At 34.6% G+C, this 72,089-nt stretch overlaps 4 protein-coding genes and 1 long non-coding RNA gene across 5 annotated transcripts; 1 reads left to right on the top strand and 4 right to left on the bottom strand.

Moving 5' to 3' along the window:
* Nucleotides 1-20,026: 20,026 nt before the first annotated feature.
* Nucleotides 20,027-21,292, bottom strand: LOC128172657 (uncharacterized). Its single transcript, XM_052838432.1, has one exon. The coding sequence runs from the start codon at nucleotides 21,290-21,292 to the stop codon at nucleotides 20,027-20,029; it is 1,266 nt and encodes a 421-aa protein (XP_052694392.1).
* A 4,831-nt stretch (nucleotides 21,293-26,123) lies between these two features.
* LOC128172855 (uncharacterized) lies at nucleotides 26,124-27,386 on the bottom strand. Its single transcript, XR_008242367.1, has 3 exons — nucleotides 27,251-27,386; nucleotides 26,548-26,737; nucleotides 26,124-26,433 (listed from the first exon to the last, which is right to left on the bottom strand). It is a non-coding gene; the product is annotated as an uncharacterized LOC128172855 (long non-coding RNA).
* A 5,765-nt stretch (nucleotides 27,387-33,151) lies between these two features.
* Nucleotides 33,152-34,842, top strand: LOC128174757 (tigger transposable element-derived protein 4-like). The gene is made up of 3 exons (XM_052840223.1): nucleotides 33,152-33,257; nucleotides 33,676-33,813; nucleotides 33,934-34,842. Exons 1-3 carry the CDS (start codon nucleotides 33,152-33,154, stop codon nucleotides 34,830-34,832), a joined length of 1,143 nt encoding a protein of 380 aa, XP_052696183.1. The 3' UTR covers nucleotides 34,833-34,842.
* An 18,650-nt stretch (nucleotides 34,843-53,492) lies between these two features.
* On the bottom strand, nucleotides 53,493-55,271 carry LOC128172766 (uncharacterized). Its single transcript, XM_052838517.1, has 3 exons — nucleotides 54,781-55,271; nucleotides 54,061-54,173; nucleotides 53,493-53,816 (listed from the first exon to the last, which is right to left on the bottom strand). Exons 1-3 carry the CDS (start codon nucleotides 54,907-54,909, stop codon nucleotides 53,618-53,620), a joined length of 441 nt encoding a protein of 146 aa, XP_052694477.1. The 5' UTR covers nucleotides 54,910-55,271; the 3' UTR covers nucleotides 53,493-53,617.
* Nucleotides 55,272-60,037: 4,766 nt separating this feature from the next.
* On the bottom strand, nucleotides 60,038-61,412 carry LOC128174755 (uncharacterized). The gene is made up of 2 exons (XM_052840222.1): nucleotides 60,482-61,412; nucleotides 60,038-60,354 (listed from the first exon to the last, which is right to left on the bottom strand). Exons 1-2 carry the CDS (start codon nucleotides 61,410-61,412, stop codon nucleotides 60,038-60,040), a joined length of 1,248 nt encoding a protein of 415 aa, XP_052696182.1.
* Between the last annotated feature and the right edge of the window lie 10,677 nt (nucleotides 61,413-72,089).

Genomic DNA, 72,089 nt, shown 5'->3' with positions numbered 1-72,089 from the left:
TCTTGATCTATTTGTTGTTGATCATGGATGTTGGTCATCTGGGGAAAGTCTCAGTTAGAGGAATTGGTTTGGATTAAGGTTTATGTATATGTTTGTAAATAGTGATTATTTGTTCTGATGATGGGTTTTATATATCAAGCTGGTGGTTATCTTGAGTGAAGTTCCCTGATATTTAGTGTTTGTGCTATGGTGGTTATGATTGCTTGGTGATCAATAGAATTTTATTAATAAATAAATTGTTTATTTCAGACCATGTCAGGAGCCATTTAAACAAAAGGGGGGAATATGTAACCCGTGTAAGTAATTAATATATAATGTTTGTCTATTTGTAAACGTAATTGTTTCTGTGTGCATGTGTGTGTGTTTTATTTACATCTCCAGGTGAGATTGTCCACGTGTAATTGTTTATTTTTATTTGACCATTCGACTACCCGTTTGACCTGTCTGACAACATTCTAAATTTAACTTCTACTAACCAATATTCCCGCCTAACTAACCAGGCCCGCGCACACTTTGTCTTGCCTTGAGAGGGGACAGACCTGCATGAAGATTAAGCGCAAGCTTTGTCTGCGATTAGCTGCCGGTGTCTGGTAATTCTTGTGTAATTTATTACTTATAAATATATTCTATGTTTATAATTTAACAATTCCATGCTATATATTAAATAATCTTTATCCAAGTTATTGTACCGTATTCTGAGATAATTGTCAAATGAGTCAATGTTGTATGTTTCAGGTTTTTCGTATATATTGAATAAATACATTGTATGACCCTCACTGGTGTTCTGTCTACTGCCTGGGTTACAGTATTAATTAATTTACAACCATTTTAGATGCATCTCTATTTTTGCACCTATGGTGCTTTGTGATTTTGGGCTCTTGCAAATTATTGTTTTTTTCTTTTATTTGTTTTTACACCTGAGCTGAAAGATCAAGTGAGCGAGCTTTTCTGATCACATTTTGTCCATCTTCCGTTTGTCTGTCTGTGAAATTTCACATTTCCCCCCAAGCCCCAACATTGTTAACCAAATATATGTTGGTTCATTTGGCAGATAAAGGAAAAAATATATATTAATTTTACTGGACTTGATTATTTCAAGATTTTGGGTCAGAGTAGTAGGCCATTGTTGCTCAACTGACCGATATGGCCCCTGGGTCTCTTGTTTCTACTGCTGGATGCATTCTTAACCATTGATTTATTTTCAAGGAAAATTCTATAAATAACAATTACATAGAATCCAAGAAAGTCAAGATGAACTTTTTTAGTTATTTAAAGATGTATATGATACAAGGTTTTACAATATTGGAGAATTTGGTGTTTTTTAAATTGATGATTCTAAAAATTCTTATACAAAAAACCTGAAAAGGAGACATGCAACCTTAAAGGCCTTCTTGGCATAGAGTGGACATTAGAGACCATAGGGGAAAGGAATTTTTTAAACTTTGTTGCATCAAACTCGAGGATGAACAGGATAATTAATAATCTTCATATCATTTGAAAACATTTTCCCAGCCATGCTTGTCTATCAAAATATTGGTTTTTATATTCTTTGAAATATTGTTTTGTGGTATAATTGGAACCATTTTGTCTGTCCACCTTGCTCTTTGTCAGTCTTTCTGAGTAGTCATTATTTTTGTGGGGCATATTTTTTCAAGTGATAAAAACAGCTTTTTATATGATATTTGATGAAGTTGTATGCCTGCCATTTTTTGAATTTTTTAAAGGTTTGGTCACATGGTAAAATTTTTCATCCGACTGTCAATCAACTTGCTCAGGTAAGTCGAATGGAGTTGATTGGTAGAGTGGTCACATGATCAGATTTAACAATTGATTTATGATGTAATTGAGCAAGTGCTTGGACTCTGGTTGCAGGAAAAGTATTTGTGATGTCATGATTTTCACCACAAAATGGATTGAAAATAGGACGCTTTAAGATTTTCAATTGACTTTCGGATTTTGTTTTCATCTTGGATGGTCACATGGTGCGATTTTAGTTGAAAGCAAATTGATTGAGAAAAACGGATGGAAAATTGGACAGTGTTACATCACGTTAAGAGTTTTTTTGGCAAAGCCATGAACGTTTTGATCATGCTAATTAAAATATATGTATTTTGAGCCTACTGACTTCCTCAAAGTTAATGTTAAAAAGAAATAAGGAGTCATTCTTGAGTTGTATGAGGTGATCAAATATGGTCAGGGTGATCAAATCCAATAAAGCCCAATAAGCTTTATAGTAGATCTAATCAAGCCCAACAATAGAAATTAACTTTAATAGAATTGTTGTGCCTTAACTTTAAACTTAGTAATTTTGATTTTATTCAGAGGCCCAGAGATTGCCTAGAAGTTTCTTCGGAACAGACACCCAGAGACTGCCAAGAAAGTTCTTCAGAACAGACACCCAGAGACTGCCTTCTTTTAACTTACACTGAAAAGACATTTTGTCTTAGAATTAAAATACTTTTGCAATTTTGAGAAAATGCATGCCACATATTGCAAATTCTATTGAGGTTTATGAAAAATATGGTCATCAAAGTGAAACCATCATTTTCACTTAACTCTGTTTGACACAGATTGAAAGGTTTTCCTTCAGTTAAACATATTAACTAAATATTTTAGCGGTCAATCGTTGATTAATAAGAAACCTTATTCGATACTACATGCATCTACATAACTCAGTATATTTCCTGTAAGATACGAAGTGATGCATTAATAATACAATAATCCATCATGGTAACAAAAATCAAAGAAATTTCAAGTTATTTTCTTTCTGCTTTATACAGTCTTTAGGCAATTTTCACAGGTTCATAATTTGAAAATGAAGATACAGCACATTTACAGTGTGTCCCTTATTATAATAATAAAACATAATTTTATCAAATCCAATTCCCTTTGAACAAGATTATCTATGGTGTTTTTGTTTACATACAAATCCACACCACGTGCTATCGATAATGATCGACCTAACCAGCTGCATATTTATGTTTTCTTATTGAAATAAAATCACTACATACACAGGGCGAAAAACAATCTTTAAGCAAGTCCTTAAAGGTGGCTTAAAGGATTTACAATCTTTAAGCCACCTTTAAGCTGAGCTTATATGCCCTTAATGTCCAAACTTCTTTAAGTCACCGTTAAGCCATCTTTAAGCCACCTTTAAGCATCTTTAAGTGGCATTTACGCTCCCTTTAAGTTGTCTTTAAACCCTCTTAAGTTTCCTTTAAGTCAAGTTTGATCAAGCTGAACAATTAAATGCAAAAGCTCTTTTATAGGGATGGGAGGGGGTGATCTGAGTGATAATATAATTTCCATGGAAGAGGGGGGGGTGTTCCAGGCGGTTTTAATTGTCGCTCCATTAAACACAGATCGCTATCATCAACACCGCTCTGATGGACACAGATTGCCGTTATAAAATTATTTATCTTTTTTTGTTGTTTCAAAATTATTGTAGGGGTGAGCACAGTCTCTGTATCTTAATCTGTGCATGAAACTAAATAAAGTATGTTTGTTTCCTATTATAAATTAATTGGTGAACTCTCTCTCTCTCTCTCTCTCTCTCTCTCTCTCTCTTAGTTCATCCGGTTATTAAACAAAATGAAAATAATGAATCCAAAATGCTTGATTTGATTTAATAATCGGTTTACGGCTTGTATTTTTTTTAAATTTTAATTATTTCTAGGTCTAATTCTAGATCTGCTAGGTACATGTTAAAGATGAAAAGACTCTCAACTGCCTTTGTTATACCGGGCATGATATTACTGCTTTGTTGTCCCCCGCCGCTACGCGGAGCGGGGACATAGAAATGCCGGGCGTCCAAGTGTCCGTCCGTCACACTTTTTTGTAAGCGCTCTTATGCCTACAAATTTTCACGGATTTTCATTAAATTTATACCAAATGTTTACACCACTATTACCTTGGTCAAGTTTGAAAATCAGCATTGGTCGATACTTTTTGTTGGAGTTCTGGGACTTTGACCACAATAATGACTGTTTTATCCAAAAATTGACCTTGTAAGCGCTCTCATGCCTACAAATTTTGACGGATTTTCATTAAATTTATACCAAATGTTTATATCACTAATACTTCGGTCAAGTTCCTAAATCAGCCTTGGTCGATAGACTCGATACTAGTATACTGCTTGACCAGCAGGGTATAATTTGGTATAAATTTAATGAAAATCCGTCAAAATTTGTAGGCATGAGAGCGCTTACAAAAAAGTGTGACGGACGGACGCACGGACCCACAGACACATGGACCCACGGACGGACGGACGCCCGGCATTTCTATGTCCCCGCACCGCGTTGCGGCGGAGGACAAAAATAGAATAAAATCCTTCAGAAGCGCGAAAAAAAATGGAAACGACTCAGAAATGGTTAATTTTAGAATTATACCTCAAAAGAAATGTGGAAATGTTTCGGTAAACAACGGGAAAAATACATACAAATATTAAAACTCACACGTGGTCGACCAGGACTTATAAGACAAGAAAATCAGACTTCAAATTAAAACTTTGAAGTATGGAGATTGAAATTTAAATGTTGCACTCATGTAAGTATTTAAGCCTTTAATAAAGGTGATGTTTTTTTTTTAAATACGACTAATTACGATGTATACAAGGTTTTTAGAAGTGCCGACTGGGCGAGTCATCGCGTGATCAAAAGAACGGTGTAATGACTAAAAACGGGATAAGAAAACCTCACAGTAATAGTTTTTTTTCAAACCCTAGCACATAAATCATCTTTAATAATAGTGAAATCATGGAAAAAACATTAATATATTCACTTTATTGACTTCTTCATCCGAAACAGAATTGACCAACTTTGACAGCAAATACAATTTGATTTGCCCAACGAACGTATATTTTTGCTAGATACATTCTGTTGAAACATGTCTTATAAAGCATTTAAACGTATTTTCAGACCTGCATATGAATAATCCGCTTTGCACGATCAATTTTCCAGAGTGCCCTGTTTCACGTAAAAATGTGATATTTTGATTAACTGCGCATGCGTTAAACTCCTTTTTTTGGAGTATTTTTACTTTTGAGAAATCACTTCCGTTTACTCCGTTTTCGGAGTCCGCCCAGACTGGAAACGGTGCCGTGATCATGAAAACCGGGAAATTGCTTAGAACTAATACCCTAATAGTTGCATTTAATAAAAGAAATGATTTCATTTTCTCTCTTGCATTTTTATAGCTATGATTTAGATGGCCGTCTATCTACTCGGTTTAAATTCATTAAGAAGGCCTGCTAGTGAGCCTAACGGTTTCCTTTGAGATATAAATATATTGTTTTCACTGAAGACCAAGTTCCGTATTTCAATCTAAATACATGCAATTTACAATGTAATTTATAAATTAGATATAATTGATTGTTACAAACTGAATGGTTTGTCAAAATGTCAGAATACTCAACAGAGGAATAGACCATATTGGAGGTAAGCGTACAAAGTATCAGCACAGCAAAATAGAAATATAATGTATGGATACAATGTGGATTTTCTAGTTTTGCAGTAATGGTCTATCATTTTGACAAAATCATTGAATCTATAGCGTACATATGTAAAGGTTGTCATTTAGTTTCTTGTTTTCTTTGCAGGAATTTTATTACTTATCAAGTTTAATGTGTTTCAAACGTGTTCGTTGTAAAGTCATTTATATTCTAATATAACATGCATAAGAGTAATATAATGAGAAAATAAATTATTAAAATTTGAAAAATGCATTTCTTGAAATGTTTTTCTGTTATTTATTTTTATAATGTTTTTTCACTATTCTAGATTTGTCAAACCGGCTAAGAGGTGTCACCGTCACTGTAGGGCTGACTGAATCAGACGTCAACACTCCCTGTGGTTTCTTTCCTGGCCCCGGTACTGCGTCACAGCTGGTCGTCATCGACTGTCCGACGTCACCACAGGGGAGATTCGTAAAGATCTCCAAGATGTTCGGCGTATCCGTATAACTATCATAATTATGTTTCAAGGTACACAACTGTAATTGTTTTCACTATATACATGTAACACTATAGAGGCACTTTCTCAAAATATCTGACTAAAAACCTCAAAACGAAGTCTTTTTCGTGTGTGTGTGTGTGTGTGTGTGTGTGTGTGTGTGTGTGTGTGTGTAAACAGACGTCACACTCCCAATCAAGCTGTTTTCCTGCGTTAAAAGAAGCATTCCCTATGGAAATGATAATTTAACAAAATACAAAAACATCCTTTTCAGAGGTACGACAAGGTTACTGGGTTGATCAATGTCATAGATGGCGAGGCAAAGCCGAGCCGTCTATTAGATTTATCAACCCAATATATTTCCGAAGTGAGTCAGTAACTACAGTGCTGCTATCCTGAAAGTTGACAAGGATAGGATAGGATAGGATGCAGGATGCACGATACATGATAGAAATATAAAAGTTTAGTTCTATCCTATCCTATCCTATCCTATCCTGCATCCTGTAGCCAATCAGATTCGGGTATAAATTTCAGAGTTATGTTGCGAAACGAAAATTGGCTTAACAATGTATTTTCAATGTCAATTTAATACATTTTACAAGTTAAACCATTTAAGAATGATTATTATATCAAGAACGCGGTGCATAATATTGATGTGCGCTAAAATGTCAGCGCTACATCTTTGTCAATTCGTACGCAAGTACGGAGCTACTGCGAAAATTCGATGCAACATTTGACAACGTCAGAAATAGATTTCTGTATTTACTTCATTTAAAGTCTGCAAAGTAATAAAAGCTTGAATTTATAAACGATCAACTCTGCATTTTAAAAGATAAACATGTATACAAGAAATAGACATTGCTTCCCGTTCCATATCATTTCTTCGATGCCCAATAACAGGGACGCATATTTCTGTCCGATATTAACCTGAACCAATTTATAAATGGTAGCTAGCTATAAATGTTTAAGAATTTATACTTTAAAAATAACTCCGAGTTGTTTAACTATAAACGATATAAACTTACTAATGGAATTATTTATTTCCAGATCGTGTTTACATTTATTGCCGAACGAATCGCTCGAATAATGAAAATTACGCTCGGTTATATGTGATAATGTAATAGGGGTCATATTTTCATATATATTTATTTGTCAAATACCTAGAACGTAATTACTTCCATTTCAATTTTTACTGTTTTCCCAAAAGAGTTATCTCTCTTTGATTATTGGGTACCTATGGATCAATATCTAAAAATATAAGGAGTTTTCTGATCACGTGATTTAAATAATAGTATTACGTATTTACCCAGAAATTACACCTGGTCAAACCAGTTTATTGTATTTTGCGCCATTTTTTTGGTATAGTGTTCACCGCAGCGAGTGTCCATGTACATCTTTCATTGAAATTTATTCTGATCACCGGCTGTGGGTTTTCATTTCACAAATGGGACCTGTTTTCTTCTTGAATAAATCAACGAACCCAGCAGTGCACTTCGTTTGTTTATAACATGTACAAGTGACCCTGTTTCAATGGCGCCCACGTTGGGACACTCGCATTGACATATTTATTCTACAAGATACAGCCAAGTTTGTTATTCTGGTGATCTTTAAGGTCTGTGAACATTATCGTTTAATTCATTGAATTTTTTTTGGATCGAACTGTCTAAAGCCAGCGATTCTTATTCCGGAACTGGACATCCTGTTTTGGTTTCTTCGGACTTTAGTATTCGACTTTCTGTTTCCGGTGTAATTTGTGAATCGAATGTAAACAATAACTTTTGAGGCTTCAGAATCTTGGATTGTAGCGAACTGTTAGACTTTTTGAAATATTTAACTGAATCATTTATTCACCAAATATTTCATCATATAATAGCTATATGATTTTCATTTTTTTACATGTTGTAAATCAAATTATTGAATATGTCCAACAAAGAAATAGACGGAGAAGCGAACGGGGGAGAGGAAGAAGTTAAAACAGATCCACCCAAAGAGAAGGTTAGTCAGGGAGAAGTTGAAAAGATCATAGATTTTCTGAATTCTAACACAAAGTACAGAGTTGTTACAGAGGAAGAATTTGAACTACTGAAAGGTCCACAACTGAAATCCACACCAAAGGATACTTTTCCACCTAAAATTCAACGACCTCTCCAAAGACGGCTACTACCCAGTGTTGCAGATATTACCCACAATAAGACGGAAGTTCCACCAGTGATTGGGGGTAAGCCAAATCTTCCAATATTTTCTGGTGAACATAAAGCTGGTGAAGTTGTGTTTGATGTTTGGAAATATGAAGCAAGATGTGTAATTAGAGAAGCTGCATTTCCCAAAGCTGTAATACTTCATTCGATACGAAACTCACTAAGGGGCAAGGCTAGATCTTTATTAATAACAATAGCAGAAGATACTTCACCAATGGGTATTATTGAGAAGTTGGGTGGGGTTTTTGGAAATGTCTGTGATAACGAAGCAGTTATTGAAAACTTTTATCAACAATCTCAAAGTGAAACTGAATCTGTTGCAGATTATGGTATGCGATTACAGTCATTAATTCAAGTTGCTTTTGAAAGAAAACAAATTTCAGCTATAGCACGTGATGAGATGTTGTGTTCCAAACTATTCACAGGATTGAGAAATAAACAACTGCAATCATGTATTCGATACAAATATGAACAAATTAAGGACTTTGACAAGTTACTACGTGAAGTTAGATCCGTTGAAAAACAGATGGGGAATTCCGCACCTGTGAAACCAGAAAGAGCAACAGTTCAACAACAATCAACTACAACTATCGAAGACATTTTAAAAACAATCAATAATCTATCCACAAAAGTTGAACGAATAGAAAATGAGATAGTCACCTTTAGAGACGGAGGAAATCACAGTGCATATCATGGTACATATAATTTTAGAAGAAATGGACAGGATTTTCCGAACCAGAGACCAAGATCATCTTTTGAGGGAAATAGATACAGAGGGATACAGTCTTCCAATGGAATTCCAAGACAATATGATAGAGGAGATTCAAATGTGTACAGAGGCCGTGGACGAGGACAAAGACAGTTTCGCTCCACTTACAGACATTTAAACGCCTAGAGGTTGCTGATAGGGGACAATCTAGTGACCAAGATTTTGAAGAATGTCCCATGAAAGAATGTAGAAAAAGGAAGACATCAACTCTTATTGGATCAACAAATGAGACTGTTGTTATTTTGAATGATGAGAAAGTGAGTGCTTTAATTGATACTGGATCATCAGTGTCTACCCTTAGTGAACAATATTATGATAAACATTTGAAACATCTACCGATAGAACCTGTGACTGACATTATTAACATTGAATGTGCAAATGGACTGAATCTTCCTTATTCAGGATATGTCGTGTTACCTTTGAAGATAGATGAATCAGATGTGACTATTGATGCATTTTTCCTGATAGTCCCTACTACTTCTTATCATCAGCAAACACCAATACTGATTGGCACCAACATCTTAAAAATTCTACTGGAAGAAACCAAAGAAAAATATGGAAATAGATTTCTACAAACAGCCAATTTGACAATTCCATGGTATCTATCTTTTAGATGTATAGCACTTCGGGAGAAGGAGTTATTACACAACCAAAACAGATTAGCTTACATCAAGTCGGCGGAAAAGAAGAAAATCGTTATACCCGCCAATACTGAAGTAATTATTCAGGGAGCCATTCATGACGCTATACCTTACCATCCAGTTTGTGCTATTCTTCAAGCTACTCCGGCATCCAAGATATCAACTGTTGTAGACATTTCACCTGTTCTCATAGACTATCATGAGGGATTTAAAGACACTATTCCTGTTCTTGTTAGTAACATTTCAACAAAGACCGTTACCATCAACCCTCGAGAAGTGATGTGTGAAGTTCAACCAGTGAAACTACAAGATCTCCCAACAGCTGATGACTCGACAACTTATGATGACATCTTTAGCCAAGTCCATATTCCTGACAATGAACTGTCATCTACTGAACTTGAGAAAGTAAAAGCCCTACTAATGGATTATAAGGACATTTTATCTACCGGCGATGGAGATATTGGTCATAATCAAAGTGTACAACATCGAATTGAATTGAACAATGAAATACCCTTCAAACAGCGTTATAGAAAAATTCCACCCTCTATGATTGATGAAGTCCGTGATCATCTACAACAACTACTGAAAGGAAACATCATTAGAAAATCTCACTCACCATTTTCATCCAATGTTGTTTTAGCAAAGAAGAGAAATGGACAATTAAGACTCTGTATCGATTATCGACAGCTGAATGCAAGAACCATCAAAGACAATTACGCATTACCAAGAATAGATGACATTTTAGAAAACCTAGCTGGAAACAAATTCTTTTCTGTATTGGATATGAAGGCAGGATACTACCAAGTTGAAATAGCTGAGGAACACAAGGAAAGAACCGCCTTCACAGTAGGATCCTTAGGATTTTATGAATATAACAGAATGCCATTTGGATTAACCAACGCCCCCGCTACATACCAACGTTTGATGGAGGAATGCCTGGGTGATTTACATTTAAACATCTGTTATATATTCCTGGATGACCTTATCATATTTTCTCGAACATTTAAAGAACATTTACAAAGGATGGAAAAAGTGTTCCAAAGACTGAGAGAATCTGGGTTGAAACTAACACCTAAGAAATGCTCTTTACTGATGAAGCGTGTGAAGTATGTCGGCCATGTCATATCTGAGGACGGTATTGAACCGGATGAGGAAAAGATCGACAAAGTCATGCAGTGGCCTCAACCAAAAAGCAAAGAAGATGTGAGACGCTTCTTAGGATTTGTCGGATATTACAGAAAATTTGTAAAAAACTTTGCTAAGATCGCAAGACCATTGACAGATTTGTTACCATCAACTAGAAAGAAATCCAAAGGCAGACAGAAAATTGGTACAAGCAGTACAGAGAATCCATTTGTCTGGAATAAAGAACAAAAAGAGGCATTTACCAATCTAAAGACACAGCTTTCCTCACCTCCAATACTAGCATATCCAGATTACTCTATTCCATTTGAAGTACATACAGATGCATCAGGAAGGGGATTAGGAGCTATACTATACCAGGATCAGGGAGGTCACAAGAGAGTTATTTCCTATGCTAGCAGAGGGTTAAGCAAGGCTGAACGCAACTACCCCGCGCATAAGATGGAATTCTTAGCACTTAAATGGGCCATAACCGAAAAGTTCAAGGATTATTTATACGGTCACAAGTTCAGTGTCCTTACAGATAACAACCCATTGACATATGTATTGACCACCGCACAACTTGATGCGACAGGGCATAGATGGGTTGCTGCTCTTGCTGCATTTAACTTTGACATACACTATAGACCTGGAAAGAGGAATGCGGATGCTGATGCCTTATCCAGACATTCTACAATTACAGACAATGTGTGCAAAGTACCACAGGATTCAGTGCAAGCAGTATGCAGTGCTCACATCATCACTTTTCCACTGATTGAGAGCTTACCTGTTTCAGCTTCATTGATTGAACATCCTGAAGTCAGCATTCCAGATCTTACATCTATCGATATCAAGAGGGCGCAATGTCAAGATCCTAACTTGTTATTCTGGATAAATGTGGTAGAGGAAGGTAGAAAACCCAGGAAAGAAGAAATTCACAAGTCTTATTTCAATACTGTGATGCTACAGAACTACCACAGACTACTCCTTAAGGATGGAATACTTTACAGAGAAATAAAATATGAAGATGAAGTGAAACATCAACTTATTGTTCCCAATAACATTGTGGAAGATGTCTTGTATTTCTCCCATAACCTCTTAGGACATCAAGGCAGAGACAGAACTATTTCTCTAGTACAAGACAGATTTTTCTGGCCTGGATTAAGTAAAGATGTTGAGTATTACATCAGTACCTGTGACAGATGTTTGCGTCGAAAAACTCCTACCAATGTAAGAGCTCCACTATTCAACATCAAGACTTATGAACCGCTCGAACTAGTGTGTATGGATTTTCTTTCCATTGAACGATCAAAGGGGGGTTATGAATACATCTTAGTCATAACTGACCACTTTACGAAGTACGCAGTTGCCATACCAACTAGGAACACGACGGCCAAAACAACAGCTCAAGCATTTTACAACAACTTTGTCATCCCATATGGAATACCTTATAAGATCCATTCCGATCAGGGTGCAAATTTTGAAAGCAGTTTGATAAAAGAACTCTGTTTACTATTGAATATTCAGAAAACTCGCACAACACCCTATCATCCCATGGGGAATGGAATCTGTGAGCGATTCAACCGAACATTGATTAATATGCTTGGAACTCTTCAGCCAAATCAGAAGCAGGATTGGAAAACATACATTGGTCCCATTGTGCATGCCTACAATAGCACTAAACACGATACTACTGGATTTTCCCCATACCAACTTATCTTTGGAAGGGAGCCCAGATTACCCATAGATCTAATGTTTGGAACCAAGCAACCAGTGATGAATAAGAAACCATTACACAAGTATATTGAAGACTTGAAGCAGAAACTTAAGAATTCTTTTGAACTTGCACAGAAAAACACTGGTAAATCCCAAGATGCTCAGAAGAGGAATTATGATCTTAAAGTTAGGAGCACTTTTATTCAACCAGGGGATAAAGTCTTAGTGAAAATTGTGGCACATGATGGTAGACACAAGATTGCGGACAAATGGGAGCAAGATGTTTATGATGTGATCTCAAGACCTAATCCAGATATACCTGTGTTTGTAGTTAGAAAAGAGGACAATACAGGTCGAACAAGAACTTTACACAGAAATCTACTCACGCCATATAAAACCTGTAACCAAAATGAGTCACCTCCACTACCAAAGCCTAAACCAAGGAAACGCATGATTTTCATTGAGGCTGAGGATGAAAGAAGAGTGAAACCAGTTCCTGTACAAAGAAGGACAACTCTTGATGAGAGCTTATCAACGAAGGAGTCTGAAGACCACATCGATGATGTCGTTGAAGATTCAGACGATGAAGTCATTACTTATACAAACGTGAGACCAGCTGGCAGTGTTAGTAGATCAACTAACAATACAGAAGAAGAAGAAGAAGGAAATGTACCGGTACAATATTCAGATCCAAATACTCCAAATGAAAAGGATATATTGGAACCTGAAAACAGTGATTCGTCGACAGTGAGTGAACTCAACAAGTGTGTGATTGACAATTCCATGTCAAATGATACAACGACGGAAAATGAACACCAAAGTGTAGATACAAGTGGTGACAGTAATGACGCACAGGACACACCTCGGCAGCAACCGAGAAGATCAACAAGAGAGAGAAGACAGCCGGAATGGATAAGATCTGGTGACTATGTTTGTAAAACTATGAACGTTGATTGGATGTCACGAGCTGATTACCTGAAGTCATTGATTAACAAAGACAATTTCATGGATGATCCAGCTGTTAAAAAGACATTTCTGGAATTGGTTACATGGAAACCTGATTAAAAAAACACTGTATGGACATTGAGTGATATGATATATGTATGATATCTACATGATATATGTGATAATTGAACAGTATTGATTTATTTGATATATGTGCTAGGTGAAATCATTTCTTCTCATGTACATTGATATCTATTCTATGAAAGAGTGTAATATTTGATGAATGTGTATATATTTTTGCTACGTACTAATTAGAAATTGTTATTATTATGATTTTTTTTACATGAATGACGAGGACGTCATTTATTGTAACAGGGGGGAGAATGTAATAGGGGTCATATTTTCATATATATTTATTTGTCAAATACCTAGAACGTAATTACTTCCATTTCAATTTTTACTGTTTTCCCAAAAGAGTTATCTCTCTTTGATTATTGGGTACCTATGGATCAATATCTAAAAATATAAGGAGTTTTCTGATCACGTGATTTAAATAATAGTATTACGTATTTACCCAGAAATTACACCTGGTCAAACCAGTTTATTGTATTTTGCGCCATTTTTTTGGTATAGTGTTCACCGCAGCGAGTGTCCATGTACATCTTTCATTGAAATTTATTCTGATCACCGGCTGTGGGTTTTCATTTCACAAATGGGACCTGTTTTCTTCTTGAATAAATCAACGAACCCAGCAGTGCACTTCGTTTGTTTATAACATGTACAAGTGACCCTGTTTCAATAAGAAATTAATTTGATAAAAATATGTGACTAAACAGTTCCTCAATAAGTGCATCTAAGTTATTTATCTGTTTTTATGCGTAAATATAACAAAATCAAAAATCGAATCGCTTACCTGTTTGTTTACGTTATTGTGTCCATCCCGAGTACGATTTGATTTTACCGTAGCACAGGTAAGTAAATCATCCCGCTCGAAGAATATTCGGTTTTTAAGATTTAATTATTCATTTTGAGTACTACGTTAATTGATAAAATCATTTTATTCTTAAATTTCGTTTCATTTAACTTGCATTCCTATATTTTGAAGGTATGGGATAGGATAGGATAGAGCTTATTTGAAGGATAGGATGCAGGATATAGGATAGGATAGGATAGTTTTGTCAACTTTCACTATAGCAGCACTGTAACCTAATAAGTGTTTTGTTTTCCCGAGGACTATCAAGCGACATATTTATTCACAAATAGCGATGATCTACGCAACGCCATGTACAAGATGCCCAACATCTCGTCCACTTTAACACATTTAAACTTTTCAAAATTTTCAATCTTACCTTTCAAATATTCTTTGCAAATCTTTGCTTCACCCATGTTTACCTACAATGTTTTGTTGCTATTCAATTTTAAATGTTTTCTCCCTTTCCTCTGCAGAGATTTGAGCAAATTTCGACGCTGCCATTTTGTTCTGCTCCAGACAAAACAATGTAACCTCAATATTCTAAGGGCAACTACTCTAGTTTTAAAGAATTCCAAAGGGCAACTACTCCAAATACTTTAAGAACGTACGGCATGCGGTTTATGTATTAAATACTATGAAATGTCGAAATGAGTAAGTGAAGCATCGGCCAATGACGGCCATACTGCCTAATATTATTTCTCACAGAACAAATATAGAGATATATGAGGCAATCACGTGCAATGTTTAAACCAATGAAAGTGTGACATTTCAGTCCAAGGGAAAACATTTTTTTTTTAAATCGGGTAAAGTAAGATCTAAAAATTCAGTCAAGTAAGAAAGTAATTCTGAAGTATATATGACTTTACTATTGTCTAAGTTCATTTTGATAGGTCGACTATCGGTGTGAAACCGTATACTTATGTTACCGTATATCTCTATATTTGCACCATTAAATGCGGCTGTTCTCATCGCGTCAGATTAATTTGTTCTAATTGTGCCGAGTCTTACTCATATTGACAATTTTTTAAAAAGCTGCTCATTGAACTTCTTTTCCTTTGTTTTTTTTTTCATTTCTAATAGTTCATGCAGTATATATTTTAACTGTGTACCTTTATATTTTATACAGCGTTTGAGAAAAAAAAAACCCATTCTAATTGGCATGTAGCATATCTGCAATAACATTTTGTTTTATAACTATGCAGTCATTAAGGTGGTATCGGACATCTGTTGATATTAATGTAGATTAAAGTATATTATAATTAAAAAACTTTTACCGGTTTAGAATTTTCAAATTTTACAATATTTAATCAATAAATAGCCTTTAAAAATATTAGAGGTAAATAACAGAGGTAAAATATCTAAAACCCACAGCGGGATTCGAACTCATGATTTACAGATTCGTATTTTTTTTTTAAAAATAATGATTTTATTTGAAATTACATACAAATTGCTTGAGGTAATACCTCCGCAGAGGCCCTCTTTGTATACCTTACCTGGGGTGCCAGGGGCCCCCTGGATCGGTAACCATGTAGCAAAAAAAATGAGGATACCTTATACATTTATATTTTTACAAAGTAAAGTTAATAAAGTGAAGTAATATAATTATAATCATAGTAGTCATACACATATCTAACTTAATAGTGCGAATTTATCATTTTTTTTTTTCCTTATGTAAAGATTTATCGAAAAAAAACAAAATATATATATATATGAAAACAATTCTAAGTCATAATTTAAATACAATTTACGAATAAACATGTAATAGGAATTGACAATTGTGAATATAGAGAATATAAAATGCGGTACTATGCGGTAGGACTTGCTTCTACAGTCACAGTTCTTTTTGTCCTATACCGCATAAAAGTACGAGAGCCAGGTCGCCCTCTAGTTCATTATATTATATTACTAATAATACAACATTATTGTTATTACTATTTCATATTTTACAATTTACAGCATTTCAGAAAGAGTTCTAAGTATACAGTAATCAAAATTGACAGTTTGTGCTTGCTGATTTACAAGGAAAAAGCTTGCAAGCGATGACCTTAAAAATAAAATTAGGCCTTCATTTGTGACATTGTCTTCTATCAATTTACATTTCATTTTGTATTTAAAAATTTTACATGCAATGAAGGATATTACATTGTTTAAAACTACATTGCTTTGGTTTCCATTATAAATGAAACCCAAAACAAGATGTTTCCAAGCAATATTAATTTTAAGTATAGCAGAAACCTTTTTCCAGATGTTTTTTACAAGTATACAGTCGAAAACCATATGTTTAGTATTTTCAATTTCTCGACAATACGTACAAAATTTATCAATATTTTTATTCCATTTGCTAAGGTATAGATTATTTGGCAACAGATTGTGCAATAATTTAAAATTAAATTCAGCAATGCTTTTATCATTAATTTTTACAATTTTTTCATCATATATTTTTCGCCAACACAATGAGTTTATGTCGCTAAATTCATTTTTCCATTTACTCTCCATGATAGGTTTTTTGGATTTGTCATTAAGTAGTATTTTATAGAAGAAGCCAGATTTCGTTTTACCGATATCTTTTATTTCTCCTTGTAATTTAAAATGAAATTCATTTTTGATATTTATATATCTCCTCCTGCTTGTATCATTATGTATTTTATAGTGAAAAACGTTTTTTAGTGTTAGATATTCACAAAGATAATTTCTTTTCGATTTTAATATAGTAGCTATTTCATTGAGCGATTTAAAACCATTATCATTCACAAGGTCTTTCACATAACGAAAGCCGCTTTCGAACCAGTTCTGAAAATATAAAACTTTTCCCTTGTATTTAAAGTTTACGTTAAACCAAATATTCTGCCGTAATATTTCTTCCACAGTATCAATGCTTTTTGGAGTTTTGCATTCATTAAATGCAGTAAATACCTCTTTGTAGAATTGTGGAAGTCCTTTCAGACTATTAAAATCAGAAGTGTTTGTTACATTTGATTCTAGAATATATTCGATTTTCATCTTATGATTTGCTAGACATGCATTTAAAAATTTACTTAAATTACTCTTATTTTGTGTAAGTTTTGAAATCCAAGCTGCTTTAGTAGCTTTAATTTTGATTTCTGGGTCAATTATTCCTATACCCCCCTCTTTTATCTCGCGAATTAATGTGTGCCTTTTGATGCGTTCACGATTGCCCCATAAAAATGAAAAAATTAGTTTATTTCATTTTTTAAAGTAATCATTTCCCGGATTTTCTAAAACCGTTGCAGTGAAAATGATTTTTGATAGAATAATCGAGTTTACAATTTGACATTTACCGAAGATAGTAAGCTTTCGACATCTCCACGAATCCAGTATCTTTTCAAATTCCTTTAATTTACATATCCAATTTTTTTCGTTACATATATTTTTGTTTAGTCCAACATATATACCTAAGCATTTTAAAGTATCTTTATTTATTCTTACTTGATATACGTGTGTTTGGCGATCTAATCTTTCTCTAAGAGGTCCTAAAATGATGCATTCCGTTTTAGTCATATTTAAATTTGTGCCCGACATTTTGCCAAATTTTTTTAAAATGTTTAGCGCATTTTCCAATGATAATTGATCTTCCAATGTAAATGTACTATCATCAGCATGTTGTATACATTTAATTTCTTTTTCTAACGAACTAATTTTGAACCCTTTTATATCTCCACAATTCTGTATTTTTAGATTCAATATTTCCATTACGAATAAAAATAATAAGGCTGATACTGGACAACCCTGTCTTATTCCACGTTCCATTCTACATTTCCGTGACAGCCAGCCATTATTTTTTACATAAAAACATGGGTTTTTATAAAGTATTTGTATCCATTTTATAAAGTTCGGCCCGAAATTGAATTTTTGTAGTGTTTTAAATAGGAAGTTCCATTCAACCGAATCGAAGGCTTTTTGAAAATCAGCGAAAAGTAATATGCCATCTTTGTTATTATTTTCACAGTACTCTAGAATATCTAATATAAGTCTAGAATTATTACCTATAAATCTACCTTTGATATACCCTGTCTGGTTTTCATTTATTATATTATCCATTACTTTTTGTAGTCTTTTAGCAAAGACACAAGCTATGATCTTGTAATCTATATTAGTTAAACTGATCGGTCTGTAGTTTTCTATTTTTTCTAGAGAACCCTTTTTATATATAAGTGATAAAATTGAGCATTTTTGTGTTGTGGAAAGTTCACATTCTTCGAAAGAATGCTTCAGAGCATTGTAAAAATATGTTTTTAAGTGTTTCCAAAACATTTTATAAAATTCTACTGGTATACCGTCATTGCCTGGAGATTTATTTTGTTTCATATTGTAAACTGCCTCGGCACATTCTTTTAAAGTGGGAAAAATTTCAATTATTTCTTTTTCTTTATCTGATATTTTGTTTTCAGGATTTATTTCACTTAAGTAGTTTTCAATATGCGCATCTGGGACGCGTCTGCTCGAATAGAGATCATCATAAAATATGTAAAGTTGTTTCAAGATTTCATCCGTTTTAGTGTATATATGTCCATTATTATCTACCTTATTGATTACATTATGAGATTGGTGTTTATTTTCAAGCCTAAGAAAGTAGGACGTATTTCTCTCCCCTTCATCGATCCACTTTGCTCTCGATCTGATCTGTGCGCCTTTCGCTTTATGTTTGTATAATTCGTCTAACTCGTTTTCTAATTCTCTCTTCTTTTTGACATTAATTTGTGCATAATCAGAACTTTCAATTTTTTCAATTTCCTTTTCAATCGATTGAATTTTATTTCTTATTGTTTTACCTTTTTGTTTACAAAAATTTATACTTAAATTTCTTATCTGTATCTTAATTAAATCCCATTTGATATGCGGATTGATCTCATTTTCTATTTCATCTGGTAGGTTGTTTAAAAAGTCATTCATTGTTTTAACATAATTTGCATCGTGTAAAACAGACACATTTAATTTCCAAAAGCCTTTTCCTCTTGTGTTACCCGATATTCTAAACTTAAAAACTATTGACAGGTGATCACTCAGTCTGCAATCATTCACATTGGGAGCTTTGCGTAAAAATATGTTCTCTGGAGTATAACAAAATTGTTCGCTCGCTATTACATAATCTATTCGACTTTTTGGTGTCCCATTGCCATCACACCACGTTAGACCTTTTTTGTCGGATTTTAATTCCGACCACATATCATATAAATCAAATCTCTGTATTATTTCCCTGACTATTTTCCCACTTTTATCTTTTTCATTTTGTACGCTACAGTTAAAGTCACCAACAAATATTAAATTTTCTTCATTCATTGCATATAGTGATATCCATTTAGCAACCTTTTTAAAGAAGTTAATTCTTAGATTTTCTAAGTTTGGGGCGTATACATTTACTAAAGTAATAATATTGTTGTCATGTTCAATATTCATTAATAAAATTCGACTATCGGCAGATTTATGTAAATTTAGAGTTTTAAAGGCAAAATTTTTGTGAAAAAATATTGACACACCTTTACTATGTGGAGATTCAGAAAAATTATGAACAGCAGAACCATGCCATCTTAAATCATAAATACTCTGTTTTTTATCAACAAAATGCGTTTCTTGTAAGAAAATTATATCACATTTTTGACTGTTTAACCAATCATATAGAATAACCCTTTTATCATAACTATTTAACCCTCTACAGTTCAGAGATGAAAACTTAATACAAGCCATAGTCTACATGTTTATTTGCTGGATTTACTTGATTTTTTAACATACCCATCCAGGTCTTTCTGGTTGGCTTTGCTGGCGTTGTTAACTGTGGTTTTCCTGTTCCGGGAACTTGTACGCTGTGAGCTTGCATGAAAGGATTCTGCAACACGTTGCAGCAGCTTGCCCATAACATTTTGCCCTGGCCACGCTTTCGGATTTGTGTGCACGGTTTGCGTCGAGTTTAGACCAGTTCCCCAAAACTGGTCATATACTGAGTGCGCAAACACTTTTTCATCTGTAAACACTTGCGTAATTTTCTTTTTCATTTCAGATATTTGTTTCACTTTTTCTATCACAATTTCTTCCATAACCTTAGGCGCGTCCTGATGCCAGGAAGTGGATGGTAGGACGGAGTTTCCGATTTGTTTACATTCCAACGCAGATTTCGCTGCTCGAATCCTCTCCGCCGCCAAAAGGTCTCCCGCTCGAACAGCCTTCGTAAGCTGAAAAGCTTGTTCAGCTGATTCAAAAGATTCGCCAAAGACCATAAGCTCACATGGGAAGAAATTTGAAAGCACATTTTCTTTACCATCAAAAGCTTCAACTTCATTAGAGTTATCTTCGATGTATTGCGGACATAGATTGGAGCCGGGCTTGTGTCCAGTTTCCTTACAAGCGGAACAACGCGGAATATTCTGGCATAGCCTGAAAGAGTGCCCAGTTTCCCAGCAGTTGGTACAGGTACTAGGTGGTTTTTCGACATTTTGTCCGCGATGGAAGATCTTACATTTGAGACCTGCGCAGTAACTGAATCTAGGCAAGGCCTTGTTTTGTTCAAGTGGTTCTATATACAGAAATCTGTTGCCATTTAATACTTTGGTCATTTTATTGGATGTAGGGTTTCTAATTTTTTCGTATTTGATCTCGCTCTTAGGATGTACTCCTAATTTTGTAAGCATGTCATGTATGGCCGAATCGTCCACAGAGAGTGGAACGCCGCATACAGTTACTTTAAGGACCGGATCTTCTGGATCAGTAAGGCCTGCTGAGTATGGATTGGAGTCGTATACTCGTACGTGCTGATTGTTTAAGTCAAATCCTTCAATAATGAGTTTATCTCTGCTTTGTTTCTCGTCCAGATAGATTCGCCAGAGGTCACGGTCAAGCTGGACGCATTTGACCGTGTCCCCGACAGCAACAGTTATAGCATCTAATAAATCAAAATTTGTAATTCTTTTACTACTGTCTTTGGGCAACTCACTGTCTTTTAGAAAGACTGGTTTCGACATTTTATCCATGTCACAGTGAGAGAGTAATATCGATATATATTACAGTTGCAAGTTCAAGTTTGTTATAGTAATTGCAAGGGGTAGTGAGTAGATACTCACCGAGTTGTTCGTATGAATACGTAAACAAATCCCTCACAAAACACAGAGTTGCAATTTGAAATTCACATAAATAATGCACATCACAATAATTCACACTATATACACCTTCCTTGAAAAATTTCACGCCTTTGAAGTTATTAAACTTCCAAAATTGTCAAAAAGACGGGAGCTAGAAGAAAAGCGTCCTTCCACCTTCTCGTCACGTGACCAAATTTCGTATTTAACCATCTTATCAACTACACTACGCTGTTAGGTGACAATATTACGAAAGACACTACTTATATAATTACACTTCATTTCATTATTAATTTCAATAAACACGACATTGAGGTGTCCCATACCACCTTAATTTAAAAAAATAAGCTGTTTTTGTGTATCTTTTAAACAGAACAGTAGAGAGAAATTTCTATATAATTCTTTTTTTTTTTTGATTGTGTCGTTTAGATTGCAAAATAAAGACATTTTGAAGCTTAAAGTCTTTGTGTGTGTGTGCTGATGAGGTTACATAAAATAGTAATGTACATACACCTGTATTGATAACATTGTAGTGTTAATCCAATATAAACGCATTACAAATTCCTTTACCTGGTCACCACAAATATTAATGGCAACAACATTAAAGTGCTTGTTATTTATTTCTATACTACTGAAAATCAAATGTACTCGTACTTCGATCAGCGGTCAACTATTTTGTAATGATGTGTTATTCCACCTTAACTACCTGTATGTTTCTAGCTCTTAACAGAATTATAAATAAAATCCTTGTCCGACGCATAGTTTCGCTTACCTTAGTCCAATCTACCTCATATTTCACTCACAGAGTGTCTATGGTCAAAGGGTGCGCAGAGACCTTGAATGAAGATTTTTATAGGTCATGGTCATATCGGACCATGCAAAAATACTTTTTTCAGAGCATATATACTTTCCACTTAGCCTTTTTGTTGATACTTCACATACACAGAGCTTATGAATAACGCGTGTGTAGTGCCCTTGAACCAATTTTCAAGGTCAAATGTGAAGGTCGCAGCAGAATTATATGAGAAATCTTTGTCTTGAGTAGATCTTCATTCCCTTTGCTCCAAACAGGCTCAAGCTTCATCCACATGGTGCTTTAGGTCAAAGGGTATGCAGTGACTTTAAATGATGTCTGTAGATCATACGTCAAGGTCAAATTAGATCAAACAAAAATCCTTTCTTAAAGGAGCATGGTCACGATTTTCATCAAATTCTATTTTTCTGTTTTTATTATTTACAATGCTTTAGATATGCATTTTTAATCCTTTAGATATGCATTTTTAATGATCAAGTGAAATTTGATAGTCAGTCATTAGTTTATAAGCAAGATACAGAGCTCACAATTCTTTGTTATATAAACAAGGCTCGTGTCCTGTTTTTGTTTACATAGGTTCAATATACCAGTAAAAAATCTTTTTCAAACTAATTTTTCTATCTTCTTTATTTATTTTAAGCATAAATAAACAATACATAACGTTTCACACTTTTATTTAAGATCTAAAATAGGACTTTTCATTTCAATATTCAAAATGTAAAAAAAAGGCAGTTTACATAGTAAGGAACTGTGAGCTCTGTAACTCGCTTATAACTCAACGAATGACACTCAGATTTTGGTTGCATATTAAAAATGCCTTACTTACGCATTGTAAACATTAAAATCAGAAAAATAATTTTTGACCAAAATCGTGACCATGTCCCTTTAAGAGCATATATATATATATTCTCAAGTTAGCCCATTTAGGCTGATACTTTTCTTAAACAGGGCTATTTGGTAAATGGCGTGCAGTGACCTTAAGACAATTAAAGGTTAAAGCAGATCTCTTCATAATCAGTTTTAGACCATAGATTATTTCCCATTTGATTAATTTGCTCAGTTTGAATAAAAATGACATTAAATGAGATTGAATTTGAAGTTCTATGCCAGCTGGAAAATGTCAAAGTCATAGGTCAAGGTCAAACCGAAATTCTCTGAAATTATTTTCATGTTCGGGGCATTCTACACACAAATGCCCCGAAAGTGCTCAGCATGTGTATCAACATTTCGCAAGAAATTGAAATAATTTTAACAATCGCTTTTTTTCATCAAACAAAGATTGAAATGTTTTTATAAATATCACGTGGCTGATTATAACCGGGAAAATTGTTGTAGATGATGCAGGGTGGAAGTTTGGAAAAAGAAGGAAATAGCTAAAACTCGGTCTTAACATTAAACAACCTAAAATAATGTTTACTGTGGTTTCATTAATATTCAAGGGTATCAATGTTCGTGGATATAGTAAAAATCACAGTTTCAAGGATACGTAAATTCGTGGCCAATGACCCTATCAATACAAAATGTTAATAGAAATTGCACTTCAATGAACATTTAATTTCGTGGAGCAACTTAACAACGAAATCCACGAAAATTGGTATTCAACGAATATTGATGAAACCACAGTATTGTGTGTCATTACCGTATGCAAAAAAAAAAAACAAAAAAAAAACTAAAAACACCTCAGCCTAAACGAAAACATGAAAGGTCGTCGATAAACTTGATTAATTTTATTACCAATTCAGACGCTATCAGCAGCCATGATGACACGATTTGGCCCTGTAGGTTATTAACATAATAGTTGTCTTTACCGTGCCCATTTTTCGAAACGTTCTCGTCATGGTAATGACAATGTGTGACGGTTGTGACAATTAAATGATTTTCAGTTCATTTATATAAATATATTTTATCATTTTAGAAAGTAATTCACAAATTTTCTGAATATTAAAGTAATTTAAATTAAAAAAAATATATAATATCTATTTGAATTATATAACATTTTATGTGTATTTTCATGTTCTTTCAGATTAAACTTGAAGAAACTATAATTCATAATGATTTGATCAGAACTTTAAAATTAACAGTATTATCAGAGAAAACACTAGTTGACCTTTTACGCAATCGCCCAAGCGATCAACATCGCCATATTTTGGAAAGTATTGTGGCAGATGCGTTTGATAAGCGGGTAGATGCAAAGAAGTTGCTAATTTTACAAAAAACTTTAGATGGCATGTGATCCTCAGTTTAAAGTGTTGGATGTCATTGCAAAGTGGGATTCTGAAAATGAGGTCCTATACCTTCAACTTTGACTTTCGAATTATGCCATACAGAGCGTGCTTGATAGTAACCGCCTGTGCGAATCTTCACAATATAGAAATAACACAGATGGACAAAATAAGAGAAAAATAAACATGATGAATACAAATGATGTGGCAGTTGACGTCCAGGTTAAGGTCCAAGATGATGAGAACTCATCATAAGAGAGACATACTTCTTTTGAGTACGTTTCCCTGAAAAGGCAACATCTGCAATTTTCAACTATAAAATGACGTCTTTCAATTTACTATATTACGTAATGTATACATACTAGAATTGTGAGTTGATTACTTACTTGGGTACTGAGTATTTAACTGACCGAAAATAACATCAATCGAGCGAAAATAATCATAAAAATAACATTTACAAAGTTGCAATCAGATTACACAAATTATGTATATATACAGTCATATAGATTTGCCATTTAATAATCATTTAAATGGTATCAAGTAAAAAAGTTTCTTGCAACAATTCAAATAGTTGATTTCATTAAACAACCATTAGTGTGTATCATTTCAATTTCTTTAAATAATATCACTTTGCACACGTTTAAAAAAGGAACACAAATTCTACATGTATACCTCTGAGTACAACTTACATATAATTCTTGCTTTTATTAAAAATTACAATTAATAAAAACATACTTAATGAACTTGAATAATACTTGAGTAATGGTTTAAGTACAATGTGTCACGATCATGCCATTCATATACGTAAATGAACATTTTAATTAATCATTGATTGAAAATTCACTCATCAAATAAGAACAAAAAAGACTCGACGAGGCTCACCTCGTCTCCGAGACACAAGAGATAAACCAGGAAAAAATTGAGAAGAGTCTAGGACACGGGCAAAGTAATTTCGAACCCCTAAAAATACATTTTGATGTTTCCACAACTTTTGAAGAGGGATGTGCGGGCGTCTTGAACATTTCAGAATAAGAATGTAAACATTTCTTTGAGGGGTAAAGATGTCCTGTTTTTCCACTGTGTTGTAGCAAGCTCTAAATGAATCTAAGGTGGACTCAGTAAAACGTACCGATCTATTGTAATGTAAAAACGTTTACTTTTGTAAATCATTGAAAATTTTATTCTTAATGATTATTTAAAATACGTATAACATATATATTACATTTATTATACAAGTAGTATAAGTGGCTGTACAGAGGGGAAAATCAATGTGCGCTATTGTTCTCAATTGAATGGGGTTATTGTCCTGGACGCGTGTGGCTGTAGAGAGAGGGAAAACAATGGGCTATTGTCTGACCACCGGTAGGTGTAAAACTGATGGTGATTACTTTAAATAAACGACATTTAATTATACAACCTTTTCTTGTAAAATGGCGAGTTTAGAATGAAGTTTTATTTTGATTGAAAACAAGATTAAATACGAAAAGACTACGTCATAGAAAATTTCATGACGTTAACATCTAGAAAATCCAATGAACAATAGACCATTGATTTTCCGTTCTTGATTACGGGTATCAATTTCACATTGATTGTTCTTGATCATTGTTTTCCCCTCTCTACAGCCCAGAACAATAGCTCCATTGTTGTCATTTCAGTTAATTCATTTAAACAAACAATGATAGTAATCCAATAAAATTTAATCAAAATTGTTTTCAACATGTAAATAGGTTGCACAGTCTATCTGACTATAGCGCACTGTCCTTTTTGTCTTTCTGTCCTTTACTTCTTGGAGCTAAAAATCAAAGAAAAATCCTTTAAATGTATAGTATAGAGAAATCTGAAATAAAACATTTGACTTACGATCTGAGGTAGTAAGATGGCGGAGTTAACAGGAGAGACTTTTTGGGGGGCATCGTGCGGGGTCGGCCACCCTTTGCCCCAATTGACAGCGGTCTGTCTTGATCCGTTTTTCCCGTGGCAGTCGATTCCATCATTTCCAGCTGTTAAACAAAATATATTTAAAATGTTATTCTATATATATATCTATATATGAAAAGGCTTTTAAGAGGTCTTTTTTTATTGTTACGATCAATTAGGTTAACTTCTGTACATACACGCTCTTTGGGGCGGGTTTCCTCGTCCCGTGGCTGGGGGTTTTCGACATCACTCCGCCTCCCTCCCCCCTCCTCACTGGGACGCGGCATTTAATGCCAAAATGGCTTAAGATGGATCGTAGGATCCATCCCAGGAGGAGGAGGAGCACCATAACCACAGCAGAGACTGCCAGGCCATAGGCATCTTGGACTGTAATAAAATTAAACACAAAAAAATTAATTATAAATACGTTGTACATGAACAAAATAGCATACTTTATATTTAAACTCCACCTGGGGCCACTCTACTTAATTTATAATTTAAGAAATGAATTAACTACTTACATGCTGATCTACAACATCAGGTTTCGTATCATGCAAAACAAAAATCAAAATTAGAACAAATTGGAAAAGAAAAACGCGTACATGCGAAATATCACATTTATTTCTACAATCCAAATACATGTAGAAACGAGAACACAAATATAAGAGTACATGCATATTACAGAAATGCAATATTAAATAGATTCTGAATCAAGTTCGTCCAATTTGATATAAGTGTCATGAACAGAGGTTTTTAATCTGTTGAAATTATCGTGTTCCTCTATGATGTCGCTGGTCATGCGATTAAAACCGTTTTTTCTTTTTTTACCGTTGATTATAAATGCATGCGAGAATAATTATGGGTATTGCCATAAACTCAAGAAGTAACAAACACATTTACTTTGTTTATCGGTCGTGTTAGTCCTCTCTGCAGGGTATGATATAGAAACAGGGGTGGATGTAATGACTGTGGAAATGTTGACTGTGGAAGTAGATGTGGGAGTAATGGATGTTAGATCCTGTGTACTGATTACGGGGGTGGATGTGCTGGGGTGTGTGAGAGTAGAATCGATAGATGTTTGATTCTGTGTGCTAATTTCGGGGTGGATGTGTGCGGGTGTGTGAGAGTAGATCCGATAGGTGTTTGATCCTGTGTACTAATAACGGGGGTGGATATGCGTGGGTGTGTGTGAGAGTAGAACCGGTAGATGTATGATCATGTGTGTGAGCAACGGGGGTGGAAGTTAAGGTGTGTGAGCGAGTGGCACGAGATGAACTTTGGACCTGTGTGTGAGTAACAGTGGACAATGTACGATGAGTGTGAGTATCAATGAGAACACCGGCGGATGTTCGCTTGCTGTCAGTTGTTACCGACGCGTTGATAGATGGAGGACTGGTATCTAAATAAATAATAATAAAAAAAAATCAACAACAACATAAAAACGAACAAGAAAAGAGATCGAACCAATTCCTTCCCCGTGTAAAACTAAATATTAAACAAAATAAACGAACAACAAAAATATAAAAATTATTACAGTAATATATAAAACTCACGCATAGACGACGTGTCAGTCATTGTGATCGTTGTTTTGTCTGAAAAAAAATTCAAATCCATTCTCAAAAATGCATTAAAACCGTAAATATTCGCACAAGATTGATTATACATTAACATGTTTTTTCAAATATAGAAAGGAGGAATAGGTTTGCTTCCGCTTGCCCCCCACTCGGAACTACTCGGATGTCTCGCGCACTCGACATTAACCTCGGACGTCATGCGATGGCATCCATAGCACGCTTTGAATGTTGGGAAAGGAACTACTTTTAACCTAGTTTCGGTTTCACTTTTACTTTTACCGAAGTCACATTTTTTGTTATTATGGAGACTCCGCTAAAACTGATTCCATTAAGTTCCTGTTTGTTATGTGCGTCTTCTGCAAGAAGGCTACACTCATTTACAAAACAAAAGGCAAAAAATGAGAACTACCAAAACACAGTGGAGGATTTCTTAGGGAATATTTTAATTATGAATTGAATTATGAATTGAACAGGTCCAGAATATTGAGAATAATATCTTGATTTAGCTGATAACTTGAATTAGATATAAAGCTTTTTAAGCTATTGATAATTGCTAGATAAAACTACATATATAAAAAGCTATAGTAGTTAGGTTATTTAAGTTATATAGCCAAATCAAGAGATAGTACTGGACCTGTTGAATAGAAATTGATTATTGTAGCTGGTTTGGTCATCGAATCAAAGAAATAAACTGCATTAATTTAAGGCAAAATCTTTTTATTTAGAAATTACACCCCCATCAAGGAGCCCATATTCTTCATTTTAACGTTAACAAACTGATATAATTAAACGCTTAAGAGACTCCCTAAATCTTTTGGTATGGATACTTACGCCCTTATATAACCTTAATTACATGAATACAAAGAAATAAACAGCATTAGTCGAATGAAAAATCTTTTTATTAAGAAATTACATTCCCATGAAGGAACCCATATTCTTCATTTTAACGTTAAAAAATGGATATAGTTTAACGCTTAGTAGACCTCTTAAAACTTTTGAGATTATGACTTACACCCTCAATTCTCCTTTAGTGCCTTAATACAAAGAAATAATCAGCTCTAGTTTCAGGAAAAATCCTTTTATTGAGAAATAACACCTTCAGAGAAAACCCATAATTTTATCGTTAAAAAATCAGTGTAGTAATTAATCATTTAGGAAACTCCCTAAATCTTTTGTTATGAATACCTACACCCGTATTTATTCTTCATTACATGTCATTGAATACAAAAAAATAAACAGCAATAGTTGAAGGCAAAATCATTTTATTATGAAAAAACAACTCCAAGAAAGAACCAATTTTTTCTATTTTAGCATTAACAAATGGGTATACTGAAATGCTTAAGAGACCCCATAAATGTCTCAGAATTGTTACCTAAATCCTCATTTATCCTTTATTACAATAATACCAAGAATTAAACAGCAATAGTTAAATGAAAAATCATTTAATTAAGAAATTACATCCCCAGGAAAGAACCCATATTCTTCAGTTTAACGTTCAAAAATAGATATAGTTAAACGCTTAGTAGACTCCCAAAAACTTTTGGGATTAAGACTTACACCCTCATTTCTCCTTTACTACATAAATACGAAGAAATAATCAGCATTAGTTTCAGGAAAAATTCTTTCATTTAGAAATTATACCCCCCTGAGACAATCCATAATTTTCAATTTATTGTTGAAAATCGGTATAGTTAAATCACTTAAGAAACTCCCTAAATCTTTTGGGATTAATATTTGTTCCCTAATTTATCCTATATCACATCAATACAAAGTAATAAACACCTTTACCATTAGGAAAAATCCCTTTATTTTGAAATTAAACCCCCATCAGAAAACCCATAATTTTCATTTTATCATTGAAAAATCAGTATCGTTAACCACTAAGTAAACCCCCTTAATCTTAATAGATCAGTATTTATATCCTAATTTATCCTAAGTTACATTGATACAAAGAAGTAATGACCATTAGTTTAGAGGATAATCATAGTATTTTGAACTTACACCCATGTAGGAAAGCCATTGTTATGAATTTATCATTTAAAGATCTATATTCTTAATCACTTTGCTTTGGTATTTTTATCTTTTAATCCTCTCTTTTATCTTGATTTATATCTTGAGTACAGTTACCTAAAAGTAGAAACAGGATGAAATTTAATGCATTTAGCTATAAGTTCAGTATCCACCCCTTCAGGTACACTACTGGGATGGTTTTCTCCATATGCTGAAGGATTATCAGCTAAATAACCTTTAAACCGTTTATTTTTTGTTTTTAAGTAGTACAGTTCCATGACTATGCACGAGGGTTCGATTCCCTCCCTAGGCATTATGGAACAGAAAGCTGGTGCAAAGCGGGCAGATAGCCTAGTGGCCCTGCATAGTCAGAGCTGTAATTATAATCATGATAGAATAAATTGATTCCAAAACATTTAAAGTGCTTCTTAGAGAAAATGACACAAATAGAAGAAGTGTTGTGCTTGATAAAAGTTAACCATTAGATTGTACATGTATTCTTTTTTTCTGTTGATAGTAGGAATTAAACCCACTCCTTTTCCTGGTTGATAACATAAAATTTGCTCAAATACATCATATCAGCTTTATTGATGATTACGAAATCTAATTCAGAGAGAAAGAGAGAGAGAGAGATCTTTGTTTGTAAGTGGTACAGTTCAATGCCTATGTACGAGGGTTCGATTCCCTCCCTAGGCATAATGGAACAAGCTGGTGCAAAGCGGGCAGATAGCCTAGTGGCCCCGCATAGTCAGAGCTGTATACATAACGATAGAATTAATTGCTTCTAAAACATTCAAAGTGCTACTTAGAGAAAATGACACAGATAGCTATAAGAGCAAGTGTTTTGTTTGATAAAAGTTAACCATTAGATTGTACATGTATCACCTATTTTCTGTTGATAGTGGGAATTGAACCCACTCCTTTTCCTGGGGGGTAACAGGAAATGTGCTCGAATACACCATATCAGCTTTATTGGTGATTATGTAATCTAATTAAGAGAGAGAGAGAGAGAGAGAGAGAGAGATCTTTGCAAGTAGTTCAGTTCGATGACTATGTACGAGGGTTCGATTCCCTCCCTAATAGATATTGATTATTGTAGCTGGCTTGGTCATCGAATCGAATCAAATCTTTGATACTGATGAAGATTTTTCTTCAATGTTGGTTCTTCAACATAAGAACTGTAAACTATACAACGTTTATTAGTAACTACATAACAACCATACATTAATTTTATATATTCACTAATCAATGTCAGTAAATAATCAAAATCAGTATCTGAGACTTGACTCGATTTGATGACCAGCTACAGTAAGAACTTGTTCTCCTGACCAAGTCACTAAGTGTTACGATTCGTTTATTGTTCTCGTCAAACCATGTGCACAGAGATGCTGGGCGGAAGTTACATAATACACTAAGTTTAACCCGACCCAAAAATAGAAAAAATTGCCCATCCAGAATTAATTACACAAAATCAATCATACATGCAATAGACAAATTGCAAATAAAGGTTATTTAAACATTTGAAGTTTTGAAGAAATTATAACATTTATAATTATTAATTGTCCCGGCCGTTTTCCCTATATACTAGTATATGATTTAAAAAACTACTGATATCTAAAATACGGTTATCTCGAATGCCAAGCTTATGTCGAAGTATGTTTACGGTCCCAATAACACATTTTACCTGGGTTATCTCGAAGTGAAGTCAATTTTCCGGTCTGCTAATCGCACCCCGCATGGCGTGTCCTCGTTATTCTCGCCAGCGGCAATTCACACCTATTCTCAAGACTGATAGTCTATTAACTCCACGCTTAGCCAGTGCAGCTATCGATGCTATCGATGAAATGGTAATTGTTATAACAGCTTGGGTGTATACTCCGGTGATTGATAAAACAAACAAGTTCACAGCTCCCAAAAGTAAGCACCCCTAACATTACCGATAATATGAATAATGATGCACGCTACTTATTAAGCAAACAAGTTCACGGTCACTCAATTACCAAATAGCGCAGCGTAAATCATCGTATAATCGATATCGATGCATGATCAAAGTGAACTTCTACTTAATGAATAATATACCAAAAATATATTTAACTAGACACGATCTCGTTGCGAGCAACGAATGGGTCTTCCGTCCGATTTTTGAATAGATTAAACTTATCACTTCAAAGATAAAATCGTAGATCTAAGCGAAAAATAGTAAAAAAGATTGCGGCAATCGGGGCTTGAACCCGGGTCACCTGGGCCATGTCCACGACTCTATCGACTGAGCTACTCAGACTTTCGCTTCAGAATTTTGACGCTTAATTTCTCGAGAATGCCTGAATTACCCGAAAGCACCTTGTTGCGAGCAACAAGTGGGTCTTTCGTTTGATTTTGAATTGATAGGGTTCAATTAAACTGTTGACATTTGGTACGATTTACTATCATATTAACTTCCTTTTAAACTAATTTTACAACCTACACTGCGAAATGCAGATTTCCGTAAAACGTCATTTTTAAACTTCAATATATCCGGAATGCGTTTAAAATTCCAAAAATCGACCGGTGACGGTGACCGGTGACGACCGGAAGTGACGGACGACCTGCTCATATTCAAATTTGATAAGTTTAAAACATATTCTGATGGGAAAAAAATGTAGATTATTTGATTTAAAATATTTTTAAAACACAATTTTCCAAAAATGCTGTTTGGGCGGACCGGAAGTGACGGACGATCGTAGTTTTACCTGATCGGCCCTAGAAATTTAAAAATCTATCATTCCTGAAACTTTCAATTTTCTATCTTTAATCGTTTTTGCGAAAAAGGGAGGACAAGATCACTTTTTACAAAGAAAAAAACGAATATAACGGCCGACCGGAAGTGACGTCATCAACAAAAATGTACATGATAAAAGACCTTGATATTTTGTATTATTCGTGAAATTTTCATAAAAATCCATTGTAGCATATTTGAGATATTTGAGTTTAAGAAAAATGTTAAGAAAAAAAAGATTAATAATAGTGAAAAATAGAGAAAAAGAAACCTAACAAAAACAATAGGGTCTTCCGTTGGAAACGGAAGACCCTAATAACACACACTAAATCATGATAAATTACCAACGCGCTGACTTAAATATAACCAATTTTATTTCTAATGTGAACAAAAATCAAAAAATTAACATATTTGTCTTTGGCTATAAAAGATGGTACAGAATTCTGTACATCATTCAACAACATGTCTCAACACAACAAAGACAACCTCCCCACTCCCGGGCTGAAGCGCAAGCTAAAGACCCACACCATTGAAACAAAGTTTCAAGTCATTGCCGATGTCGAAAGAGGTATAGAAAGTAAAGCGGTCATCGCCAAGAAATACGAGATCCCCCCAACACCCTGTCAACGTGGATAAAGAATGGAAGTTATATACATGTACATTATGCTTGTATGTTTGACTAACTGTTATTTTAAATAATTGTAACGTTTCATATAAATTCTTATATAAGTGTATATGTGCAATGTCTATAAATGTCTATAAATAAAACATCGTTTCAATATTATAATAGCGTAAATTATCGTATAATCGATATCGATGCATGATCAAAGTGAACTTCTACTTAATGAATAATATACCAAAAATATATTTAATAACACACACTAAATCATGATAAATTACCAACGCGCTGATTTAAATATAACAAATTTTATTTCTAATGTGAACAAAAATCAAACAATTAACACATTTGTCTTTGGCTATAAAAGATGGTACAGAATTCTGTACATCATTCAACAACATGTCTCAACACAGCAAAGACAAGCTCCCCACTCCCGGGCTGAAGCGCAAGCTAAAGACCCACACCATTGAAACAAAGTTTCAAGTCATTGCCGATGTCGAAAGAGGTATAGAAAGTAAAGCGGTCATCGCCAAGAAATACGAGATCCCGCAAAACCCTGTCAACGTGGATAAAGAATGCCCAAAAGATCAAAGAAGCATATGAGCAGAGCACCTTCGGACCCCAGAGGAAGAAAATGAGGACAGCAGCCTACAAAGATACAGAAGAAGCCGCCCTCCAGTGGTTCAAGACAGCCAGGGACCAGAACGTGCCAGTCTCCGGGCCCCTACTCATCGCCAAAAGTTGGGTGATGATTTTAAGTTTACTATTGGGTGGCTGGAGCGCTTCAAGGGGCGTCACAGCATCACCTTTAAACGTGTCTGTGGGGAGTCGAAAAGCGTTGCCGATGGTACTGATGCTATGAAAGCTTGGGCCTCAAGCCTTCAGACCATCTTGGCGGAATACAGTCCCAGTGACATCTTCAATGCAGATGAAACTGGGTTGTTTTTCCGTCTTCTCCCCGATAAAACTCTCGAGTTTAAAGGGGTAGATTGTCACGGCGGTAAGAACAGTAAAGAGCGTGTTACTGTTATGGTGTGGTCAAACATGTCAGGTAATGAAAAGCTTCCACTTCTCGTAATCGGGAAGTCAAAGAAGCCGCGATGCTTTAAAGGCATCAAAACCCTACCGACAGCATACGAAGCCAACAAGAAAGCTTGGATCACGTCTGAGCTCTTCACCGCATGGTTGAAGCAGCTTGACCGCCGCTTCCAGAGACAGAAAAGAAAAGTCGCCATGATCGTTGACAACTGCCCCGCCCACCCCAAGGTTAAAGACTTGAAAGCCATCACCCTGTTCTTTCTGCCGCCGAATACCACCAGCAAGACCCAGCCTATGGACCAGGGCATCATCCAGAATTTGAAGATCCACTACCGAAAGCTTGTCATCATGAAGCAGCTAGAGTCCATCGAAAGAAACAAAGAACTACAGATAACAGTACTTGACGCATTACGGATGCTATACCAGGCCTGGGACAGAGTCACAGAGAAGACCATCAAAACTGCTTCCGTCACGCCAACTTCGTAAGTGCCGCCACCAATGAGCATGCAGATTCCCCTGACAGCGATGAGGAAGATCCAGAAGATGACATCCCCCTAGCCGCCCTCCGCCTTCGTGTGCCGTTTGATGACTACGCCCAGATGGACGAAACAGTGATAACGACAGAAGCAGTCTCAGATAAAGACATCGTGGACAACATCATCGCAGCTAGACACAAAGAAGCAGAAGAAGACGAAGAAGAAGAAGTATCAGAACCCACGGAGCCACCAAAGAAGAAGCCTACTCTACAGAAAGTCGACGCCGCCCTCGAAGTAATTCAAGACTGGATCGAGATGACAGAAGACACAGAGGACCTGCTTTCCAGCTATCAGAAGATACATCGACGAGTGACTTCAGCACAGGTCCGTGCATCTGTTTTAGTACAGAGTACCCTCACCGCGCTCCTCAGTGACTGTGCCAGTGATCGCGATGTGAATTAAAGACTGATAGTGTTCCATAATATCATCATGTGTGTTATGTGATTTGACAATAGTGTGAACGTGATTTATTTATATTCTGAAAAGTTGTATACATGTACATTATGCTTGTATGTTTGATTAACTGTTATTTAAAATAATTGTAACGTTTCATATAAATTCTAATTTAAGTGTATATGTGCAATGTCTATAAATAAAACATCGTTTCAATATTCCGTCTTTTTTTTCCGTTCATACCGGTTCTCAAATTATAGTGCATATAAGGACTTCCTGTGTTAACATGTCAGGACAAAAACAAAAACGCTAATGGAGTCGAAGAATTTCGACTTCGGATATCTCGAACACCCGGATATCTCGAAGTTTTTCCGTGGTCCCCAGAACTTCGAGATATCGATATTTAACTGCTTATATATACGTATTGTATACCGGTTTAAAGGGGCATGGTCACGAAATTTGGTCAAATTTTATTTTTCTGTTTTTATTATTTACAATGCTTTATGGATGAATTTCTTATGATCAGATATTTGGGTGCCCGTCGATGAGTTTTAAGCAAGATACAGGGCTCACAATTCTTCGTCATGTAAACTAAACATTTTACACCGTTAAAATGATCAGATTCAGGTAGATTTAGATCAAACCATATTACCTTATCTCACTCCTTTAATTAATCGAAGTACGTATACGAAATGGAATTTTAATTGTGTTTTTCTGAAAATCAATTTTATTAAAGTTGGGATATTACTAAACAAATTAGTAAAAGACGCATTGTCCGTTAATAAAAGTACTGATGTTAGGTCATGTCGGAATAAGTTAAACAATCTTAACGCACGTGTGAAATGCGAAATTTTAGATCGATATAGAGATTGAATAAATCTACATCTACTCAGTATAACGAGGTCAGGTCGTGTTAATCTACTTCTGCGCATCTAACCACGCAGGTATGTCATGATATAGAGCGGTGTTTTTAAACTGGAGTTTTAACATCGTTCAATCGGGAGCATGGCCCTCGAGCTCTTACACCCCAAATGTTTCTGATCTATAACGCGATAAACTTTATCACCCTCAGTTCCTGACTCTAGGGCTTACAACCCCCCAACTTTTTTTTTCTGATCTAAAACGTGATGAACTTTATCAAAAAAAATTCTATATACCCCACCCTCAGTACCTGACTCTTGGGCTTTCACTCCCTAAATATTTCTGATCTAAAACGCGATTAATTATTTTTTTTTAATTTTCTAAAATGCCCCATATCAGGTTCACAGTTTTGGTAGAGTATAAATAGAGGGTTGTTAAAAACTGAATTATCATCGACAAAATATCGGACAATATGGCAGAAGCATTCCTTGAATTTCTGTAAGTAAAAATATTCCTTTTTTTAAATAATTACTTAATTTTTTTCTTAACTTGTTTCATTTTTACAAATAACTTATTGTTAAGCTTAAGAGTTTAAGAATAAAAATTTCTTTTCACAATTTTGAAACTCCTAAATGGGTTGTGATTAGTGACCGAAACATAACAAAATAAAGGGTATTTCAAAAGTTATAAACTGAGTAGGCATAGATTCGTTAATTTTATTATTAAAAATATAAAGGCTATTTTATGCATTATTATTCAAATGCCTAACATTTTGTACGAAAGTAATATAAAACAAAGTTAGATGTAATTCCTTTGTTCATTAGGGTCTTCCGTTTCCAACGGAAGACCCTATTGTTTTTGTTAGGTTTCTTTTTCTCTATTTTTCACTATTATTATTCTTTTTTTTCTTAACACTTTTCTTAAAACTCAAATATCTCAAATATGCTACAATGGATTTTTATGAAAATTTAAGGAATAATACAAAATATCAAGGTCTTTGATCATGTACATTTTTGTTGATGACGCCACTTCCGGTCGGCCCTTATATTCGTTTTTCTTTTTGTAAAAAGTGATCTTGTCCTCCCTTTTTCGCAAAAACGATTAAAGATAGAAAATTGAAAGTTTCAGGAATGATAGATTTTTGACTGTCTAGGGCCGATCAGGTAAAACTACGATCGTCCGTCACTTCCGGTCCGCTCAAACAGCATTTTTGGAAAATTGTGTTTTAGAATTTTTTTAAATCAAATAATCTACAATTTTTTCCCATCAGAATATGTTTTAAACTTATCAAATTTGAATATGAGCAGGTCGTCCGTCACTTCCGGTCGTCACCGGAAGTGATTCTAATATTTTTATTTTTGGAATTTTTCAAGCATATGCGTTTAGTTGACATTTTTGTACTGAATACAAAACTGAAAACCGTTTTAAAATCGGACAACGCATTGCAGAGATATTGAAGTTTTAAAATGACGTTTTCCGGAAATCTGCATTTCGCATTGTAGGTTGGAAAATTAGTTTAAAAGGAAGTTAATATGATAGTAAATCGTACCAAATGTCAACAGTTTAATTGAACCTTATCAATTCAAAATCAAACGAAAGACCCACTTGTTGCTCGCAACAAGGTGCTTTCAGGTAATTTAGGCATTCTCGAGAAATTAAGCGTCAAAGTTAGGTAGAAAGGTAGAGTCTGAGTAACTCAGTCGATAGAGTCGTGGACATGGCCTAGGTGACCCGCGTTCAAGCCCCGATTGCCGCAATTTTTTTTGTTACTATTTTTCGCTTAGATCTACGATTTTATCTTTGAAGTGATAAGTTTAATCTAATCTATTCAAATTCGGACGGAAGACCCACTCGTTGCTCGCAACGAGATCGTGTCTAGTTTTCCCTAAAACTGTATTTTTTTTTACACTGACAGTGACGCCACAAACTCAGCAAACACGTTCGGTGAGTTTGAAGAAATGTGGTTGAAGATGGGGAGGAGTTGGAAATGAGAGGCTTGCCAAGGTGAGTGTTACAGATTTTGTAAGAGTTATCTTTCTTTGCCTTGATTTAATATTCTTTTAGTCCTAATAGATAACGAAGTTCGATGACATCTTTTCTCAAAATTAATAACATGAAAATAATAATAAAATTAAATTAATATATGAAAGAAAAAAAAAGTGCTGTATGTATTTTATTTTCACATTTTCTCTCACTCTTTTGTTGAAGTTATATTCCACCCCCCTCCCTTTACAAACTACTTTTCGATATTAAGTACAATTGGCAAAGAAAATGAGTCATTAAAAAGGTGAAGATTGGATTCTTGTGTAACGTAATGTACCAGAATGTGTTATATGTATATTTAATAACTTTTTAAAATATATCTTTAGTCATTACGTTTTCATATTGTTTAATTTCTAAACTATTAGCTAATTGATTTTTATGAAGTTTAATTAAATCTTCTGAACTTCAGAAAGAGCAGGTTTAAATAATTTCGATAATTTAGTTTGAACATAATAAAAAGTTAGTGTCTTTCACCCTCTCTCTGGATCTCTTTAGACCCCTAAATCCTACACCAGAGAGCCAGGGTAACTGCGAAACCTTTGCACCAGTTGTCAGCTACTCGCCGGCACTCGATTCAAACTGCAGTGCTTTTGCACCAGTTACATGTACCAGTAACTCGGATAATGATAAGGGTCGATTTAGTCAGGCGGAAGACTCCATTCTGACTACTTTGAGGTGATGGATGTTTAAACACATTAATTACAGAGCAATATTGAATCATTATATTACTGATTACCATCGATGTTAATTCATTTACAAAAGGGTTCTGAAAAAAATGTAATTGAATTACTTTTGCTAATTTCTATGTTATAAAAGACATGGGTTCTTAAAACTGGTAAACCAATAATCACCAAATGTGGGATATAAATTAATTGAATCTGGAATCTGACACTCTGTAACTAAGATTGATTCTGATTCATTAACCGGCGAACAAATCCGGACAAGATGTGTAAATTGGAGAAAAGGATGAAGGAACAGAGCAAACAAAATGTCTTAGAACAAGTCGAAGTCTTAAAAGCCCTCCTGGCCAGAGTGACCTTGGATTGCGAGCAAATTAAAATCATCTTAAACTTTATAGAAGATAAGTTGTCTAAAGGAGATAGCGGTACCTCGGCTAAAAGGGTCAAGTTTACAACGCTCTAGTTGTTTGTTTTGTGGTACACCATTTAGTGAAAGCCCGTGTGTATCCGTGTGAAATGTACAGAATCCAACAATACTACCCTGAGCTCGCGATGATTGTGAACAGATCAAAATAATAACTGACTTTACTGTTTTAAAAAGTAAAGTTAGTGTAACAACTTTTTTTTACAAGACATTGGGGGACATTGTGCTTTTAAAATTGATAATTGGTTAAATCCATTGTATATGTACTTGTAAAACCTTGTTAACACTATACCACGCAATACTTTGTAACAGAAAATGTTAATAAAAACTTATGATTTGTACTATCTCTGTTGTCTTTGGATCTCCTGATAACAAAAAAGATTGAGAATCTTAAAACTTATTTAAAGGATAATGACAGTTTACTCACTGTATAGAGTTGATGAATGGTTCTTCTTCTGATGCAAAAAAAAGTGAGGTAAAGAAATGCTTCGAAAAGGATAACGATAATTTACTTACTGTATAGAGCTGTTGAATGGTTCTTCCTCTGATGTAAAAAGCGAGTGTAGAAATACTTTGAATTTTGCACTTTTTATACTAAATTTTGCCTTCATATTAAAGGAGTGATCCTACAAAAAACTGCGTTTTTTAAACCATGCCTGATACAATAGTTTGATAATTCTAAATTAAGCATTACTTTACACTGTTACTGTGGTTACAGATGACTAAGGTAACCTTTTGTTAATTCTAAAATAAGCAATACTTTACACTGTTACTGTGGTTACAGATGACTAAGGTAACCTTTTGTTAATTCTAAAATAAGCAATACTTTACACTGTTGCTGTGGTTACAGATGACTAAGGTAACCTTTTGTTAATTCTAAAATAAGCAATACTTTACACTGTTGCTGTGGTTACAGATGACTAAGGTAACCTTTTGTTAATTCTAAAATAAGCAATACTTTACACTGTTACTGTGGTTACAGATGACTAAGGTGACCCTGATAGTAGATATCTATGGTATCATCCTTCAACTGTTGCTATGCTCTTCGTCATAAATGTACCCCATAACGTCATTAACTGAACAACCCACTGACTGTTGACTCCCCCCCCCCCCCCCCCCCCCGAGTGAAGACTCACACCTAGACCTAGTGTGACCTTTATGGGAAAAACCCATGACGGCATCTTGACTGCAGAGTGACTGCTCTCTGTCCCCCTTACTACTCTGATTCTATGAATTAAATGAGAGACAGACAGAGAGAGAGAGGGAGAGAGAGAGAGAGAGAGAGAGAGAGAGAGAAGGGGGTGGGAGGGTCAGTCTTATTTGCACCGGTATAAGAAATTTTAAATACAATTCTTCAGAGGGTTTAAGGGTAGACAAGACGTTTCTGACATTTTGTTTCAAGAAGAAAAATCTTATCTCGTCGATAGATGAGTTCTTTTTATTAAGGTCTTCCGTTTCCAACGGAAGACCTTATTGTTTTTCTTAGGTTTCTTTTTCCCTATTATTATTTTTTTTTCTTACCGATTTTGTGCACGCGATTTCTCGGAAACGGCTCAACTGATCTACGTCAAATTTTCAGTTCTGATAGGTATTGATCTGAACCTTGTTGGAATTTTTTTTGTATATGACGTCACTTCCTGTCTTGAGATATCATGGATTTATCGGTTTTTATAGGGGTATTTTGTCACGAGAACTCCTCTTTTACCATTTAAGATATGATGTTGAACTTTTCAGGGCTGATAGATGAAAGAATGAAATAGTGTCTAATGGTCATTAATCATTTTTATCTCAAAGAGCGCCGAAGCTCGCCCGAGCTTGAAAATTAGGATAAAAAAGGCGTCGTGATTTTTCTTGGTTTTCATTGAATATATCTGTTCATGAAAACATTTTGTTAAAACATGTAGAACAAAAAAACTTAATTAAATCAAGAGCTTTCATTTGAGATCATGAAAGGCTGGCCTTTCAAATAAGGGGCTGAGGGGGCTCTACAGTATTTTAATGATTTATGAAATGAAGATAATAATTATTCTATTGATCGACGTATCAAAGAAAAAATTGACCGGAAAACTTCATCAATGCGCGTAGCGCATTGATGAAAAAGTTTTCCGGTCAATTTTTTCTTTGATACGTCAATCAATAGAAAAATTATTATCTTCATTTCTTATCATTTAATAAAACATTTTCAAATAAAAAAATGTGAAGTGTCATTGATCAAAAATGTAAATAATGTAAATGAAGCGGCGCGTATGAATACAAAACAACAACAGCAACAATATTCAAAATGGATGCGCCTTCAGCTGATGCAGAGCTATTGAGCTGAATTTAACGGATTAAACACAAATAGTGAGTTAAAATCTGAACTGGCTGAATTGAAAACGAAAGGAAAATGCATGCGATAGCTTGTGATATTATTCACTGTGCAGAAAAACTCGTAATAAAACTAGTTTTCATGTGAGATTGCTGGAATATGCAACTGGACATAACCATCCAAGGAAAGGCGATCGTGGATGAAAATAGCTGATATGTCGACAAAGAATAGTCTGTGTAAGCGACTTTAGTAAACGTTGTGGTAACTAGATAGCCAGTGATGTACTTAAATGGTATATCTGCCGCTTGGAATGCGCCGAAGGAGTTGATGCATTACTCATAGCTTTTCTTTACGACGCTTATTCTGATGACCGATCATGTACGTGTGTAAATTTAAAAATGATCGTTACCAAATTTGAACAGCAGTGTTAACGTGAAAGTTTATAGGCCTATATGTTCGTTATGATATTCCTGGAAAAGGAACAGCCAGCCTCGCTGTAAATGTTGATTGATCTCAAGCAGACGAAATCGTGAGAAGACGCTTAATTTTCTATTTCGTGAATCAAATAATGTGTTTTGTTTATTTTTGAAGGTTAAACTTTATATTAACAAGGTTGCATTTTGTTTGCTGACAATAAAACAGACACAACTTTACATTTTGTTGACAGTGTTTATCTTGGAAATTCCCGTTCTATAAATAGTGTTAGATCAGAACAGTTGAGAAAAGTAGATCCGGCTAAAATTTTATTGATGCAGGTATCAAAGAAATTTTTCGACCAATCAGAAGCGCCGATATCTCATCAAACGAATAAATATTAAATGATAACTTTTTACCATGAAATATTTTGTGATGCGTTATAGAAGCAATTATGTTTATTCTTAGGTTATTTACCTATACATGGCAATCATTTTCTTCTATGTTACGTAATTAGGGATTTTAAGGGGCCAGAAGTCCAAAACTTTGATGCTCAATATCTTAAAATGAGGAAACTTTTGGATAAGCAATATTTAACAAAAGATGCTCAAAATATAAAGCTTAACAGCCTGATAATTTCCTTCTTATGCGGTCCCTAAAAGGAGTTACAGGGTCGGCCCCTAAAACGACCCTCTCAAGATATCTCGAGAACGGTACATAATTTGTAAACACTTTTTGAACAAAATGTGTTTGAATTGACAAAAGCTTTCATTTGAAATCAAGAAAAAGGGGCTGGCCCTTCAAATTAGGGGCTGAGGGAGCTCTGAAGTCTTTTAATGATAACCTTTTACCGTGAAATATTTTGTGATGCGTTATAGAAGCAATTATGTTCATTCTAAGGTTATTTACCTATACATGGCAATCATTTACTCCTATGTTACGTAATTAGTAATTTTTAAGGGGCCAGAAGTCCAAAACTTTAATGCATAATATCTCAAAATGAAGAAACATTTGGATAAGCAATATTTAACAAAAGATGCTCAAAATATAGAGCTAAACAATAATCAACTATAATTTCTTTGTTATGCGGTCCCTAAAAGGAGATACAGGGTTGGCCCCTAACACGACCCTCTCAAGATATCTCGAGAACGGTACAAAATTTGTAATTACTTGTTGAACAAAAAGTGTTAGAATTGACAATAGCTTTCATTTGAAATCATGAAAAAGGTGCTGGCCCTTCTAATAAGGGACTGAGGGGGCTCTTAAGTCTATTAATGATAACTTTTTACTGTTAAATATTTGGTGATACGCTATAGAAGCAATTATGTTCATTCTAATGTTATGTACCTGTACATGGCAATCATTTACACTTATGTTACGTAATTAGGGATTTTAAGGGACAAGAGGTCTAAAGCTTTGATGTTTAATATCTCAAAATAGAGGAAAACTTTGGAAAGCAATATTTAACAAAAGATGCTCAAAGTATTGAGCTTAACAATGTACAACCATATATATTGTTTTTATCTGGACCCTAAAAGGAGTTTTATTACCGGATATCAAAACGATTTTTCCCAGATATCTCAAAAACGGTAACCAATTTCTAAATACTTATTAGTGGTACACAAAAATACCTTTTGACTAAAATGAATGAAAAGGAGCTGATCCCTCAAATAAGGGACACCAAAGGGATAGATAGTCTTTCATCCATTACTCATAGATCCCGCCTCCTTTTCCGATAACGTTTCGTTGATGAAGGTCAAGAGTAAGGTCATTGCATATTCTAAAAATCGGACGGAAGACCTCCTCGTTGCTCGCAACGAGATCGTGTCTTGTTATGTTTTATATTTGTAATATTACACAGTTAATCAAATTCTGGATAGCTAAATCGTTAAGGTAAAAAAATATACTTAATTGAGAACGTCTTGAATGTCCTTAAATTATTATTTTGTATAATACAAAGACCTGTAGTTACTTTATCGCCTTTAGAATGGTATGACCCTTCTTCAGTATGAGAATTAATTTAAAGATTAATTTGTCCCACAGATATTCCCCGGCTTTTGATTCCACACAGGATGAATCTCTGCCATTCAGTCAATTGAAAGGTGACTGAAAAGTGTCTGAATGGCATAGCTATGCCATTCAGCCACCTTTCCAGACCTTCAGTTATCATTCAGTTGACTGAATAGCAGAGCTTCATCCTGTGCCAATTGGCCTCCAGTTCTAGATTCGTCCCCGTCTATAAACATAACGGAAGGAGGGTTCCAACATGTGGAGGATTCGATCGTGACAAACTTAAGGTGATTATTATAAACACATTGAATTGATAATATTTCATACGTATTATTGCAATATATATTGTTAGATTAAGTACATGTGCTATTGCCATTTGTTTTTTTTTTTTTTGTTTTTTTACATAAAAGGTAATTTTTTTTAAAACATACACAGAAAATTAGAAAATGCACTGTTTACATTTGATTTTACCATTAGTATCAATTTTATATTTTATTAATAGACGATCGAACCTGAAAAACTACGAAAGTTGGAAAAAAGGATGAGGGAGCCAAAGCCAGAACAAAACTTCAAGCGTCAATTAGAACTTTTGAGAACTCTGATGTCTAGGGTGACTGAGGATGTCCAACAAATTGACATAATAACGAACTATTTGGAGGACAAATTGGAAAAGAAAAGGAACGCTAATATGAAAAAAAGAGAGATTTTCAACTTTAAAACAACACGGATTAGAAAAAGTGCCGGTACGCGTAAAATTTTGCGGAACAGAACAGTTTTTTGATAGAAAATATCAATAAAAATCATAATCAGCCAGAACAGGACATCAAGCTTCAGTTAGAACTTTTGAGAACTCGGATGCCCAGGGGTGACTGTGGATGTCCAGCAAATTACATAATCACGAACTATTTGGAGGACAAACTGGTCAAGGAAAGGGAAACTTATTAAAGGAGTGAGGTTTATAACTTTAACAAGAGGGATGAGGAATTTCATTATGATATTTGCAATTGATATGTACATGTAGAAATTATTAGACTGAACAATATTTTTTTGATGAAAATGTTAATAAAAATTAAAATTCATTAACTTTGTTACTTAGAATGAGTTTCAACTTATGCCTTGTTACATATGGCACTGATATCTTTGAGAAGATATTTTTTTCTGATATGTTTACTTACAATTTGATGCAATGCTTGTCATTTTCTGCTACCTTACAATGTACAAATGATGATAAAATTCGGAAAACGTTGGTATTTTATACTAAATCTGGAAGTTTTACCCAGAGTGTGATTACAAGAAAGCTCTATAATTAACTCAGACTGGTGACTGTTGCTATGTGAACATAACTTCAGATGTTCCTTAATTAGAATAGTACATAGTCTGTTCCTATGTAAACATAACTTCAGCTGTTTTTAAATTAGACCAATGCATAGACAATTGCTATGTGAGCAAAACTTCAGATGTTCCTAAATTAGAGTTGCTATGTGAACATAACTTGAGATGTTCCTAAATTAGACCGCTGCATAAACAGTTGCTATGTGAAAATAACTTCAGATGTTTTTAACTTAGACCGCTGCATAGACTGTTTCTATGTGAAGTTCCTAGTTTAGACCACTGCATAAACTTGTTAATCATGGCATGACTTTGTTCCTAAACTAGACCAATGTATGGACTGTTGCTATTGTTACATTTTGTGACGTCAGTGACTGTAGACTAACACTTGACTGTATACTGTCCTCTTGACTGTAGAGTCCCCCTTGACTAGTTCCCCTTGACTGTACATGTAGACTACCCCCTTGACCTTTATGGGGAAAACCCATGACGTCATCCTGACTGCAGAGTGACTGCTCTCTGCCCCCCTTTCTACTTATGATACACATATTGAAATGAAATTTCGTTTACAGGTTTATCATAATAATATCTAGGTCAGAATCGATTTTGGGAGTGTACGATCAATTTTCAACAAAGCTGTGCCCCTTGGACATAGAAAAATTCAAATTATTCGCAGTTTCCGTTTATTTACTGTGCATGCGATCGATCAATTTTCGACAGAGTAATTAATGCCCCTTGGACGTAGAAGAATTCCAATTATTGGGATTTTGCGTTAATTTTCTTTGCACAGTTCTGAAATTTGGTATACAGGTTTATCAGAATCTAATTCAAGTTTAATTTTTGGTACGTTTAAGCAATTTTTACATAGTTATGTGCCTTGGACTTCTTTCCAAGGGAGGGGGCATAAGTGTTTTCTTTGATTTTGAATGTACGCAAAGCAATTGCAGGTTAGAGTGTCCCGAAGGATATACATGTACTCACGACCCGGCGCAATGTTAATCCTGCACCGCACCGACTTGTGCATTGTGTTCAAATTGTCGCAAGTCACACTGCGGAAAGTTTGAACACGTGCCTAATTTGGTCAGTGCACATAAGGTTTGTGAGATGTGTGTAGACGAGGCAATGACTACCGACTCTTCATGTCAATACTGCAGCACGCGTTGTCCCGAATGTAGTCATTTTGATAAAGAAAACAAATGTTTAACCAAAGAACCATGGTTTTCGGGAAGTCATGTGCCGCGGAGGAAACGTCAAACACGAATTTGGTCGATGGCTGCTTTCTAAACAGAAAAAAAAAACTATACAGCGCTCGCTCACAACAGGAAAGGACACGATGGATATTTTTTGTTAGAATATCTTGTAGATAATAGTATCATACCGCAAGTTATCTATTCGGGATCAAATCTTTTGTATATACCTGTCGCAAAACAGTTAAACATCCGAATTCTCGACTTTTATATTTTTTTGCCGACCAAATTATCTGAGCTACCCATTGCGTTTGATTTAAGCAAATAAAAGAAAGGCTACTTTCCCCATTTTTAACACGTTTCAACATCAGAATTATATATTCTCAACACGGATGTGACACGATGAGTGATAAAGATCGCAGCGAATTCTTAACCTGGCATCAATAAAAAATAAACAACAACGAACAATTTGATTTTGCTAAAGAAATGGTTGAATATTGTCAAAGTGATGTTGATGTATTGAATTTTGAATCTGTAAGTATTTTCATTTACGATTCATCTCACTTTTAATAAACTATCTAAATTGGCCCCATGTATAGCTTGAAAGGTAATCAACTCGCATGCAATTTATTTATTCAGACATTTGGAAAACAGCTCAACCATTAATATCGACTGCCTTTTTTTTTTATATTTCAAGCTTTTGGAGCCTTTCCTGTTTTTCAAGCTCAAAACACTCTTTTTCTAAATTTAACTGTTCACGACGAAGCGCAAGTTCATCTTCCTTTGACTGTCTTTCCGGTTCCGTTTTTTTTTTCAAAAATGACATGACACATGCTGATTTCTTTGGCATATCAAAGATAATCAATACAATGTTCAAAAGCTTGATCAAGCAAAGATATATACCGGACCAATAACAGAGATATAATAAGGTACTTAGGAACACGGTACGACATGAACTATTCTAGTATACACTGTATGTCTGTCTCTTCCTTAATGCCTTTCCAGCATATAAATCTAACTAATATATCATCATATACTGGAAAAGCTCGTGATTCAAAATGAGCCGAGATCAACATATCGTCCAGCTTTATATATAGTAATAAGTATGCGCAATATGTTTTGGGAACACAAAGAATTTTACTCTTTTCAACATTACTAGGGACAATTTATATATTGTTTAAGGAATCAAGCTGTCTATGTCTTCGTTAAAGATAAACAAACCTCTTGAAAAGTTGTTAACAGGTGTTTGGCCAAATGTGCTGAGGAAATTATAGCAATGCGTGTCCATATTCAGAGGAAAAGTTGGGGCTGTTTTCTGCTAGACCATGCCAGTGTTAATCTGCAACATATCCTCACAACTAAGTTTGCTGATGGATGTATGAACCTCTTTAAAGACGATAAACATCCCTGTCAATGTTGTTGAAGAGAAAATAGAACTTTGAATTAGCACTTGGTTCATTTCATTCACTGATATGGTGTGACATAACTTCTACAGTTACTACAGCATATCGAAAAAATCGACATTATAAGTGAACAGAAACAAGTATGAAAAGGGGAATTAACTGACCAGAAAATCAAAGAGTTCGAGAAGTTCTTTAGTTATATGGATAACCAAGCCACATTGCCCATTGACTCGGTTTAATTTGCTTTCTTCCTAAAATCAAAGCCCGGGAATATGTTCCAACTTAGAATTTGCCTTACCTTGCTTATGAAACAAACACAAACCACGGTAATGATAGGGAGACAGGCAGATGTAAGCATGCCCATATTACCATGCCCATCCGAGATGAGATAAAAGAATATTAAGTGATGGTTGTTTGTAGCTTGAACTAATGACTTTTAAGATCTTATACCTAAAGTTTTCTTAGATTTGATAGCTTGCAACTGCCCCACAGGTTTCAGAAACTTTATGTGTGAATGTAAATGTGCCTACTTCCCGGGTAAAGACATTTGCAAATTTCAAATTACAATCTTATCATTAAAAAAAAATGATTGTATAAATAACATAATTATATACTGTGGCTTAATAAGGGAAAACAGTTTTTCTTTTCCAAATAAAAATCTGTTGGGTTTTTTCTATTAATACAAGTGTTCAAATTTGATTGTCAGTTACATCATTAGTATTGAAATTATGATATTCAAACATTTACCCATTTAAGAGGCCTTTGGTAGTCTATATAGAGATTAATGAAATTTGGCTACTAGTATACACCAATTTGAATTGCCATTTTGACAAAATTAATGGCATTTTCATGAAGACCAACACATTTCATCAAACTTGTCACAACTTAATTGTGATAAATATGTTTGCTAGAACAATCTGTGAATTTGTATTATTTTTTTCCATTAAAGAGACTTTGAGACGAAAAATGATTAAATCTGGCTGTTCACCATTTTTAAAAATTTATCGCGATCAACATATTTTGTTGGACTCATCACACCTTAGTTATGTTAAAATGCTATGTTGAACCAATTTATTATCGTTTGTTACCTCAATTTTTAAGAGAATTATAGAATTTGCCTGTCGACCATTTTGACCGCCATTTTGACCTTATTAGCGCCATTTTTGTCATAGCAAGCATATATTTTAGACTAAGCACGCCTTAATTAATACGCATAAATAACTTTGCTGGACCGAATTATTGTTTTTTTATGCGTTTTCGCTAGTTTAAATTTTTTAGGAAAAAAACTATAAAATCTGGGTATCTGCCATATTTAATCACCATGTTGACCTCATTAACGCTTTTTGGGGAAGGCAAACAATTTTTTTTTCAAACTCAACACACTTTAGATATGATAAAATACTAATCTTGATCATTTCATAATTGTTTGTCAATATTGAAAGGACTTTGAGAAAAAAATGTAAAATTTGGTTGTCCTCCATTTTGAATCGCTATTTTGACCTACTGAACGCCATTTTCATGAAGGCCAGCATATTGTTTTGGAATTAGCACACTTTAATTATGTTTAAAAACTATGCCGGAACAACTAATAAGTATTTGCCGTTAAAAGTTAAAAACAGCATCGGCGAAGAAACAGTATATATCGACTCCGGGTCTAACGTTACACCTTCTATATGGTATATTTTTTTTATCTGTCATACTCATTTATAAAAATATCTCTTCTTTTTTGTAATCTGCTTTTCCTTCTAATTATTACTTTTTATTTAAGATCACCAACGTCTGAGTCTTTCTTATCATCCTCAAGTCAACTGTCGACTTCATTTTCGACAATAAAAAGGTATAGCTTTCTTCGGTTTTGAATTCAGTATAAACTACAATCTTTTGCTTATTTTATACATGATGAAACGAACAAACTTTCAGTGTTTCGGCATGAAATCGTCTAATTTTTTCCCCAGATCTCTTTCCACTGACTAATCGCGCTGTACTTCGCCGGAAATAACATCTCCCACTCAGAGGTATTTAACTTTTAAATTTTTACAGTTTTTATTTTTAAAAATCGTTTTTTTTTTTACCATATATTTTAATTTGTGAACTTCTCTTTTTCAGTCCTTTTTTCCGCAGACGGACGATGATGAATTTTGTAACGTGGATCTCGGATCTACCAATATCATTCTATATCAAATAAAAAACGAAAAAAAGCGATTGGCCACAGAGCTTCTATCAAAACAAGATGCCGGAGAAACCTTAAAAAAACAAATAGGGGACCTAAAGAAAGAAATAAATGCTCTGAATAGGGAAATATAACTTTTGTCGAATAATTGACAAGTCTTGAAAGGAGACATCTTTGTAAAATGTTTAGAACTGAATGTTCAATCTTGTTAGAAAACAAAATGAAATGCGACTTACTTTTCAATCGTTTATCCAATGAATCTTGCGTGCTAGATCTGGTCTTTTGTTTCTTTTATAAAGTGAAGGATAATCTATAAAACTAATTACTGACAAATACATTTATGTTCGTGAATTTTTACACAAGCTGAATTTATCTTTTCTTAGCACGGTGAAACTTTTATACGTGATAGTTTTAAATTAGGTCAAGTTATTATTTTACTGTAAGTTGAATTTCGGATCAAGTGATATACGTAATATTGTGACACAGCCAAGAGCAGTAATCTGTTTCCTCAAAGAGTATGCTATAACATTTGCGCAGAAACTTTGTTTTATATCAGACTTCCATGGAAAAGGAATTTCTAATTGAGACTGTGAATGATTGTGCGTTTAAAATTTTAAATTATTAAGCCGAATTTATCTTAATTGTTTAATTTTTTAGCACGGTGAAATAGTACATAAGAAGATTGCAAGCTGAATTTATGCATCCGTCTTCCACGGATCATATAAACACAATGAATTTAATGCATAAACCTTTACAGCATAGAATAAGAAGCAAAGTATTGTAGACTTATCGGTACATAAAAATGGACTGATTCAATATGCACATAAAATTTTTAATTTTGAATGTTGGACAAGAATAGAATTCCTGGGTCACCCGCCGGTCAAACAGTATACTAGTATCGAGTCCATCGAGCAATGCTGATTTTCGAACTTGACCAATGTATTAGTGGTATAAACATTTGGTATAAATTTAATGAAAATCTGTCAAAATTTGTAGGCATGAGAGCGCTTACAAGGTCAATTTTTGGATAAAACGGAGTCATTTTTGCGGTCAAAGTACCATAACTCCAACAAAAAGTATCGACCAATGCTCATTTTTGAACTTGACCAAGGTAATAGTAGTATAAACATTTGGTATAAATTTAATGAAAATCCGTCAAAATTTGTAGGCATGAGAGCGCTTACAAGGTCAATTTTTGGATAAAACAGAGTCATTATTGCGGTCAAAGTCTCATAACTCCAACAAAAAGTGTCGACCAATGCTGATTTTCATACTTGACCAAGGTAATAGTGGTATATACATTTGGTATAAATTTAATGAAAATCCGTCAAAATTTGTAGGCATGAGAGCGCTTACAAAAAAGTGTGACGGACGGACGCATGGACGTACGGACGGACGCCCGGCATTTCTATGTCCCCGCACCGCGTTGCGGCGGGGGACAAAAAAGAAATGAACTAACCGTAGATTCTTGAAAACCACCGTGTCTCTCTAGAGCCAATTGCTGCATTCGGTCTCGTGTTCCTCAGAACGTCGACAACTAGAGTGATTAAATTATAACTAAGTTCCATATCTTTTATCAATGTGTCCAATCTTTTACTAATTAAAATGGTGTCAGAAATAAGAATTAATAGTATGTTGCTTATGAAAGAAGAAACCAATCAGAACGAACCTAAAAGAAAGTTTACCCTGAATAAACCCAAAATATACCCCGAGTGGTCACAGAGAGTAAACCCCGATAAGAAATAGACCCCAGAAAGCAGACGCTGTGTTTTTGAATATACAAGGGCCAAGGGGTGGGGCTTACAGACGGTAAGATAAGTAAGAGAAAAGACAGATCTGCTTCACAGATAAGCGGGTAAATTGGACCCCAAAAGCAATAACAGAGTAAACCCAGATCGGACACAAATATTTAAAAAGCAAACCCCCAGGTAAACCAAAAGTAAACTCTGAAAGTAAACCCGGGGTTTAGTTATGATCTACTCTGGTGTAAGGTTAGGTTGGGTCTGATCGGTACAGTATATGATATATGTAGATAAAAATTCTAAATTATATTTACCGTACACCTGCCCACACATGTTTATTGTTGATATGGTACAGGATTCCCATCCACCTCTTCAACAGACGCTCAACACTGCCTTTACAAGTACTGCAGCACCACCAAAAATGATTCACAATAGGCCGTATCCATTGCAACAGTCCTCTGCATCCTGGTTTCTTGGCAATATCAGAAAGATAGGTTGTGAGCTTTTTGGCCTTATGCCAAATGTCCAAGCTGTGCTGCAGGTGCTTGTATGGTTCTGATTCTACAATCAATTTTATTTATAGAAATAGGAAGTCCTAAAAATATTTATACCAGTACACAATTGTTAATTCTTATCTCATTTCATTATAGGTCCTAGAATCATGCAATACAGTTTAACATCACCCTCGGGGCTTAAATGAAAATTATAGTGTTATATTGTTTACTGGGGTTTATAAGAGATACTGAGTAATTGTCAAAACATTTCAAATCATTTAAAAGACTTATGCAAGCTATTCAAATATCAAGGAAACTAAATGTTGATCATGAGTAGCAGTCATTCTTTGGATTGTATGATTGCATACATGCATGTACATTATTTTATGATTTAACATTACTAGTATTTGCTGATGTTCCTAATGTTTCCCTGAATATCACAGGGGCCAAGCCTGTTTTAACATTAATTTCAATGTAACCATAAATAAAGAAAGGGGTCGAACTCTGATCCAAATAAAAAAACTACCAGCTCGCTTCAAAAGCCTAATAAATCAATTAATTTTTAAAACACTCGCAATATGCATGTATTTTTCGGAATAGTAATGTCTGAGATACATTCATGCCGAATTTCAAGTTGATGGGTCTTAAAAAATCGGAGATATACGTCATTATTCTCTCGAAATCGCCAGTTTATTTTTATTCGGACATTTACCGGTCCAGGTCTCACGATGGGATTTTGCCTCTGACAACAGCAGTATTGCAACAAGTTAAGAGACATTCACACTAATCTTTGAAAATCTCATATCAAGCGCATGCTACTTACATCCTTAAATTCCGATAAAATTCCTTAAAAACTCTCCATACTGAACTTTTATTCTGCAACCACATTGACTCCTGACAGGGCTAGCCATTTTGACGTCTTCGAGAAAGACTGATTCTGATTGGACCATCAGGAATATTAACCAATGAAATTGAGTTTAACATTAGCTATCACAATGGCCGGTCTGGTCAGAAGTTGATGTGGCTGCAGATTAAAAGTTCAGTTTGGAGAGTATTAAAGAAATTTTCCTTTGTTAGACATTTATTCATAGAGTAAAACATTTAATTATCAATACCTCCAAAACATGAAAAATACGAAGACTATCAAGTCATAAAAAACTTTTGTATACCACAACTATATTTAATTGTGCATTGATACATTTTGTATCAATTCAAACAAAATCAAAGAAATTGGTATGACAATTCAGTTAATGTGATCAACAAATATTAGAATTTTATCAGTAAGGAGTATTATGTAATCTTACACAGCAAAGGAATTTGTACTTAACTCCTACTGGTATCTTGACAACTGTTGATGGGTCTATGGGCCCCCCACACTGCTCACATGTTGTCCTCTTGATGAGACTTACGAGAGCACCCTCACCAACAACAAATCTCCTTTCTCTCAGAAGAGAGTATTCATCTTCATAGTTTTCTCTAGAAAGACATGTATTGATACAGTTTGACATAATCACGTGTAACTTATGATATTTTAGAAGAAAAAAAATATGTACTGTTACACAACTTACTAAATAATGTTACAATGGGTTCATTTATTGTAATTTTAGCATACATTGTAGCAAAATAAATATTATATATGTAAACAAATATCAAGTACATATGAATGCTAAGTCCAAGTTATTATATCTTCTATTTTTGTATATTGATACATAGTTTATACCGTGTCTCATTCCACATTTCATTTCCATCTTCATACTCCTCCTCATGCTCCTCTTCCAATGATTCTTCATCACCAAATATCTCTCTTATCAATTCATTGACTTCATCATCCTCCTAGGGGGAATATACATAACATAACAGCATCTTCTAATAGCCTGTTGCACAGAAACTAATTTTCAAAGATCTTATGTTGGTTAACTATATTATCAAAATTTGATAAATTTCATTGAGCCAACTAAAAACCTAATTAGGCATTCTGAGATTTGTACATGTATTACGATTTATTTTTTATGTTTGAATAAAGAGGGTATGTTCCCTATGAGAGAGGAACAGACACATTCATATAACAGAAGCATCATCACGAAGTATATCACATGTAAATTTGCCTTTTTGTACTATTGAATTTGTAAATTCGAAAAGATTTTAATATTATAAAAGTAAGATGGAAATATCATGACAGACGAGACTAGGACTAGAACCTGGGACCCTGAATCTACTGGTCATGTGATCTACCAATTGAGCTTTCTGGTGTGTGCAACGGTAGTAGTCTAACCAGAGATATGAATAACATTCATGTTATTTATGTCTCTGGTCTTACTATCACACTCTGCGAAAACGCATCATAATTAAAAAAATATATAAATATTCAATTCTATTATTCACATGCTGTATAAATACATTGTTAAATGGCTTTTGGTACTAACCATTTAATAATATATACCTTTGAGCTATAATTACATGTATCTTCATCTATCTCCATATTCTCCACAAGTTGGTCTTCCATTTCCAAAAGATGAAAAACCTGCAAAAAATTTCTAAATCTGGTATATGATGTCCAGATAAAAGGCATTATAAATATACTGGCATAAGCTAATAACAACAATTTCTCACCAGTGCATTGTAACACAACTATTACTCATAAATTAACGTGCTGGAGTGAACATATACAACCTAAATACAAACAAAAACTAATTGTACATGTAACCATGTGGTATAAGGTCAGTTTGATCCCTTTCTCCTACATGCGACTATACATGCATGTATAGATGGACTGATCCAAGGCCAGTACATAGTTTTAAAAAGTATGCTTCGAGATCGTAAAAATAATATAGAATTAGTAAACATAGCTTAATCAAAGCTCACGTTGTAAGTAACAGCATTCATTTAAAATGAAATGCATAGTCAAGACGGCAATGAATGCACTGCGCAAAACATGACATATATCATATAACTTATAAGCAACATAACAAATTACATGTGAATCGCATAAATTGAGGTGGGATAACATACATCATATATATTATTTTAAAAGCAAGTAATAAGAAAAGATGTTATTTTATTGATTGTGCATTGGAGTTCACGCTAATCATACATAAAACAATTATATGTAACTTATCTTTTTGCGTTTGGGACTGCAAAGAAATTTCCCTTATAATTATAAATTACTTCTCCCCTAATCGAACTTTCGATTTCAGAATACCGGTCTTGCGCAGTGTTTACTTTATAGCAGTTCGAGCACGGATAATGGCTGCATGACGAGTTAGTTTTTGTAAACTAATAAAAATGTGGAAATTGTTTAGGAATAGTGTCGGAAACACTTCTTACTTACTTTGTATCGTATTCGGATGCTGCAACTATACTTGCTATCTTCTGTATCGCCAGGAATCCACTCAATGTACTTTCTTCTATAATTCGTCTACCTGTGAACGCGACCGTGTTCGAAAGACAGAGCAATGGCCAGTGTATCTCTTTATATACACTATGTCTGCACGAAATTCATGTTATTTTGTTGATAAGAGTGGTATTTGTTTATTTTTTTGCTATTCAGTTCGGAATTTCCCTTTCTTTACTTTTGACACGTACTCATCTCGACCATACTCGACTAAAATCAGTAATGCATAGCGAACCTTTAGAGTAACCCCCGATTTTAGGACTCTAAGCGGTATTGAAAGTTCTAACTGGCTATTTAAATCGCGGTGCTTCAGCTTTAAATGAAGAGTTTACATGTTTCCAGCGCGGTGTCTCATCTACACGCGGTCATAACCAACAATTTTCGCAATAAAATTTGGTTGTCCACGTCATCCAGAACTAAAATCTCCGTAAGTACATTAAACACTTTTATAAACATTTTGTTATTACATATCTATTAATGTACTGTTCCTTTTATGCAAAATTCTTCCATTACTGCACTTCAAATTTTAGGTAAAGCTTTATCAGGTGTATACGTTTAATATGACAAGACACAAAGCTTGCATTTTGTCTTTGTGTCATTTGTTTGGTGTTACAAGACCAAATTGAATGGACTCAACCAATGACATTTTTTCAATGTAAATTTATGTAATAAATGTGTTCTTAATTTAACATTCTAAGCTGAAAAAATCGAACTATTCTTGTAATGCATTACAGAAAACTAAATGCCCAGCAGAGACCAAGGTGTTGACTGCCGGTGCATTTTATATTTTTCTTTCCAAAAGGGTGATTTATGTTAAATTTCTTTGAATTTTACTCAGTAGTTTTTGAGAAGAAGATTTTTATGAACACACCCCCATTTTAAATACAGTTTTGAGGTTTTCCCCATTTTGAACATAAACTGGCACCTCATTTCTGCAATTTATCTTAACCATTCCATAAGGATGTTTTGTGTTAAATTTGGTTGTAATTAACCAAGCGGTTTTTGCGAAGAAAAGCTATAAAACATTGCCCACGAAAGTTTTCAACATTGCCATCCACCAATACAAGGAGTACTTTAATCACGGTTGCTATCTAAAGAGTATCTTGAGGAAGGCTATAAAAGTTACGATGCACGCTTATGTCATGACCCATAAATTGGTCTAAAATGTTCATTTCATTTTTTTAGGTGATACAGCCAAGAAAGAGAAGCAATGTTGTTTTCTTAATATGGTTGAGGTTATTTTATCCGGATACTCTGCTCCACACTAGTATGAGTACTTTCTGATGTCAAGCACTGCTTCTAATGTAATGAACACTCTTTTGAACAGCAAACACAGAAAGGTTTTCAGGGATAATCTCCACGCTCTTCCTTGTTTTCATTCACAAATCTATGATGCTTTTTGTTTCATCAGTCAACAAAATAGGGACTTTGCTTCCCCTCTTTTCCTTTACCTCTGGACGAATAGAACTTGTTACATTTTTTTCTAACGAGGTCAAGTACTTGTTGGTTTCTTCATCTGTCTTTTAGTTGCAAGCGAATATTCAGCAACTTTAATCCTTCAGGTTTTTCCACTTCGACGACAATTCAGAAGTGTTATTTGACATAAAATAACTTTTGCTAGTTAATACCATACGTTTTCTGTGACATTCTGTTAAAGTTTATGAAAACTTCTTTAGATGATTTACGGTTTTTCCTTTAAGTGATTGGTAAGCTGAAAAACAGAAATTTATTATCATCCAGTAACGCCTGGACTCCCCTAGCGAACATTTAGCGAAAGAATCGACATCGTCATCAGAGATGCTGACCACGCTTATGCCATTGGTCAGACGAGGACACGCTGCATCAGAGCAAGTAGTAATTTGATACGCCAGCCATTGTCCTCTCGGCCTTTTCATACTGGATCTGTTCTGGCGCATGGGTTACGTATACGTTGGCTTCTGGATCTGTTCTGGCGCATGGGTTACGTATACGTTGGCTTCTGGATCTGTTCTGGCGCATGGGTTACGTATACGTTGGCTTCGCCAGTCACCAACATTAAAGTCTTTGTTGGCAACACCAGTCACACAAATTGCAGAAATGCGCGAATTCGGACTGTTAGGACTTTTATTCAAAACTCAACTAATGACGCAAGTACTACTTGCGCACAATATTCAGGGTGACACTAAATATATTATCTAACATCCCCCTTTCTTTAAAAGGAAAAAAGGTATCTTGGGTCATAATGTAGTCTTTGAACTTTGATGGTAATTTGGTATTTCTCAAGCTGCCACGCATTTTGGTTAAAGAATTTACTACACAATTATGGTCACTTGCGGGAGATGTGATAGTCTCTCTAAAAGATCCACATGCAGTTTGTGGTTCTGGAGCAATAGGTTGCTTCACCCTCTCGTTATGGGGACGTTCATTTGTAATCATGAGTAGACCATCCTATAGCTTGTAGTGTAAAGGATCTGTTCTTTCTGCATTATGAGCCTCCTTGGTTGGGCGAATCTCTCTTCTGTTTCTGCGGTATGACTTTCCATCTAAGTCGATGAGGTATGAACTGTTCCCGAGAGACTGGGTACTTGTGCCAGTATTTTTCATTTGGGTGTTAGTTCATTCAAACGTTTGTCCAGTCTGTAGTACTGGAAGGTCCTTTTAGTGTTTTTCATACTGCTTTTTTGAAAGTTGTCTCTTACGCATGATCTTTTCATGGGTATTTGTGCTGACATTTGGTTCAAGTAGAGCAGCGGCTGTTGTTAAGGAATGTCTTGTTCTCCTAGACATAAGTCTTTGGTCGGGACTACAATTCATATCCTTTGTAGGAGTGTTTCGCCAATCTAGAATTGCTTTCCTCCAGATATCAGTTTTGCTAGAAATACACTTATTCACTAATTTCTTTGCAATTTCCACAGCTGATTCTGCCTTGCCATTAGATTGGCTGTGATATGGTGATGAAGAAGAATGTTCAAATTCCCAATCACAAGCAAATGTGTGAAAGTCTGCAGATTTAAACTGAGGTCCATTATCAGAAATAACGGTATCCAGAATTCCATGGCGAGCAAACTGTTGCTTGAGATAATATATTACGGTCATTGCTGATGTGTCTGTTAGGATATCTAGCTCAAAGAAATCACTAAAATAGTCCACAGCAACTAGATAGTCTTGGTTTTGGTAAGTGAAGATATCATCAACTCATAACTTTGTCCATGGTATTTTTGGTACATCATGTGTGATAAGAGGCTGCTTTGATTGTTGGTCCTGCATTTTGTTGCAAGTGCTGCATTTCGATATGAAGTCGCGTAATCAGCTGACATATTAGGCCACAAAACTGCATCTCTTGCCTTCCTTAAAATGCTTCAGTTCCAAGGTGACTTGAATGAAGTCTACTGAGCATCTCAGAGCGAAGAATTGATGGTATCACGACTCTGTTGCTCTTGTAGATCAATCCATTCTAAGCCGTTAACTCGTCACGTATGTTCCAATAGTCTCTGACTGCTACTGGGACACATCGTCTTGACGGTCATTCCAGCCGGTAATTATGCCAGTCTTGAGTGTTTGTAGTACTGGATCACTGTTAGTCATCTCTCTGATCTGCTGAAATCTTGAATGACTTATCTTTGGAATCAATTCACTTTGACTAATCTGTGAGTTTTCTTGCGAAAACGCGTTGAAAATGTATTTGGTATCTGTCGCCAAGGGGACAAAGTGTCTGCTATGTAAAGTTCGCTTCCCTTTGTGTATGTTACTCGTAGATTGTACTTCTGGAGACGAAGTAGCATCCTTTGAAGACGTTTTGGAGCTGCTAATAAGGATTTCTTGAAAATTGTCTCCAGGGCTTGTGATCAGACTGGGCTGTCACAAGGTCTCTGCCATAGATGTATTGATCGAAATGCTCACATGCAAACACTATTGCCAAACATTCTTTCTCAGTTTGGGCATAGCGTTGTTCAGTCTGAGATAAGGCTCTAGACGCATACGCATTTGGTTGTCCTTGCTGCATTAGAGTTACACCTAAACCAACATCAGATGCATCACATTGTATACTCACTTCCTCATTCACGTCATAGTACTTTAACACTGGTTCAGTGCTGACTAGTTGCTTTAAATGCATTTTCTTGTTGTGACTCCCAGTGCCATAAGGTCTCTTTGACGTTAAGTCTGCGTAGAGGTTCACAAGTTTCAGATAAGAGTGGCAAGCATTTGGACAGGTAAGTCCAATAAGTCTCTGTACATCTTTAACATTGATGGGTCGTGACATCTCGACAACAGCCTTTACCTTATCTTGATCAGGGCACATTCCTTCCGAGGTAAGAACCTGACCCATTTACTTCACAGAAGTGAGTCGCAGCTTTAACTTCTCCTTATGGAGTTTCAGACCTACTTCACGTGCTCTTTGAAGAAGCGCTTGTAGGTGAAAATCATGATCCCTAATTGCATCTTCCATAGTCTCACCAGATCCATAGACCAAGATATCATCCATAATGACCTCTGTATGTTGAAGGCCCTCTAAAACTTCATGCTGCTTTCGTTGGAACTCCTCTGGTCTGATGAGAATCCATATGGTAAACGTGTATCTTCTACATGGAGTCCAGAATGTGGTGAGTAGACTGGATTCCTTGTCCAGCTTCACCTGCAAGAAACCTCTTATGAAATGAGATTCAATTTTTCCTTAATTTCACCCTTAAGAGCTTGTGGTACCTTCATAGCTGTATCTGTACTGGCTACATTGCTGGGTCAAGTTCAATGTGGTTTTCTCCTTCAAACTCACCGAGTCCCTCAAATACACCCTTGAACTCATCAAGAATTTGTTCCTTGGACATTGGCTTAAATTGTGATGATGTAGTTGTCAGCTTGTGAACTGCATTGACAGTCAGTAATCCTAGTTTTTCACAAGCTTCTGCTGAGAGGATAGGTGTCTGTTCAATCTCGACAACATAAAAGTCAACTTTTTCTGTTTTTCCAGACTGAATCACCTGGAATTTCAAGGTTGCAATGCCAAGAGGAATGAGTTTCGACATCCCTCCGTTGAGCTTTAGTGTCTTTTCGGTAGGTTTCAGTGGGGGGTCGCCTGTTTGCATGATTTGAGCGTACTGCCTAAAGTTTATTACCTTGCAGGTAGACCCACTATCCAATTGAGAGGTAACATTAGAACTGTTTCCACTAGCACACATGTGGATTTTTACGAACCACTGTTTTCCAGACGAAGAATTCACAGCATATAGAGAATCAGAGGCCGAGTCACTTGTGTCTTCATCTTGGATGCTGTTCCCAGTAGTCTGTTTACAAACCTTTGGAAAGTGATTCTTCTTCTTACATTTCCAGCATGTATGTCCGAAAGCTGGGCATTTGTCTCTGTCTCGTGGATGTGTGCCTCCACAGTACTTGCACTTAATAACCATTACACTGTTCTTTGGCTGTACAGTCTTCTGCTGTTTCTTCCCTTGACCTTTGAATGGATGTTTTCCTCTGGGTTTATACGCTTTGTCTCCTTTTGAACTGACGTATTTCACTTCTGCTTGTTCTGAATTTGCAGTATGACTGGTGTCGTGTTGTAATTTCTGTAGCTGTGTTCTTTCGCTTGTCAAACACATTGTTATAGCTTTGTCCAGTGTTAAGTCGGCTTCTCTTAACATTCTGCCTCTTGATGATGTGTCTTTGGTCCCTAACACTAGACGATCACGTATCATATCATCAGTCATGTTTCTAAATTCGCAGGACTTTGCAAGTTCTCTCAGCCTGCAGATGTAGTCATTTAGTGTTTTGTTAGGCAGTTGATCACTTGTATTGAAGATATATCTTTCATAGATAACATTTGTCTTTGGTGTAAAGTGTTTTTGAAATGTTTCTATAATTGCTGCTATATACTGTCTCTCTTCTTCTGTGAGATTTAAATTCTCATAAATATGATAACAATCTTTGTCAATGACTGTTAATAATGTTGCTATCCTGATTGCATTCTGTTTCTTGTCAAGGCCTGTGGCTATTTCATAATTCATAAATTGTGATTTAAAGAATTTCCAGTTCCCTTTGAGGTCTCCCTTCACATTCATAGGTAAAGGAATCGGTCATTCACTTCGCACTACAGATATTTTGAAATGTCACCAACTGCACACCGTAGTTTTTCCCCAGAATCGACCGTTCGGCATAAAAATGCAAATACTGCTGTAAATACACTATAATGCACAGTTGATATTATATTTCTGATGCACACTAACGTAAAATGTTATCAAACACCCAGACTTTTCTGATAAATAAGTTCGAATCTGATTGCAAATGGCCGCCATAGAAAACGTGCTCACCATCGTGACAAACTTTACAGCGAAATTTCAGTGTCGTTTGATAAATATGCAACGTTACCACTTTAGTCTGAGGTAAATATGAAGCTCTTTCGACGAAATAATCACTCGATTGGTGTTGTCTTGCTTCTGTTTGTGGAAATTATGGTTTCGAATAGGCCAGCTTCTGACACCATGTTAGGTTTTATGTGTTTATTCAAAACTTAACAACTAATGACGTAAGCACTACTTGTGCACAATATACAGGGTGGCACTAAATACATTATCTAACAACAGATATCGCACATTCATCGCGTGAATTTTTTTTTTCATATTATCAATAGCTGCATATCTACAACTATGGTTTGACATACGACAAGCAACTCTAGTATGGTCCATTAGAGCAGACACTACCAACCGCTAGATCTTCAGCTACGTTTCATAATGTATATGGATCGTTTATGTATGCTTATATAAAAATGAATATCACTAAATTAATCTAAATTATTAATTAAAGCATATGTGTTGAGTTTCTGCTAGGAATAGGAAAACATTACAACCACGTTAATGTAACCTTCCCAAATGTATGCACCACAAAGCTTTTGGATAAGAATAAAAAAATATTATGAACTCAAAGTGGTTTAAAAAAATACTTGAGTCATATGTATTTCGATCTTGTAAATTTACATGTATTTTCCAAATATGTCGCGAGGGGATGTACCGCTTAGCGGTGCCCTTAATTATTTTAAAATTCTACAAAGCAATGTTATTTTACAGAAAATTAGTGTATTGCAAGCCAATTTTCTGACTGTAGCAGTGAGTATTTTCCCACTGAATTTCTTTAAACCACCATAAATTGGCCTAAAATGCTCAAATAAGCCAACTAAACAATGCATGCTAATTGCATCTTTATTTGTACTTCTAACTCGGCGATTATCAAGTTAAGCTTGATGGGTAGAAAATGACATTTTTTTCTAAGTTAAGCAAATAATTAAATTATATATTCATGACGAATGTGAGCCAGTGATACCAGCATTTGAAAGATTAAACCATGTTGTTCATCTAGTATCAGATGACAAAGTTTCACCATTTGGGTTTCTTTTTTTTTTAAATCTTTCTAACAGTATTTAAAAGGATTGTGTGAAATATGTTCCTTAGCAAATTGACAAAGTTTATATGTCAGAATTTCTGTTTAGCACTGCATGTACATGTATTTCATCTGAAACCACAGGGGGTTTTCATGTACAATACATGTATATTCTGACCCGAAGTTGCTTTGTATAATTTTGGCTTGGCTTAGCTCTAGTTACTGATTTTTCAGAATCATGGAACTAAGCGATGTTCATGTGAATGACAATGATCGTCCCACCCACTGGCCTTACTAGGGCATGGCCTGCGATATGAAGGATTGTGGTTCCTGCATATATCCAACTCTGCCTAAATACATGCGTCATTGGCATAGGATCCACATGGAGCACCACGACCTTATAGTTATTCCTCGATGTACCCAGAATTTCGAGAAACTATTTTTTTCTCACCAGACATCTTCAGAGCGACCATCATTTATTATTTGCTGTAAGCAAAGAAATGGCAGCGAAAGCTCATGTTATAAAAAAAAACTAACAAACTCTTCCATTCTCCAGGGGATCTTCTTCCGCCAATATTTTGATAAAACTACATGAAAGCTAAGACGAACAAGGATACATCAGTTGAAGCGAGAAAATTGGCAGAAAAGAGAAACAGAAATAGAAAAGAACAGGCAAAAATGGAGGAACATTTTACTGGAGGAAGAGTGTAATCCCGATCCGAGAAATGAGGTTATCGAGTTTGACGAGGAAAGAAATGCTTAACCCAAGTTAAAGAAAAACTACTACCAAAAAAAGAACGAACTTTTAATTACATCCAACTTCACTGCAAAAGACATTGAAATCTAATGTCGTATTTTACCAATGAAATGATTCATTAATTTGTAAATTAACGATGGAAGCTCATTATGGATAATTTTTGTGAAAAACGATACATCAACTATATCTTTGTCCATATTTATGTTTTTGTTAATTGTTATATTTATTGCATAAGCAACAATGGACGAATTAAAGGTTAACGAACTATTCGATGCAGTTTTACCCTGGTCGATTGAGTGTAGGGATGAAGACGGCTAAATATTTTGTACATACCTGAACTTTGTGTGAAAAGTCTTGCATTGACGTTTGAACTACCGCCGATATTACATGCCATTCTTTGTCTAAAATGAACTATAACACCCTGTTGCTATCAACAGCTTTCTCGCTCTTTCTGGTAAGCTTTGTATGACCATATACATTACAAGCCCACTATATTGTTGATAACGCCATTATTACAGCAACTGCCCGGAAGTACGTTTTCTCGTTATATCTCGCGAGTCACATGAAGAGATTTTCCGCCCCTATTGTTACATGTAAAAAGTAGGGGCTGAAGGGTTTATATTTTAAAATGTCTAAAGATTCCTACTACATCTATGAAAAACTTTTTCTCTACCATCCTAAACATAAGAGATCTTAAAACTCGTTAATTAACAGATTTTCAGATGGACCTTGACCTTTGACCTTATGTTATTTTGTTCGGCCAATGAAGACGCTTCTATCCATAGTAGTCCAAAATCTCTATAATAAATAATAAAAAAAGTTGGAAGTGATTTTATGAAAATTCAAATACTTTCAGGGGCAATCACTACTTGAAAGGGGCTTCAGATTCTTTCGGTATGAATAGATTGAAGAACATTGAATATATTGAGAATATTGAAGACATTGGTAAAAGATTCAAGTCTCTATCTATTATGGTTTCAGATGACTAGCGATAACAAGCTGTTCGTACACAAGGGCAATGACTTTGTAACCTCAGGGAGTTTTCAAGCAGAGGGTCGTTTGCTACCATAAATTTAAATGGTCAATAACAAAAAAAACAAATTGTTTCAATACTTCTAGAAATAAAAACCTATCCCTGGAAAAAAAAAGAAAAAAAAAAAGAATTAAAAAACATAAGAAATACAAAAGGTCTTTCACCTGAATTGTGGAAAGACCTAATTAATGTTCTTGTTAGTAGAAATGGAAATGTCTTCCAAAATCAAAGTTAAGAAAACCTTCTTACATGTATTGATCGGCCAGGCTTTCCTGGAATCCAATAAACCTCCTTCATATTTTTTAAGATTTTTAAATCTTCAAAAAAAAAGTCTGTAGCTGCGCAGTTCGACAGCTGTTCTGAGTGATTATAAAGGCATTGTCCTGTTCTTGTATGCATATATCTCAAACAATGTGGCATGCAGGACTTATTTGTTGCTTTTATATCGTTTGGCAACATTTGGCCAGTTTAGGGCAGAAACAAGAAAGTTCAAGAAATGTTTACATTCTCATTCTCAAATGTATAAGATGGCCGCACATTCCCCTTTAGCAATTCAGTTAGTCTGTTTTCTGCTTCAAAACAAAAACCCTTGTCTCGTCGATATCTCAAAATTGTTAAGGATTGAACAAACAAACTTTGTGAAATGATAGACCAATGTATGAGGATATGATTCAAATGTTTTGTGTCAATCGGCTTCCGAACGTCACAGAAAGTACTAAAACATATTTCATTCTCGTTATTTTACATGGACGTTAGCTGGGAGAGTTATTCTCAGTTATTGTTATATATCCATGATCTTTTTTTCTACATGAAAGAAGCAACTTTTTAACAAATTGATATATGCATTTAGGATTACCTTTTTGTAACTATAGCAAGTTACTTTTTAATTATTATTAGACTACACAGAAAGTTTTTCTCCACAGGTTAATTCTTCCAACACATCATTCATTATGATGATAATAGTTTTCATTTCTGTATACAATAATGATTTTACTAGGAAAGGACAATGCTGTGTGATTGATAGAATTAATGTGCCTTAACAATTAGTTTTTTTTTCCTTTAGGGAATGTACTTGTAAACGATTACATTTTATATAAAATTTCTTGCAATAACTTTATCGATAGAAAGTAACAGATGTGAAACATTATGTGTTAGGACGAATTTGATAGGAAAACCAATTGATTTAAGTTGTTGTTTTTTCCATATTCTGCACGTAGGTTACATAGCTTCATGGATGCACTTGAACTGCATCATTTTGTATCTATCTTGGTAAGAAAATCCGACTGTATTTATGCAAGCTGTGTTCATCTACAACGTATCGTATAATCAGAATCGTTGCCATGTAAATTCACATCGCTTTACGTTCTATGAATAAACTTGTCCTCGTTGTGATACTTCTTGTCCTTGTTAAACCGTCTATTTAAAGCACATTATTCTTAAGACCAATACACGCTTAAAAAGTTTTAAGTAAGTTATAAAATGACATGTTTTTGTTTAATACAGTATTTTCCACTACATATATACAATTCCTATTATTTCGTCATTTCTTTTTTGAATAAAATAATGAACAACAATTAAAAACTGCACATATAAATAACGAGTAGTTATGAATTATATAAAATTATGACCAACGCTTGTTGTTTTAAAATAAACATACTACGATAGACCAACTTGTTCCGTTCCACATTAAAAGCAAGATTGCCGCTGGCCGCTCACTGCTAGGAAAGCGAGGTCTTGGGTTTATACCCCGCCAAAATTAAAAAAAAGTTACAAAAAGTGGCATTATGCATTTTTTTTTTATTATTGATAACATTGCGCAAACGTCAGCAAATGGACTTCATACATGTATACATGGAAAAATTACCTGATGACCTGAAAGCCACTAAGGCGTTGAGCTGACATTTTCTAGTAACACTGAGGAACTTCTGCAGGAATCGCAAAGTAAAAGACTATATTTAATACAAAAATGAATTTTATTAAACGAATAATGCTTTGTATAATTTTGTTTCTTTAACTTTACTTCTTTATTCTTTCAAAAAAAAAATCGGTCATGTTTACACAATAGAAAAAGTGTGGGAGTCATCGAATATAAAGATTTACTCTATTCCATTTTAAGTTGCTTTGATGTTAAATCAAATATGTTTAAATTACCATTGCCATAATGTTAAACAACTTAAAACTCTTTTTTCATATAACATTAATAAAAATGTGTTCTTGTGACCTAGTCGCCACACCTCCAAAACCTGAATTATAAGGAAACAAATACTTAAAAACTTGGTTTAGGTCCATCAACATCTTGATAAAATTGATATTTTAATTTTTCTCCTTTGTAAAATTGTCAATTAAAATACTAAAATTTGGACACTTAGTTATGCAAAAAACTTTGTGTTTTATAACATATATTTAAATCGCCACATGATACGTATAAAATAGTATAAATAGATATTGACGCAATAGTACATGGAATAGTATAACTGACATCTTAAAAAGAGTAAATTTCAGGGGCTCTTAAAACGCTTGATGCTTGTCAGCCACGCGAGCAATAATGATTTCGACTCATCAATTGTCTTTTTTTCAATTATGTGCCTGCAAAAATGATATCATCTATTTATCTTACGATAGAAAGCAACAGACGGAGGATGTCGTGCGTTAGGGCGTCCACGTAATAGAAAAACAAATGAGCTGCAGTTTCTCTTCCTTTCTCTGAAGTAACATACCTTCAGGGACGTGCGTAGAAAAAAAGTGACGAATCAGTTTTATAATTTAACCTCGAATTTCATGATAAAATGTTAAAAGAAAAAAAATCGTTTCCTTCTAAAAAAATGAGTCAGATTTTCTGGTCATTGTTTGTTTTTTTTTTTTATTTTCCTTATGAACCAATATTTCGGATTAAGGTAATCACTACACAAATGATTTTTAAATAGAAATAATAATGGGCATATTTTTTATTAAAGTAATGAAAAAAAAAACAGTTCAACACTGCCATATAAAATAATAAAGGAGGAATGCATCCGGTTATGCAATGATATTTCTTGTAAAATTGCGAGTTTAGTACTGTTATACGTAAAATATTATGTGCCTTGCTTTTGATACATCTATACGCCCGATCCGGAGAAGATTTCTTTCCCTGTTTTACCTTAGTGTGTGTCTGTCTGTGTGTCCTTCCTTCTGTCTGTTAAAAATTTATGTAACTTTTTTTCAGGGACTATCCATTGCATATGCTTGAAATTTTAAAACACCCTTTGTTTAATTATTGAATAATTAAAGTAATGAAAAAAAGTTTAACCCTGCCTTGTGAAATAAGGGGAAATGCAATCGTCAATGCATGGAATTTCTTAGGAAATTGAGGAAATAGTACTATTTTACTTAAATAGTCAATGAAGAATTACATGTAATATTGTCATTTTTTCATCATACTAAACTTATTAAAGTGCCTTAAAATCTTCGATAACTTAGAAATACATAGCTTTACTTCTATTTTACATGCTGTAAGTTCATTTTCCCAAGCTCCTACCTAAAAACCATCATATCAACCATCCTAAAATTCTTTATTGCTCTATTGATAATCAAAAACCAATGCAAGAAAAAGTTTCAATGCTCATTTTTACAATGCTTCTAGCTAAAAACAGTCATATCAAATATCTTAAAATATGCACATCTAAATTGTCATCCACTAACCGCAAAATTCTTAACTTAAAAATCCCCTAAAATAAATAGAATTTGCCAGTCACATGCAGATGTGCACATTGTGTCCTAAATATGTTTCAATATTTGCGTGCAACGGTTTACTACGAGTTGGCCCAACAGATTTTAAAATTATATTAAAATATATCTCGAAAAAAATGTATTTTCAAAAGTGCATACTATTTTAAACAAGAGGCCCATGGGCCACATCGCTCACCTAAGGAACAATAGGTATAATAAAATCAGCTTAATGGAGTCATAATTTATACAAACTATCTGGACAATGTACAATAATACATGTAGATCCTGTATAAATAAAATCCATTTTTCCCCTGGATATTCTTATGTTTATAATCATTAGTCCCTTTTCTAGCAGGATGATTTTATAGTGATATCATATGTTCAGTATTGCAGTTCTCAAAAAGATCCTTAACAATAGTTTATACATGGGATATAAACATACATCAAACTCTGAACCTTCTTGTAAAGACAAAGAATTGTCCTGGGGCCAAAGTCTTAACAATTATAAAGAATCAGCTGGCTGATTAGTTTCTGAGAAGAAGATTTTTAAAGATTTACTCTATATATTCCTATGTTAAACTTCAACCCCCCATTGTGGCCTCACCCTACCCCCGGGGGTCATGATTTTCACAACTTTGAATCTACATTACCTGAGAATGATTCCACACAAGTGTTAGCTTTCCTGGCTGATTAGTTTTAGAGAAGAAGATTTTTCCACAGAAGTTTCAGCGTTCCTGGCTGATTAGTTTCTGAGAAGAAGATTTTTAAAGATTTACTCTATATATTCCTATGTTAAACTTCGACCCCCCATTGTGGTCCCACCCTACCCCCGGGGGTCATGATTTTTACAAATCTGAATCTACACTACCTGAGGATGCTTTCACATAAGTTTCAGCTTTCCTGGTCTTATGGTTCATGAGAAGAAGATTTTTGAAAATTTCTCGAAAATTTTCATAAATTCCTTATTATCTCCCTTTGCAAAAGGGCGTGTTCCTTTATTTTCACAACTTTGAATCCCCTTAGGCCAAGGATGCTTTGTGCCAAGTTTGGTTAAAATTGGCCCAGTGGTTCTTGAGAAGATGTTGAAAATGTGAAAAGTGTACAGACAGACGGACGACAGACAAAATGTGATCAGAATAGCTCACTTGAGCTTTCAGCTCGGGGAGCTAAAAAAAGACATGAATGTGGAATTCCTGGCAAAATGCATATCTACACATTTTTTCCCAAATACTGTATCTATAAACGTTTTAGATAAATATGTAATTTATAAACGTCAGAGTCAACTATTAGTTGAATTATTTGTTTTTTTAGTGTGTATTGCCTTAGGATTGACTCTTCCAGGAAACAAAATACGTCACATCTGTTGCGTTGTAATCATTTAGAATGTAGAGATTATTTAACTGGAGATAAAAAATTACGAGAAACTCCTTTATAAAAGATGCACTGACATAGCGAAATCACTTGCACTAGAGCTTGTATGAAGACAACCATGGAGAAGATGTTATACTTATTGACGGTAGTGTATTTTTGTTACTAGTATAAGTTAGTGTAAGTGTTCTTTACAGCATTATCACATCATTTTACGAGTTTACTAAAATACTTTAAACGCTATCAAAAAGAGTTTCCGTTGTGTTTCATTTGAGTCTGGATCAGGTTTTTTTTAAATGGTTGCAATTTAATTTTGAAAATTAGCTAAACAATTTTGTTTATTCTGGTGATTTTAATCGATGCCACGAATGGAAACGTCACTTCCTAAACTGAATTGCCCACAGTATTACATAGCTGCGCTGTCGATTTACCTTTTAAAAGCCTCTTGAATTATTCAACAAAATTAAAAAAAACCATGGATAATGTAATGTAACACAGAAACAAGATGGTTGAGCGTAAGGATATCTATTTGTAAAACATTTTGCCATTCACATGTATTACATGTGTTTAATCAAATAGTTTTATGGGGACTTTAATATGCCGTATTTAAAAAAAAAGTTTAAGCAATTAGTTTAGCATTATTAAAGATATTTGTAAGGTATAGATTATCTGAAAGTGCAAGTCATCAGCATTGCATAGAATTGTATCAACAAGTGAAAACCTGTCAATGTGACAGCATACCGGGTTTTCTTTTATGTGAACTGTATCTATAATCCCTGCCAACCCGTATCCAGTGAAATGGCGTACCCTATATGCAGTATCTTGCCAAAAATGACTAAGTTCAAAAGCTGGTATTTTTTCATAAATTTTCGGAAATGAAAATCCTACCAATAAGCACACCTCTAATATATGTACAACTGATCTGCAAAAGAACAATTTCCTATCTTGAAAACTGTAGGAGAACTTATCCGTACAATGAGGGTACCCTATCTGCAATAATTTGCCCAAAACATGACTATGTTCAAAAGCTTGTATTTTTCTTCATAAATTATCGGAAATCAAAATTCTAGCAAAACGAAACCCTCTAAAATAACTTCAATTGATCTGCAAAAGAACAACTTCCTAGTTTACGAACTGTAGGAGGAGTTATCCGTACAATGAGGGTACCCTATATGCAGTATTTTGCCAAAAATGACTAAGTTCAAAAGCTTGTATTTTTCTTTATTAAATTATCGGAAATCAATATGCACACCTCTGATATATATACAACTGATCTGCAAAAGAACAACTTCCTATCTTGAAAACTGTAGGAGGATTTATCCGTACAATGAGGGTACCCTATATGCAATATTTTGCCCAAAAATGACTAAGTTCAAAAGCTTATATTTTTCTTCATTAAACTATCGGAAATCAAAATCCTAGCAATATGCACACCTCTGATATATGTACAACTGATCTGCAAAAGAACAATTTCCTACCTTGAGAACTGTAGGAGGAGTTATACCAGTGAGGGTACCCTTTTGGCAGCCCGCCCTTTTCACCATTTTAATAACCGGATTTTTCCGTTGGAAAATCCGGTCAAAAATCGGATGAATAACATCTTTAACAGGTTAATTATTTTTTTTACATCTTGTTTATATCGTTAATTGTTAAGTTTGATCTAGTATAAAATAACACTGAAAATATTTAAGTCATTAAAGAGTTTGGGTTCTCAGACTTTAGGTAGCCGTTTTTGGTGACCTCTAGTCTGAAAAAAATCTGCATCATATATTAATTCTAGTAGTATATTTATATTTAAAATTACATTTTTACTGGGTTTAATAAGGGACTACATTTTTTATGGTGGAAGGGTGGAAGGTTTTCAAGAAGAAAATGAACGATTTTCATTACCCAATAGTTTTAGAGTACTCTCTTGATAGTTCGTGTTTTACGATAAATGGTGTTCTAAAAAACAATTTGAACAATGTTTAATATTTCTAGCGATATAATTTGGCATATACAGCTTATATTTAAACCGAACTTACATCTATTAAGTGACAACTATATAATGACGGAATATTATAAGAATTAAGCCTAGTAACATTATCATTAACTTTGAAGAGCAGAAAATTCAAATTATTAATAACTCGTGTTTAAGCGAAGAACAGTTCA

Source organism: Crassostrea angulata, chromosome 2, assembly GCF_025612915.1.
Source record: "Crassostrea angulata isolate pt1a10 chromosome 2, ASM2561291v2, whole genome shotgun sequence".
NCBI classification, from domain to species: Eukaryota; Metazoa; Mollusca; class Bivalvia; order Ostreida; family Ostreidae; genus Magallana; species Magallana angulata.
Note: the sequence above shows the minus strand (reverse complement) of the source record. Positions and strands in the feature narration are given on the sequence as shown.

Excerpts from the sequence above, each read along its gene's own strand:
- LOC128172657 (XM_052838432.1), bottom strand. The coding sequence starts at position 21,292 with ATGGATAAAATGTCGAAACCAGTCTTTCTAAAAGACAGTGAGTTGCCC.
- LOC128174757 (XM_052840223.1), top strand. The coding sequence starts at position 33,152 with ATGTCTCAACACAACAAAGACAACCTCCCCACTCCCGGGCTGAAGCGC. Across the intron at positions 33,258-33,675 it reads CATTGCCGATGTCGAAAGAG|ATGGTACAGAATTCTGTACA; the intron begins GTATAGAAAGTA and ends TGGCTATAAAAG. Across the intron at positions 33,814-33,933 it reads CATTGCCGATGTCGAAAGAG|AGGAAGAAAATGAGGACAGC; the intron begins GTATAGAAAGTA and ends TTCGGACCCCAG.
- LOC128174755 (XM_052840222.1), bottom strand. The coding sequence starts at position 61,412 with ATGACTGATGATATGATACGTGATCGTCTAGTGTTAGGGACCAAAGAC. Across the intron at positions 60,355-60,481 it reads GGGTGTATTTGAGGGACTCG|GTTTCTTGCAGGTGAAGCTG; the intron begins GTGAGTTTGAAG and ends ATTTCATAAGAG.
- LOC128172766 (XM_052838517.1), bottom strand. The coding sequence starts at position 54,909 with ATGCCTTTTATCTGGACATCATATACCAGATTTAGAAATTTTTTGCAG. Across the intron at positions 54,174-54,780 it reads CATGTAATTATAGCTCAAAG|GAGGATGATGAAGTCAATGA; the intron begins GTATATATTATT and ends TATTCCCCCTAG. Across the intron at positions 53,817-54,060 it reads GAAATGTGGAATGAGACACG|AGAAAACTATGAAGATGAAT; the intron begins GTATAAACTATG and ends ATGTCTTTCTAG.